This window comes from Geospiza fortis, unplaced genomic scaffold, assembly GCF_000277835.1.
Source record: "Geospiza fortis unplaced genomic scaffold, GeoFor_1.0 scaffold237, whole genome shotgun sequence".
Taxonomy (NCBI): Eukaryota; Metazoa; Chordata; class Aves; order Passeriformes; family Thraupidae; genus Geospiza; species Geospiza fortis.
The window spans coordinates 225,839-297,927 of record NW_005054319.1 but is presented as its reverse complement, the minus strand read 5'-3'; the positions used below and the strand labels follow the sequence as shown (position 1 = coordinate 297,927).

Genomic DNA, 72,089 nt, shown 5'->3' with positions numbered 1-72,089 from the left:
TGAGACACAAACCAACCAAAAACCCCTGAGACCCCTCTGACTTCAGGCCCTGCATTCATGCCCTGACACTGGAAGGCTCTGCCTGAACTCATGCTAAACCAGACCCTGACTACCAGATTAAAGCAGGGCTTCATTATAAAACCCTCAATTCTCAAAGAGTCGCTAGAGTTGATACATGAACTCTTTTTGTGGCCCTTTTGTGTAGGCTGCAGTAAAAATCAAAGCCTCTTTTCAAGGCATGATCTCCTCGTGGGTTGGAACTTGGCTTCGTGTAGCCAGTTGCAAACACTAGACAACTTTGAAGAGATCTTCAAAAAACCACACACCCAGAAAAAGCCATTTTTATTAGTCCATTAACATGTCATTAAAGTATCTACTTAGTCAGGAATCAAAATTCCATCCTACCTAAGCAGAAACCAGTCACGAATGAGAGGCAGTTCTCCTACTGCAAAAAAAACCCCAAGTTGAACACAGGAGCTTCATCTCTGCTCCTAAGGATTACTCAAACTGAAAAAATCTCCAACAATAAGTCTTCACATACAACCAGCAAGGGCTGACTTAACCCTCAATAATATAAATCATTGAAAAACCCAGCACAGGGCTATTGGAAGAACTAGACTCATTAAATTCCCTTTTAACTGAGACTGTGTGCAGTACAAGACCAGTAAAGCAAGTTTAAAAATTAACTGACTGAGATGTAAAACTGGAGAAACACTGAAGAGTTATGGAATCAGCTGAAGAACTTTGCAGGGATAAGAAAGGGAGATCAATAGGAAGCTGAATTCATGTTGATGTACAGAATCTGAGAAAGGCACACAAATCAGAAGTGGGAATAAGCTTATCAATTATTTCTCATACCAACTTTTCTCTCTCTTCTTCCCCCTTGCTCACCCCTAACAAATACCTGAGATAAAGGTTACCTCTCAGATTAAATCTTTCATTAAATCCCAGCTATTGCCTCAGTTTTCTTATGACTTTGCAATGCCTGCCTCTAATCCAGGCCAAGAGCATTGTCACACTCTCCACAGAGTTGCCCATTTCCTAGACAGACACAAACCCCAAATATCCCTGAATGCATGAGCCTTACAGACACATCCTCAGCTCTGAAAGCAGAACCTGCCCGTGGGGTTTATCTGGCCCATGTGCCACTCAAATTGCACTTCCATGGGTGCTTTTTCTTTTATATTTTATTTTTTAGGGCAAACCTTTTGTAGACTGCTGTTTCATCAGCTAATTGTTCTTCTTGGCCCTGCAGTGGTTGCTCAGATGTGGGAAATACAGCCAGAGATGCTGGGGCAAGAGTGAGACCCGAACTGGTGACACCTCCTCTGTCAGCAAGATGTCCTTGAAGCTCTGCCTTCTCTCACATCCCTTCCACTTTCTTTTTGCTGCCTGTCTCCAAACATGTCCAAAGCACAACCAGTTTCTGTGAGAACTGGAATTTAAGAGCTAAGTCAGTTATTACCATCACCATTTTACAGCCATTCCCAAGAACAGCCCATCATTTACACAGCTTTACCAGGAAATATGTTAACAGAACATAATGTAATTTATACCCACTGTATGGTTTCTAAAACTCACTCATCCACCCCCACCAATAATTCTGCCAGGACCACAGCCAAGTGGGACAATAATTTTGTAAGGAGAGATTTCCCAAATTCAGTCAAGATTCCACAAAGTCTCCTGGTTCCCTGAAAACAAAGGATACACTCAGGCTTCAGCTACAGCATCAGCTTCTGTATACTCTAGGAAGATACAGGAATATCTGTAAAAGCTTCAAAATTGCTGTTAAAACCACACATATGCTGTTCTCAGGGCAAATACAGCTTCTTAGCTGAGAGCTAAACAAAACAATTTCACTGGAAAAAATCCTGCTGGAAATACAAAATGGACTTTTCATTTACTCCACACTTCACTGTGTAAGTTACAGTTATTGGGATCAACACAGCTCTGGAATTCTTCCCTTATTCAATCTTTTGCATCTCTAACCACGTGCACTTGCATTGAATAATTCATATTTCCAAGCAAATGGTGTCTATCCAGACTGACTTAACTGCACGCCTTGCACATTCTTCTTGTGCTCACACTTTGGATCAGACACAACGTGAGCTGTGCAACATCATCACCAAAATGAAGCTAAAAACACACCAGGAAACTATGTGGCTCAATTCCCTTAAATTGCATTAAAGCTAAGGAATAAATCCATGCTGAAATCTCAATACTTTGCTTTTACAGTTACCCAAGCACCGCAAAAGCATCTGGAAAAAAATTCCTAAAGCATGAAAAACATGTTCCTCCACCCACATGCACTCATAACTCAGATTCCAAACTGAATTTTACTAAGATGGCCAAAAATATTTTGTACTTTCAACACCAAGGAGGTTTCAAAGCATCTTTTTCAAATCCCTGAAAATATCAGCACCTAACAGGACCCTGTTCTCATCCCAACATTGCTCACAACAGGTCCCAGGCACAGCTGGGGATTGAACCCATCCCTAATCCCAGAGTCCCAGTAACAAAAGGTCCTTTCTAGAAATCCTATCCAAATGTTCAGATATCTGTTTCTCTGGAAAACGTGAGGTGAACAACATTAAATTAAAAATCAAATACAGAACAGACACCCTGAATGCTTTAGATATTGCTGAGGCATAAATGAGGTATGAAATAGCTGACACTCCTGCAGCAGAGAGCAGTGCCTGTGCTCAGTCAGCATTTCAGGGAGGTGTGTTTCATTTAAGGTGTTTCTGATCTTCACTTTCAGAAGTTCAAGGTATAAAGCCTTGAACACCTTATTTTCATTACCAAAAGGAAACCTAGAAGGACTCTCCTGTGCAGCTGATCATTTGCTTACTAATTCAGTACATAAAAGGTTTTTCCAATAAATATTATGTTCACTATAAAACACAGAAATTCAGATTCTCCTTCTTCCCAGATATTCCCTCTGGGGCTACCCAGACCACTACTACCACTGCATGTTTTATAAGCAGTTTGTGAGATTCAAGTTACAGGTATGTTTCTGTACTAACAGCAGCTTTTTTCCCCCTACAAAACACCATCCAATTAATGGACTTCGAGCTTTTACAAGCCATTCATTTCCTAATTCCGTGAGGAAAACCTGCACAACTGCTCTCTGCTGCTTTATAAAGGGGGAGAAAGTGCAGAACAAGAGACCAAAACCAGAAGCAACACATTTGCGGGTACTTAACTGAGCACTACAATCAGTAGAATGCACAAGGACTCACAGCAATTAAACCAGACCCAGCCTTAGGGGTCCCATCCACGGAGCAAAACATTTGAAATGTCAGGAACACAACACACAACTTTTGCACTTTCTAAGCCAGTACTATCTCCAGCTCAACACATAAATATTGCCTTGCCTCAGAATAGTTGCTTGTTATGCAGAAAGCAGGAGGGAGTCTGACCTGCTGCTGCAGAACACGTGAAACCTGTGAAAGAAGAAACCTTGGTACAGAAAATCTTGGCAAAGTTGGAGTAGATACAGCCAAGCAACAGTTCAATAGAAACACTGAATTTTTGTCAAACAGCAAAAGGTCTACAACTTCCAAGTTAAAACGAATCAGATTTCTCAGTTTAAAACTAAAACATATGTTTTGTATCTCCAAAGAGTGGCTGGTATTTACATTCCTTCACATACAGGTAGTGTCAGTATTTCAACAAAGCAATTTGAATGTTAAGCACTATTGTAAAGGAGGAAAAAAATGTAATTTAACACATTCTCAATCTCAATTTAAAACTGAGATTTGTTTTTCCAGACAAAACCAGGATTTGACTTCTTTGATATCTTACTGCAATTAAATAAGGTATAAAATCAACTTTACAGGAACAAAAGTTTCCAATTGGAGTATATAATAAACAGTACAAAATTAAATGTCTGGTTTTCATCAAGTGCTAAGTAGATTGCTCAAAAGTAAGAACATTGTTATTCAAAAAATTGATGGTGTTATGTGTAAGTTGTAAACTATGTAAACTATTAGTTCATCCCATGGGGTTTAAATGTATCAGTAAAAGAGCTGTAGTTAAACAATCCACATGGAACGTTGCCTTAGTGCTCAATATGCAGCTTTGGCTCTGGACTGCTCAACTCAGTGTTGAACTGAAGCTTCCTTGTGAACCAAGAGCAGGAAGCTGGCAAGAGAATCACTTCAGTGCCCCAGGAAGCTGCTGATGTTGAGATTAACTTCCAGCAAAATGAAGGGGGGGTAAATCCCTGTTTTAAAAACACTGAAAATACAAACCAACACCTTTTGCCAGAGTAGTTTTTAGAAGTTCATAAATAAAAGTATAAAAACACTGATGACTATTGTGGGTACAACGTACAAGAATCCACATTTCTTCATTCATATGGAAACAGTGAATGAAGAATTTACAACACAGAAATTCCACAGGAAAATTTGGCTTGCAGGCTACTATGAACATAGAAAGAAGAAACCTCAGAACAATGAATGGGGTCTAACTTATTTCAGTGTAACCAAGACTCATTTTGATTTTCTTTGATAACTGGAAATCTTGTAACAAGCAGTTGCTTAAAATCTATTGCAAAGAACAACACTTACCAAGCACCTCTTCTGGCACTACTAACTTCAGTAACTGCTACCAGGAGAAATTCCAGCAGGTACTGGATGACTTTTCAAGAGGCACAGTCAATACCCCAAATTTTTTTTTTAAGTAAATGAAAAGCATTCTTTCTTTCAAGTAAGGCATCAGCACCATATCACTGCTTTACCACCACATACCTCAGGTTAGCAAATGCCTCAGAAACTTTCCCTCATTTCCAGCACATCTTGCTGTTTTCCATGCTTGGATTTTAACTGAGGTATGCCGAGTGCTTTTTGGCATGTTTGGATAGAAACATAAAAAGCCTCAAGTCTTGTCATGTAAAGCTTTTCAAAGCCATGGGCCTTGCTGCCAAAGAAACTTTTTCATGCTCTTACAGCTTTTGCCTTCCTTATTCTCAGACCTGCTGTTTGCTTTGCAGTCAGGATGGTAACAAACACATGAGCTGGAGCAGCCCTTTCTGACCTGACCCTGAGTGAGCTCTGACTCAAAAATCAGGGCAGTGAAAGTCCATATTCAGGGAAGAGTTAAGGGAGCACAAAAGCCCAAAGCCATGAGTTCATTTTGTTCTAGGCTACTTAGAGCGGCCAGCCAAAAACTGAACCAGCTGGAATTCATTCCCAAGTACTTCTTTCTTCCCAGAGCTCCCTGGGCTGTCGTTATCAACCTGAGGATAACAAACATATGGATCATCAAGATGGAGTTGGTGCTGGAAAGAAGTGGCAGAGCCTAATGGCCCATAATAAATGAAGTCTTGATCCTAACTTGGATCTTAGTACTGAGGTATAAACGCTTTTAATGTCTTAGGGGGAAAACTGCCCACACTAGATGGAATTAAACATTCCACTGACTTCTCTTCTTGATGGTTTCCTTGTTACCAGCTCTTGCACATATCTATTTTTGTCTTCATTACCATTCCATATTCAAATTATATCTGTCAGATTCCAGACGATTCAAGAGGCATGTGCAAAAAAAGGAAAAAACGACACCCTGACCATCCAGGTAAAATTTTAAAAAATAATTCAGGTTGATTAAGTGCTGAGCTACAAAATGGAACAATTGCTTTAATTTCCTACACAAAAGCTAAAATAAAGGTAGCAAGCTTAAAAACAGGAAGAGAGAAGAAAAATTGTGTTCGCCCAAATTAAATTCTTGGCATCCTTTCTCATTTTGAATCAGGTTCATTAGCTGTTTTACAATATTGTTTTTAACTCCTGGAAATTTTTTCAATCTCCAGTAGCTTGTTTTGTGATTATTCCGTTATAATCCCTCCCAACATCCACCCAAGAGGCTACAAATCTCTCTCCACTGTTTTCATGTCTATTTTTTCATTTGTTCAGAGAACTCAGCTCCAACTCTCCTTGTTTACAAATGAGAAACCCAAGGCAGCCCCAAACAGCCGTGTTTGTGGAGGGCACTGATGCTAAAAGGTGAGCAGCCACCTGGACACCTGCCAGGGAATCAGCTTGTCTGGGCTTATTAGCCTGGGCCTTGTGCCAGCCCTGCTGAGCCTGGGGAGGGACGTGGGGAGGTGACAGTGGTGGCACTGGGGAAGGAGGGGGACTGCAAGTGGATGTGCAGGAATAAGGATGCTGTGGTAGAGGCAAAGGAGAACGGGACAGAAACGAGGCTTGTTCCAAAAAAAGACTGCAATTACAGAGGTATTAATAGCTTTGTGAAGCCAAATTTTTGTCATTCATTCACCTACTTTTGTTCTTTTATTAACCCCAGGACTGAATTATTGTTTTCCTCTACAGGACAACTGTCCAGTTGTCACAGGGAAAACATCCCTAAGCAACAAACTTTCCAAGGAATTAGTATGAAAGCTTTTATGTAGAGGAAGAAAATCTCATTTAATAACCAGTTCCATTTAAAAACTACAATGAGAGAATGATGTGTAAGAGCCATTTTAGGTGCTGCCATTATTACAGGATAAGTCTTGTCTACATGAAGCACGTAGACACACTCCTTCCAATCTACCTAATCACCTATTAGTCACACAAGTGGTAAATCCCTAAAAGCACTTTGGCCCAGGCCATGCAAACGCTGGATGAACTGAGTTACATCAGTTCTCATCTGATTTCCTGGCAGTGAGCTGCACGTGACTGCTGCTGTGCCGAGGCAATGTGGCTCAATCCGTGTGTGCCCGGTGCTGCTCTCGAGGGACACACAGACACACAGCTCTGTGACTCAGGAGCACCGGGCTGGCAGGAAGGAATTAGTGATGCTCCGTGCTGGGGAGTTCACACAGCACTGCCCATCCTCTGGAATGAGATCTCAGAGCACTCCAGAACTGCCTCAGCAAAATGCTTCTCCAAAATGTTCAAATGATGGAGAAGGCTGTCAGGCACATGGCACAACAGCAGCCACTAAAAGGAAGCTACTTCCTTCAGAAGTGATTAATCACCCGTGGTGTTTGGTGTAAACAGATCTCCCAGCCATGTGTCTGTCAGCTGAGCAGCAGTGAGATGGACAATCCAACACTGCTGCTGCCTTGGAGCTGGGGGCTGCAGCAGGATTCCTCCCAGGGCATGCCCTGTCTGGATGTGGTTAACCAATAACCTCATGGCAGCACCCCCTTCTTCCAAACCTGATCTCCAATTAGTACCAAAGTTCAGTGGATCCCTGTTATATCCATGTTATCACTCTCTTACACAAGCAAAGCCACCCTCTTCACTTTAGGTATTTTAAGCAAAATGTCTCATTCTTGCATGACCTAAGGGAGGCACCAAACTGGGAGCTGAATGGCACCAAACAGGACTCTATGAAAAGAAGGCTTTTATTCCAAATAAAGCTGTATCAGCCTGTGTTATTCCCTTGTTCTAACCATATAGGCCAGCATCTATTTAAACTGCCAAGCTAATGACTTCAAATTTGATCAATAGTCTCTGTTTATTCAGCCAAGTGCTACTGACAGTCACCAGGGATGAACAACAAAACAAACACCCTGCTCAGAGCCAATCCCTGGTTGAGCAAGAAAATCCAATCCATGGTGGCAAACACCCTTCGATTGGATGGGGAGCTGGGGAGGGAGGCCTACTGCCCACGGACACAGACACAACCCCTCTCCTCTGTGCCCACACAACATTTATCCACATTATTCTGCCAACAGCCAGCTCGTGAGCTCAGTGAACTCAAGCAGAACTAACATCAGAGTGGCTCCAACTCTTACTGTGTGCAGTTGTAGCTATGCTAAAATGTTTCCATTTGTTGTCAGATTAAACATGGCAGGACATGACAACAATAAGAGGATGTCACTAAGCCTTTGGACCATAGGCAGTGACTTCCCTCATTGTCACCTTATCCATTACAGAAGGAAATTTCCTTTGGAGAAGCTTCAAGAAAGACTGGAATCATCTTCTTGAAAGCAGGACAAGAAAGTCCTTGACTGAATCTCCAGCCAAAGGATGCTAGGAATGTTTTAGTTACAGACTGGCTGCAGAGAGCAAAATAAAAATAGAGTTTAGAATGAAAACAGATAAGTAGAGCATGCGTAGCATTCTAGCACAGATTTTTCTTTCAAAACAAATAAACATTTTCATTGCAAAATCAGTTTCCCAACAGTGGCTTAACAATATATGAGGACCTTCCTCCCACTGGCAATTTTTATTAACAACTTGCAAGCTCCTCACTAAAGAAACCTCCCTTTCAAATCCCAGGTGAATCTGCAGTCACAAAGACTGGGATCTGGGTGAAAATGTTTTAGTGCATTATTCCCACCAGGATGTTCGGTCCCAATTTTTTCAACATTATACATTCAGCACTTTGCCTTTCAACAGCACCTGTTTGCCATTTTCCTTGTACAAAATGTCAGTGTCCATTACATCAATAAATTACAATCCCGCTACTGCTCTGAGATACTTTGATCAAAGGTATTACATAAATAAACTGGAGCTTGGAGGAAAAAAATATGATGCCTCTTCCTATACAATCTTAATACATATTCAGATATTCAGACACAGGATTTTATACAAGTGACACCACTTGGTTCCAGGACCCTGCAAAAAAAATATGAAGAAAGTTCTCTTGAACAAAATGTTCTTTATCAAACTATATTAGCACATCCAAAGCCCAGAACTTAATATCTAAAAAACCCAGTACATGAGGATAGCTGGTTCACTCAAAGCCTAAGACGTTTGCTTTCCAGTTTAAATTGATTAAATAGATTGAATACATTACATTTCGCATGGATGGTTAACAGTGCTAATATTCCAGACAAAATGAAATGCTGTATGAGGAAAATTCTCACTAGGGCTACCTCCCCCTGGATATATTCCTTGCTCTCACAGTAATTTAGTATAACGGAGCCCTAACAATTTCACTGAACAGGATTACACAAACAGCTCTTCACAGTTCATGGCACAGAAGCACCCAGAAATATCTATTTCTTCACTACCTTCTCCACACAGGGAATGCATTTGAAAAACAGGCTGACACTTGCTTTGTGGGAAACATAAAATAATATAAATGTTGGTTGCTTTGTTTTTATGAAGAAGGTGCTTCTTGTTTATCAAATAGTCAAGATATTAAAAGGCAGCCTTTTATTTGCATTCATATCACAGAGGACTTGCACACCTCGGTATCAGATATTGTCCAAGCACTGAATGACAAACTGCTGATAAACCCAAAAGAGAGCAAATTTTAATAAAAAATTTCCACGAGAGAAAAACCTTTAAACACCATTTCACTCCTTACTCCAATAAGCTATGTGGCACTAATTTGAAGTGATAGTGCTGTTCTTTTAATTAAAAAATGCCAGTAGGAGGTTGATGCAGTGGCTGGTGCTGGAAGCAACGTGCTCACAGGGCGCAGCTGAAGCTTTGTGTGAGGAATTAAGGCACAGTTTCAGCTAGGTGAAAAGGCAAAACAAAACCCCTAAATCCAAACAAACATCTAGGGAGTGTTATTACAGGTGCTTGATCAAGTAATCTGGGTGTTTGTCTCAGAGAATGTTAAATTCTGGGGGAAAAAAACCCCAACAAAAACCCCAAACTCTTACCATAGTTCATGAATATTGGTTTACCTATAGGTGTGTGGGACTTAATTCAAGTATGTCCTCCCCCTTCCTACCTCAGAGCTCCTCTCACTTCCCCAGGTTGCTCCTTCCACATCTCCTGTGCACAGGGCTGGGACCAGGACCATTCTGCCAGACCATGGGAGGGTGGATTTGCTCTCCCAAGCTCCTCATCTCCATGAATCTTGAGCTTGGTCTGCTTAATGGCTCTGCCTTTATCAAATTTGACTGAAGCCAGATGAAATGCCAAAAATTAGTTAGAGGAGAATGACAGGTGAGATCCCTTTTCAGCCTGGTAATTTTTCAGTCTGGAAAAAAAGATTAAGCTTGTCCTGTAAGTTTATCCATCAGCCTGATGGTCAAATAAGGCAGCACTTTGTCCTGAAAAGTGTAGACAGCTTCCACATTCCAGATCTCACTGCTGATTTGTGAAACACCAAAAGGCTAAAAAACTGATTAATCTACAAGAAATCCTCACAGAAATATTTGCTGGATCATTTCCCCCTCGGTCTTGCAACATCTTAATTCCAACAGCCCAGAAGAGGCCAGCAACCACATCCAGGGCATAAAAGAAGAGCTTTACACTGGCATCTGGAAGTGATGACAATCCTGAAAACCAGTGGCTGCTCTTCCTGATACAGCCTCCCTGGGGAAGGAACATCCCAGAAACAAGCAGGACATTCTGCCTTTACTTGGCATATGGAGCAGCAAAGAGAAGTCAGTTTATCCACAATCTTCTGGTATATTTACTCACCACTCCTACAATGACTATTTCAATCACGTTTACACTACCAGCATCATTTCAAACATCACAGATAAATCTGTTTTCTTCGGCTGTTTCAAAGTCTGTTTTCTCTCTGCACACTTGCAGGATTTACATCCTAAGGCAATGAGAAAAAAACCTGTTACTACTTTCCAACTGGGCTTTATTTTCTTTCCCCCCACCCCTTTCTATCAAAAATAGCTCTCATCTATGTTCTAGTTCAATTTGGAAGTAGCACATGCAGACTTGATAAGCATCCTGCAAAGGAAATGCCTTGAATTGCAGACTACTTACAACATATTTTCCCAAGCAACTTTTTATAAATCCCATTTGATGGCTGGTTTGTTAATTTCTATTGAAGCTTATCTAAACATCATTTGTAACAAGTCAAATTACTTCTATGATTGCACAAATAAAAAAAAATTACAAAAGAAACGACTGTGACTATAAGTCCAAGCCAAGCTGCCAGGTTATACTGAAGTGTTATTTATCCTGTTACCAGACAGACCTGGAACTCCAAGGAGGTATTTAATTTTAAACTGAAGAACACAACACAGAAAAGCACCTATGTACATGTTTCTTCTGTTTGCCAAAGTCTCCTTCTAGAGCTGGTGACAGCACAATTATTGGAGCTGATTCCATCACCCTCAGCAATCCAGGGCTGCAGACCGGTGTCAGGCTGCCCGGCTGTCTCACATAGAGCTCGATAAATGAGCACAGACACATTAATTAATAAATCTTGAAAGAAGTCTATTAACATTAAATTCCCTAAAATTCTTGGAAAGAAGGAATAAAATATGTAGGTGTTCCTATTATGGCATGTTAGCTGTACATACAGCATACTATTTTTAGTTAATTATTGCCCAATATGCAGAAGTCACTCTTATAAAGAGCCAGACACTTATTCCTACACCCTGGGCTTTTCCAGAGGTAAATTTAATGTTGGATTATTGAATGAATGATGGGATCTCTGGGAAAAGATGCAGAGATTTAAATCTGACTGTGGTTACATCACAGAACTTGGTTATATCACACACTTACCAAGTTGTATAAAGTCATTAAAGCCTGAGTTCAGCACTGAAGCCCCTTTCTGACTCCAGAACATTCAGAGGCTGATGGACCATGCTGAGTTTCACAGCTGAACCACTCTCTGGCACCTTCTGGCTTCCCCAACTTCACCTCATCTCACCTTATTTCACCACTCATCTGTGCAAGGGGGACCTCAGCAGAAGTATTCTCACTGTGGTTAAAAACAATTTCAGGGGTGGGTTAAATGCATCAGCCGATCACAGCACAAAAACGCTTTACGTAAGGGATAGCTGGGAGATGAAAAATTAGATACACAGCAATTCCCTGCCAATTCCAAAACCCACAATATTTCAGGCTTTTTTTTTTTCACTAAGCCATTTCTGCTCTCTCTGATCTGCTCAGCAGGGTATTTACAGACATGAGATATGAACATGCCCACTGCAGCACTTAATGTGGCCATTACCTGTCTGCAGATGTTTTTAAGAAAGAGATATGAGAGACATTGCTCGGAATTCCTTGGAATATAAAGCACTGAAGTAAGTATCACTTCAAGTGCCCAGAAAATTCACCCAATTTCTCTTTCAAAGGCTGACATCAGACCTTTAGCTTACGCTCACCCACTCAACTGCTAACCCAAAGCTTACCAAGTGTAATGGATTCTCCCCCCATTAACATTAAAGGAGCAACAAAGAGGTATCTGCTAATTACACTTACACTTGTAAAATATGATATTTTAATTTTGAATTAAAGTGAAGTTCCCACATGCTTGTAAAAATGTCTGCACATGGGAAAGGAACCAAAACACATCAGCTAGAAGGACAAAGAACACGGATGGATTCCCTGGGAAATGCATCAATCATGGCAAGTGTGAATCAAACTGAAATCCTTCATTTTTCTAAATTCTGCACTTGTGTAGTCAAAAAAATTTGTTAAAGCAACAGTACAATCCATATACTCAGTTCATTTTCAGTCTGGAGTTTTGGGGTTTTTTTTCCTTTTGCTCTTCAGGAAAACAGAGCACATGTATTTCTAAAGATGTTTCCTTTCCAATAAACTTTTCAGGTCACACACCCCCATGTACTAAAGAATGTGCAAACACTGACCACAGGGATTGAATTTTCTGCCACAATGTCCAGTTGGCTTTGGGGGTGCAACACAGCCCAAATCTGGCATGTGAAGAAGAAAGGTTAGGGCCATGAAAAAAGAAAGTCCGGATTAATGTGAGGATTTGCCAAAATAAATAAATAAATTATTTTCCAGTATAAATAAGAAAGGCAACTATCTTCAGTGTTTTAACCTTTATTTTCAGGAGAAAAATACAAGGGGAGTTTTTACTATTGTCCTGGAAACATCAGGAAAACAAATTAGAAGCCTAAAGTTTAACACATGCAAATTTAATTTGCTATTTTGTGATGAAAATAAGATATGGAAACTTTAAATTGATAAAAACATAACCATCTTATTTTAGTCTAATTATTAGAGGAAATGGGCAGATATTTAAGGAAGACAAAACTGTAAACATATTAAAAGGTCAACAAAAATGCTATTTTTCCTAATTCACTCATCCAAAATGCCATTTTACTCCAAATAACGAAATGTATCTACAAAGATCTCATCAACCTGAGGAAAAAAGACTGAATCCTACCAAAAATATTTCTTTTCCTGCTACTGGTTACCTATGAAAGCAAAAACTTCTGCCAGAGAAGCATAATAGCAGGTTACCCATGAAAGAAAAAGAAACAAATTTTATTTTCTTCAGCAGACCTTCATAATGAGTTGAGAAAGAAATATCCACCATTCAAAAAAACCAACCACGGGTAGAACTGCACATTAGTGAGGACGTTCAGGGACACTCAGCACTCCTGGAGTACAACAGGCAGTGCAGTGGTCAATAATCCCTGAAGTCAATAGTGTGGTTTAACACTGCCCTTCGTTCCTAAACTGCTGTACAGCCTCAGCAATCAGGACCCCAAGTGTAAAATGGGAAGCTGGTACAAAGTCCAATTCCACAGGATTTCCCATCATTTCTTACAGTTTAGGATTATGAGCTTAACCCATTTGAGCTGCTCCATCACACAAGGGCCGAGGCAGGGCTGGTGCTCACCGGAGCCGCTGCTGTGCCAAGGACAATTCCCTCCAGCTGTGGCGAGGTGAGCACAGCTGGAACAGCTGCCTGCAGCATGGCCAGCTCACTGCAGGGATTGTGCATTATTTTTCCATTACTCCCAAACAATAATGGATTGTTTTACCCACAAACAAACCTTCCATTTAAATACTTTCTGTTAAATTGTATTAGTATGCAGAATAGCGCCCATATCCTCCAAAAAAAAACCCAGGGAAGAGGATTTTTCCGGGGGAGGGGAAGACGAGTAAAGCAAGCTCTGCCAGCTTTATCTATCTATGCTGGGAATTGGGTAGCCTTGGGGATTTTTGCCTGCTGTGCTTAGTGTCCCTGACAACAAGCCAGTTTGAATTTTGGCCTTTAACTTGACAAAAATGACTTACTGAAGAGGAAGGCATCAAGCTATTACAGCCCTGTGGAGAGATTCTTTCTGAAACAGCATGGATGCTTACTCTGCTAATTCAACAAGAGCATCATCAGATTTATCATCCTACACCCCCAAATATTCACCATGTAGCTGTCAGTTCATAAAAGAGTATGACAAAGAAAAAGTTCCATCATTTCGCTGTGTTCTCCGATTATGTTTTATGACTTTCCCAGACATGGAAAACTGTAAAATATCCCCAGGGATCCCCTCTCATAAATTACTGAATTTCCCCTTAAACACATGTGAAACAAAGTTTAAAAACATGTAGCATCTTAATGCTAATTGACCCACTGCCTCACTTAGCAAACATACATGCAGCTTTCCTCTTTTATTACATTAATACTTATATAAATAATTTTAAATTGAGATATACACACTTGCTGCGTGGTTTATGAAATCACTAATGTCTCTTCTGATTCTCTCAAAAAACCTCCCAACACATGACTTGCACACACCTGAGCTTCTCAATGTTCAGCAGCTTAGTCCAAATCCTAGAGCTAGGCTTACACAGGAAAGCTGAATTTGCACTGAAGCAGCTGAAGTGCGAGCACGGGTTTTCTTCCGCCAGCTTTCTCACGGCAGGTGACAAATTTTTGGCAATGAGGGTCAGCAGACCAGGAAGGAGATAACATCTTGAGTTAGTGCAGCAGAATTGCAGGAGCTCACTTGTAAGCACCTGAAACATCACAATGTCAGAGCAGCAGCTTCCTCACCACCAGCCATAATACAAGTGCTCCATGTCACTATCCGCAGGCTTAACTACAGCCTGCTAACAGACATGGGAGAGAATGTGAGATGATATCCAGGTGAAAAAAGCTGGAAGTGGCTCAACTGTAGGGCTGTACTCACACAGGGATGGTGAAGCACCAAGGACCATAGTAAGACCTCAGTGAAGACATTCCCTAAAAGCTGAGCAGATCCCAGCACAAGGGTTGTCAACCTCGAGACTTGAGGTCGCATTGACTCCTCTCTGCCCCGACAACTGTCGGTACAGGAAAGAACGAACCATTTGCAGTAACAGTTTATTTCACTCTGGAGGAATAAATTAGCATCTCCTTCCATGAAAAATATCAAAGCTTTCAGCAATATTCCAGACTTTAGTCCTTCTCATAGTAATACTTTGACTATTTCCAGAGGAATAATAATAGAGAAACGTAACAACAACAACAAAGATTCCATTCCAAACTTAGGGAAAAAGATGGCAGATGGAACATCTCTTCCAGCCTTTTTTAAAAAATTTTTTCCTCACTCAAGTCTCACATGAATTGATCTGCTGGGTACATACCTAAACTTCACACCCAACTGATTTATCCACATCTTATCCAAACCATTCTGCTCTATCCCGCTGCCTCCACCAAGACAGCCCAAACCAACACGACAGTGAGCAGTTGACTCAAGAACCATAAATAGCAGCAAGTAATCCAACCAGATTAATCCAGCTCTAAGCATGGCAACTGGACTGGCTTCACGGTGGGCAGTAATCCAGGTAAACCTCCAAAAACCACACACATGGATGGTATTTCCATGATGTACTCCTCCATTCTGTGACCTGTCAAGCAAGCCTCCAGCCAGCTCAGGAAAAACTGAGGGGGCTCACTGATCTTTATTTACAGTGGCAATTTTAGCAGCCTTGGAGCTGCTGGCAGTAAAGTTCCTCTACCCAGCACACAGAAAATCGCGGTATAAGAGCAACCTCCTCACTGAGAAATTCAACACTGCTTGTATTTCCCTGGAACTGACGATTAATTTTGAAACACAAACAGAAAGGATGATGCTACAAAATCTTAGAAATGTGATAAAGCTGTTTCAAGAAATGGATGAGAAAACTGTTCTTAGACTGGTGGGCAGTATGGAATAAAAAAGAAATCATGAACTGCACAACTACATCCCAAATTGCATTTCTTTAGATGAAGACATTCAATTTGACAAAAGAAAGTTTCAAGTCGGGAATAAAGTAGTTATTGTTTCTACTTTCCCCGCCTGAGGGGGATATTCAAACAAACTCCTTTTGGTGATTTAATTTACTTCCACCAGGACAATGGTGCTGGCACAGCTTTGACTTACTGGGAGAAGTAAAAAAGGACACTTGCTCCCCATAGCCTGCCCAGAGGAAAGGGCTGCTCTTTGGATTCCCACTTTGGCAGCCCAAAAATGTCAGCTGGCCAACTGCAAAGGCTGTGCTCGCCACTTCCTCCCGTGAAAGCAAAACTTTATTTTCCTTAATGTCCCCAGAGTTACTGGCCCGAGCCTCTTTGCCATCCCTATCCGCAGGGCTCTGAACAGCCAGGAATTTACCTTCACAAAAATACTGCTGCTTCCCAAGGCAAATGGGGAAGGGAGGCAGGGGGAGATGAAGTGCCTCGCTCAGCATCACACAGGAAACGTGGGGCTGAGCTCTGCACGGAGCTCAGCCCCGCGCTCCAATCGCAGCCAGGTCCCGCTCCCAGCAGGCTGGGGAAGAGAAAATCCTCACGAGAAGAAAAGAACGAAACATGGATTTCTACACACTCCCAGATTGCCACACTAAATAAATTTGGAGCTACCCAACTGTTGCTTCCCATTGCATCCCCCATGGCACAAAGCTGGCTCGATATTAAATACCAGCTGCCAGGGATGAGCAGCCAGCTCTTGCTGCCTTCCTGCCCTAGCACTCTTCACCTGGAACCAGTGGCCCTGATGCCCAACCATAAAACTACAGCCATCCCATGATGTATTCACCATGTCTGACTGAGAGATCCCTACACAGATATTCCCTGGTCCTGAACACAGGACAGAAAGTGCGCAGGTCACCAATATTAGTGCTGCTATTGATCAGTCAGTTAACTCTGTTGCACTGCTCGATACATTAGCCATGAAAGGGAAGTAAAACATCCTGACATTTGGGACACACTTTATTCTGTGCCTTTGTAACAACCCTAAGTGAACACTGCTCTAATGACAACATGATGTTTTATCTTCTGCTTGAAGTCACTGTATTCTTTTATGGATTCCTTGAATCACAAATGCAGAAAGTCCCAAAGGCACCCATTTACCAGCTACCAACTGGCCAGACTTTGTGGCTGGGGCTTCCCTGAACTGGCTGACTACACTGAGCTGGAAGTGTGTGCAGGATACTCATCTGTGTCACTCCTTCCCTCTTCCCCTTTCTTTGCCACTGCTGAGCACAACCACCTTCCTTATAGCAATCAGATTTGTCACCTACAAACCCTTCTGGCTTTCTCACCTCACATCTGCTTCATCATCATCTTCCTCACTCCTCCCTGATGCTTCTGACACTGCACTTTCTAACCCCTCACACCTGGGAGGATTCTCACCTACACCTGTCTTCCAAAATTGCCACCATGAGCAGCAAACCTCCCCAGGCCAGGTCTTCCAAGGAGGAATTGAGGACTCTAAACCACAGTGAAGTGAGGAGCTTGGAGAAGATTATTTGGATCCTCCAGTTACACCAACTCAGGCCTCTCTGCTAAAGAAACTGTTTTGCCATCAGTCCTCAACACAGCCATCTGACCGTGTATGTGAGATCCAGCTAGGAAGTGATCCTTACAGTTTAACTTCCCTCAGTTCCACAATGGCCCCAGAAGCCAGCCAGCTTTTAACACCTCAGCTGAGGCCCTGCTGAAAAAGCCAGAACCAACAAAACCAGAACCCAACTTGCAGCTTTTTTGGTAAAGTTTCATGTTTAGTCCATTTCCATCTGCAACCTTTGCCTACAAGGTACCTGGATCAGTGTCTGCCATAGCCAGCACCATGAGATTGCAGTTTTCACCGGTGCTTGTGGCTGATACAAGTGTGAGCAAGGCGTGTGTGAGCCTTGGAGATGATGAACCCTTCAGAACTTCCCCAGGGAGCAGCAGCAAACAAAGGTTTCAGGGAAGCACAAGGGTAAAAAAGGGACACATGCTCCATGAAGGTCTCCTGGCCTGTGGATTGTGCTCCTCCTTGACCCAGCAGACCCTGAGCATATTTGGCAAGGACATGCACTCACAGGATCACTTCATTTTTCCATCCTTGTGCTGGCAATTCCCCCACTGCTGCACTGCCCTGATGACAGCACGGATAGGAAGGGAGCACAGATTTAACAGGAAGTTTTCTCTTACTCTGCCTAGAACTGTTCCAAGGGACAAGAGACAAGGCCAGAGTATCTCTTGCATCACCCACTGGGGTAAAGGCTTCAGTGGAAAGAAGAGGAGAAACTGAGATATGACAGGAGATTAGCATATTTGAGATCCACAGGCCACAAAGTCATTTCAACCTGTCATGCAACTCAGCATTACATTGAGGTTTTTAGTATTTCTGCACAGGGTGCATTATTTGCCATTTTACTTCATTACAATTTGCACCAGGCTAGGACTGACATTGTGTATAAGCTGGGAGATCACTTCTGCTAATCATCACCAGATTGAGAACTTTTGCTTATATTCACATAAATAACCCAAACACACTGCTACCACAAATACCTTTACAACAGATGAGGAAAAAATTAATTCTTTAGAAAAATCACAGGAGGTTCAACCACTGTTCCCTTGCCATTCACCCAGTGACACTCTCAGGCATACTAAGTGGTATTTACACTGCTATTTTCAGTACTGCAAAACTTCAATGGTGCCTAATCACAGGAAACACAATGCAGGTAGTAAATCATAACAAACGAGGTCCTCTGTCTTGATTTAAACGTGCTCAAACCTCCCAAGAGCCAAGGAGATGAGAAAACAACAGCCAGGTTGGCTGCAGCCATTTGAAACAGGTAAGTCAGCACCCCAGTCCCAGCCAAGAACTCAGCATTGCCCAACGATTCCAGAGCTAAACCTCTCCCAGAGCAATTTATTTGTTGATTAAATACAGCACTTTTTGTCACATCACCCAGGTTTCCTGCTTGTAAAACCAGAAGATGTGTTTGAGCAAGCAGGAGATTTCTTCAATACAGTTAAAAAATGGAGAGTAATAAAAAATAAATCTACCAGGTTGCTCAATAAACTGAAACTTCAGTCTGTTCCAGGAAACATTCCCAGCTCAGAGAGAAAACTAGTGTATGCTAAAAGTAAAAAAGCATTTTGCGGCAGCATTCAGCCTTTAAAATTAAACCCAACAGCTTCTCTCTGTTATTTAAATGATCTCCTCCAGCTCAGAAGGGCTATGACCATGGCCTAAGTTACTTAACTCACATTTTTATTGACTGACTTGCATAAAAATAAGCCACATTAAGGACTGAGCTGACATTTGGTATACATCATCACAAAACTCATTTCAGATCAAACATCATTCATACAACCTAAAAATATTTCCAGCCTTCTCCCATCCAAGAAAAGGATTTTCAGATTTACATTATCCTTACAAACTTTGGTCTTCTGAAGCACAAGCAGTGCAGAATCAAAGGATTAAAAGAACACCAGGATTTTTATTTTTTGATGATCTGCCTCTGAGTGTGTTATGTGCCAGGAGCAAGTTAACCTGTAACTGCAGTTTCACCAGCACCGTTTTCTCATTATTTGCCAATGTTTTGTGCACCCACACAGAGAAGATTCCTCTCCAGGGATCAATTCCAATCACCCAGTGGTTCCTCCAGGCCAAGTGACCTCCAAGCATCCACTTGTTGCCTTTGAAGGAATGGATTGAACCTTATTTTTTAATAATTCACACAGTCTCAACAAGCAGGAACTGTGTCTCTTCTCATTAAAGAAGCAGGCTCGGCATCAAGCAGAGCAGCTTCCAAAAGACTTAATCCAAATCTTTCAGGGTCCAACATAAATTGGTTTATCCACCCATGAACCCTCCAGAGGCCTTGCACAGAGGCAGGACAGACACAGCTCTGGGTGTCACCCCCTGCACAGGGAAGGAACTTCCAAAGTTGAATGCCAGGATGTGCCAGGTGAGAACAAGTCGAGAGGAAGGAGGGAAAATTAAAAAAACACGCTAAAAAAAGCCCAGCTAACAGCAACTAAATGGGTGTTTTCTCATTAGCAACTGAGTTATCCTCCTCGGCACACAGGAGGTGGGGGGGTTGTTAATTAAAGTGAAGTAAGGCAAATTATGAACGGCTTTACTGAAAGCCAGTCTGTGAGAGAGGTGGCCCTGGGAGTCCTGCTGGGAAAGGTGGAGAGAGACCCCATGGAGGGGGAGCGGGGTCTGGAGGGGTGGAAGGGGGAGCACAGGGATACCCCATGGGAGAGGGAACAGGGCAACCCCTGGGAAAGGGGGAAAGGTGTCACAAGGATGCCCACGGACAGGAAAGTGCAGAAGAGCCCCCAGAAGGGGCTGGGAGGGGGGCAGGGGTGTCACAGGGACCCTTCCACACTGGGAGGGTGCAGAAGAGACCCCACAAACGGGCAGAACACAGGGGAGAGTTATCAACAGGGACCCCCAATCGGGAGGAGCGCAGAAGGGACCCCGATTAGGGTCAGGGTGCTGGGGGGGTGGTGACTGTCACTTTCCATGGGCACGGTGCAGGAAAGACCCTAGGAAGGAGAAGCGTGCCCTGACCCGCCGGAGAACGAGGGGGACAAAGCAGTGACAAACAGCGACAAACCCCCCCGCCCTCCTCAAATTTCTGTCACCCCAAGGGGGCTCAGGCACCCCACGCCGGAGGGGCGGGAAAAATATAAATACACAAAAGCGCAGAGAGGCTCCGCCGGGCCACGGCGGTAGAAGCGGAACAGAAAAACGGCGAATAAAAGTTAAGCAAGGGGGGGTAAAGGAATGGGATGGGGGAACAGGAGTGGGAGAATGGGGGTAAAGGAATGGGATGGGGGAACAGGAGTGGGAGAATGGGGGTAAAGGAATGGGATGGGGGAACAGGAGTGGGAGAATGGGGGTAAAGGAATGGGATGGGGGAACAGGAGTGGGAGAATGGGGGTAAAGGAATGGGATGGGGGAACAGGAGTGGGAGAATGGGGGTAAAGGAATGGGATGGGGGAACAGGAGTGGGAGAATGGGGGTAAAGGAATGGGATGGGGGAACAGGAGTGGGAGAATGGGGGTAAAGGAATGGGATGGGGGAACAGGAGTGGGAGAATGGGGGTAAAGGAATGGGATGGGGGAACAGGAGTGGGAGAATGGGGGTAAAGGAATGGGATGGGGGAACAGGAGTGGGAGAATGGGGGTAAAGGAATGGGATGGGGGAACAGGAGTGGGAGAATGGGGGTAAAGGAATGGGATGGGGGAACAGGAGTGGGAGAATGGGGGTAAAGGAATGGGATGGGGGAACAGGAGTGGGAGAATGGGGGTAAAGGAATGGGATGGGGGAACAGGAGTGGGAGAATGGGGGTAAAGGAATGGGATGGGGGAATAGGAGCGGGAGAATGGGGGTAAAGGAATGGGATGGGGGAACAGGAGTGGGAGAATGGGGGTAAAGGAATGGGATGGGGGAATAGGAGCGGGAGAATGGGGGTAAAGGAATGGGATGGGGGAACAGGAGTGGGAGAATGGGGGTAAAGGAATGGGATGGGGGAATAGGAGCGGGATGGGAGCACAGCAGCATCTCCCCCTTCTCTGGTGGCCCTGGATGCCCCATCCCATCCCACAGGGAGAAAGGGATGCCTCCCCTGTCCCAGAGCTGAGCTTGCCCTGCTGGCTGTGCCTGGGGCTGGCAGGGGAGGGCCAGGCAGGGGCAAGCAGCTGCCTGCAGGTCGCTCACACACCCACACAGAGCCCTGGTGATCCTGCAGGCACTGGGCCCAGCTCTCCAGCTGCCAGGGGAGACAGCAGGCACATCCCAGCACTCTTAAAAAGAGAGGCACATTGTCCTGGCCCCTGCCTTCAGGACAATAGTTTAAGTTACACAAGGATGGAAAGGAGCAGCTCTGGGCCCCTGGCTCTGTGTAACACCACCCACCACAGATTTATGTCCAGCACGTGCAGGAAAAAGAATCCAAGAGATTTCCTATTTCTCTTTTTATCAGAACATCAGCAAAGAGCAGCTGTAAGGGGCAGCCCTGCCTGGCCATGGGAAAAACCAACTGTGACGAGCCCAGCTCTGTGTCTCTGGTGGCAGCTCAGCTTCCTCACATTCCTTTTGCCCAGGGACCTGTGGCCATTCCCAGGTGCCCCAGCAGCCCTGGCAGCCCCAGCCCTGGTTCAGGTGCATGTTCAGGCAGTCCTGTATCATGTTTTGAAGTCCACAGTTCTGGATGTAAGAAGCACTCTGCATTTCATCAGATCCCAGTATTTGAATATTAAATAAGTGATACTCAACCCTGCTACCCATCACTGAGGCTGCCCAGCTCCTCCTGGAGAACACATTCACTACCAACCCCCTTTTCCCTGGGTGGCCTGCAGGAGAAATGCATAAATCCTCTGATGAACAGATCCAGGGAAGAGGAAGAGTCTCTGTTTCCTGAAGAGGAGATTTTCCCTCCAGATTAAGCTGCCTGTCCCATCACCTCCCACTGCACCTGAGGCAGCAGAGCCCTGAGCCCACCAGGGTCATTTTGAAGAGCCAAACTCCCCAAAGAAGGGAGGGAAAGCTGCTCCCTCATCCTGCCTCCAGCAAAGCCCCTGAGGTGCTTCAAGATCTGGGGAGCAAAGGATTGGGGCAGCATCACCATCAGCACTGGAGCAGTGGCCAGCAGCTTGCTGAGAACCCACAGCACAAAACCATTGTGCCATGGGCTCAGCTCCATCCTCACCTCACTTGGAGGGCTTGGAGAGAAGGAGAAGAGCCAGGGACACACCATGGAAACCTGAAATTGAGGTCCTTGGAATTTCAGGGCAGAGGCAGCTCCATGGGCTCCAGGCTGATGGATGGCACCAGGGAAGCTGCAGCAGAGCTGAATCATTGCCCCTGCACTGCCTCCAACAGCTTCCCTTCCAAAGAGCAGCACCTGCTCAGCAGCTCCCACAGCCACATCAACTCTTCCAGGTGAAATAACACAGCAAGGCCCCTGACCCACCTGGCCCTGGCTCAGCTCCTTCCCCACAGCAGTGATGGTGCCTGCAGAAGGTGAAACACCTCTCAAACAGCTTTTCAGAGATACTTCAGCCACTCCAAGTCTAGCCTAGGACTTTCAGCTCAAGGATTTGGTGGCAGGATGCTGCTCTCCTGCAGTTTCATGTACTGAGAACCAGGACTCCACCAAGAAAACTTGCCCAGGGGCTCCAACACACTCCTGCAAGGCCTTGAGATGATATTGGGAAAAAACAAGTTATGTCATCTGCAACAGCACCTTAAAAGAGGGGGGAAATAATTAAAGGCAAAAGGTACAAAGCCAAAAGTGCAATTTATTGACTGGTTTCAGAAGTAAAAAGGCTCAGCATCTCTGCTCCTCATGGTTTGGATGTCTGAGCTCTTCCAAGGTACCTCCACCCACCAGTTTAAAGCTGTGTCATGCTTCATCTTCAGAAGTTGAAGTCTTGCTTCTCTACTGAGAAATGATACAGCCCATCTTGGCCAGTCTGGGGCTCCAGGTTTATATTCTCCTAGGAGGAAAATTATAGAAATCACTTTCAGGGTCTGCATTTGAGTAAACCTAAGCTTTTTACAGCAACTCTTTCAGTCTTGTTTTAAAGATCCTGTTAAGTTCAGCTTGACTGAAACAGAACTCCTGGAGACCAGGCCAAGCCTTCCTGCTCCTTGCAGCAGCCTGAAGCTGCAGTGTCCCTGCAGCCCACACACAACAGCAGCCAAGCCTTTGGGCTCAGACTCCAGAAGCAAAAGGAAATAAAAGTGGCTGCAGTGGTAGAACTCACTGAAATTAAATGGCCTGCTTGGAACAGCAACAAGCCAGGACTGCTCAGGGAGATGTTCCCTGGCATCCAGCCCCTCCAGCCAGAGCTGCTGTGGAGAACTTTCTCCACACCCTCTCACAGGGACACCCCACAGACCCTGCTCTGGCAAAGCTCTAAACCAGACCTTTGCAGCCCCTGCTGCAGCTCACACCCAAACTGAGCCACAGTTCCAAGGTCTGCCAGACCTCTAAGCCTCTTCCCTGATGTTTTCCCATCTGCAAGTCTAATGCTGGGACCAAACATGGCATCTGTGACAGTCATTGGACCCTTGCAGCTCCTAGCTGGTGTCCTACCCTCTTTTTCCAAAGACTCCTTACCATGAGAAGGGTCAAGTAATCCAGATGCAACCTGAGCACTGTTATCAGCTGAGTAGGAGGCTGCCATTCATAGTGACAAGCCAGCTCAGCTCTGAAGGAGGAAACTTCTCCACATTTGGTATTCATATCAGTAACTGCAGTAACTCCAGCTGATGCCAGTTTAAATTCCAGCAGCAAGATGTTATCAAGCCATCCATGTCTGTTGTCCAGCTCATTGGCTGACAACTCAGAGCTTTTACAGATCCTTAAAAGCAGCTGGAAGAACTACTCTGATCATGTGGAAGTCTCCTCTAAAACCTTTCCCCATATCCTTAAACTCTGTGCTTCATTCCAGTGTGTAATAACTTCACATTTTCAGCTGAGAAACAGCAAGGGCTCACATACCTCACCACAAAAGTATTTCTCTATGATATCCAGGGCAGTTCTGTAGACCATGTCATTCTCATGGTTCTGCAAGTTCTCAATTTTCTCCAGACCATCGAGTTCTTCCACCAGCAGACACAACTTCTCTGTCTTTCCCAACTTCTCAGCTGCCTGTAGCATTGGAAAGCCAGGCAGGAAAACAGAACATCAGTAACAGGTCTGAGATGGTCTTTTCTGTAATTACAACCCAGATCTACAAGTCAAAGGCTCACAGTCCCTGAATTTATGGTCCCTTTCTGATGCCAGGGATGTGCCTGTGGAATACCAATCTGTGCTGGGGGCTGCCAGCCAAACCAGAGAGCAGGGGACACAGAGCAGCACTTTGGGAACTCAATCTTACCAAGCCCTTTAGACAACCCAAGGCTATCCAAGACAAATTTAGACAACATGAAGTCTCTCTTTACTCCAAAGATCAACAGTCATTTTTCTAACCACACAATGTGAGCACTTGCTTCTCTTTGGGAGAAGGAAGTCAAAAGATGAGACCTTATCAGGAAGAGATTAAAAACTGGCATCCAGGATGAGCAGATCTCACCAGGAAGAGATTTGAAATGGTGTCCAGGATGATCAGGATGGTTTTGCTGTCTTTGACCAAAAGCAGGTTGAGCAGAGGTTTGAGGACCCCGGAACGGACAAGCTCCACCACCTGATCCACTGTTGCTCCAGTTGTGAAGTTGGCCACCACCCACACAGCCTCCTTCTGAGCCTTGAAATCACCCTGGAAAAGCAGCACAGCAAAGGCATTCCCGAGCTTTAGTATCCTCTAGGATGAGTGTGAGGCCAGGATAACCATTCCCTCATCTGCAGCTTTCCCAGCCCCTTTGGGTGGTGCATGGACCCTGGCACAGGTGCCAAGGGCAGCTCCAGGATGTTTTTCCATGCAGGTGTACTGACAAATTGGGATGCTCAGGCTGTCCCAAGGACCTCAACAGCTCTGAAACAGCCTGCTTAGGCAGCTCTGGGCCAAGTGATTCACAAAGGAGCCATCCCAGACCTCCTGAACCCCACATCCCTCCCTCAGCAGCCCTGTGCCCATCTCTCACCTCATCAAGCAGCTCCACCAAAGGTGGCAATAACCCACAGGTGATGATCTGCTGGATCTGGTGGGAAGGCCCTGCTGCAATGTTGCTGAGGGTCCATGCTGCTTCCTTCTGGATCACTGACTTGCTGTGCCTCAGCAGCCGGGGCAGGACAGTCAGGGCACCAGCATCAATGGCTTCCTGGGTCTGCTGGTCTGTGCCTGTGACCACATTCCCGATGGCACGGAGAGCTGGAGTCTAGACAGAGATTAGAGGAGATGAGGAGAGTCCTTACCTCGAGGGATACACGTCAGAAAGCCCAGCAAGATCCCTCCCTAAGTGCTTGATCCTTCACACAAGGAGAGCATTGTGGGTGATGGCTGTTTATTTACAGCCATGTCGTCCCTTGTTTGCTCTAAGCAGCTTTAGAGCCTCTATCCAGCCTCCAGCCCCAGCCAGCAGAGCAAGCAGTGCCTTGACAGGCAGTCAGTCAGTTCCATGGGCTGAGGGGACAGCACAGCTGCCACACAGAACAAGGGCACCTGCCTTCCCTCTCCTCAGACCTTTCTACATTAAGGGACCACAGGGTGGAGATTTGATTGTTCCCTACCATAATAATCAAATCTGGGCTGTCCATGAGTTCCACAAGCCTTGGGAGAATCCCTGTCTCCACCACAACTTGGATGCGATCATTGCAGCCATCAGTCAGGTAGGAAACAGCCCAGCAGGAGTCAGAGATGACATCCTTGTCCTCGTGCTGCAGGAGGATGACAAGGACTGGCAGAATCTTCTGCACAGCATCCAAGGGAGGGCAGGGGTTCTTGTTCCTGCACAGGTTTGACAGTGTCCAGGTGATGTTCCTCAGGAACCCAACCTGAAACACAAGGCAGGTGTGAGATCCTCACTGCCCCCAAGAGCCTCTCAGTCTGTGTTAGCCTGTGAAGGTTCTCACACCAGAGACAGAACAGTGGGGCAGGAACCATTGCAGAAGGGCAGAGACAAACCACAGAGCAGCAGCAAGAAGCCTGAAGGGCAAGTTCAGCCCTTCCACATGCATATGCAAGCCTGCCTTGCACCAGTTTCATCTTATTCCTAGCCTGAGATAGTCAGAGCTGGATAAGAAAGGCCAGGATGGAAGAGATCACATTGACTTGGAGTGGCTGCTTGGCACCCCCAGCTTTGTGCATAGGCAGGGCCATAAAAGCAGTTTAGAGCAGGGTCTCATTCAATGACACAAACAGTTTGCTGTGTACAAGGCAGACAATGGACTCACCCACCACCCAAAGCATTAAGAGCTGTTAAATCAAGAAAATGGAAGGTTATTTACTGGAGTTGCAGGTGACACCAGAGCCAGCAAGGGAGGAATCACATCACGAGCAATAAGAGCATCCCTGTAGATAGGGCCATCCCCTGGACAGATAAAAAGGGTTGGTCACTGCAGCTGCCCAAGCCACAGGACAGCCAACATCAAACAGCAATTACACCTGCAGGACCAGGGCTGGGTGACCCACCAGCCACACACCACTAGGCATTTCCAGGTGGGAAGGATTTACTGGGCAGACTGGGGTGCCAGCAGGCAGGACCCATTCTGTTCTGCCTATGGTGACATTAGAGGGTTAAACCACCCCAGCAAGACAGAGTCTTGCCCTTGGCTTTGGCCAAAATCCTCTTGCAGAGCCAACACAGGATCTCAAAGGCTGCCAGACAACACTAAGGGGATGAAGGGTTATGGGGTTCAATAGGGGCAGCAGCTTGGAGACCAAGCTGCAGGGAGAGGAGCCCCAATGCTTTATCTCCCCAGCAGAATCACAGAATATTCCAAGTTGGAAGGGGCCCACAAGGATCATCAAGTCCCTGGCTCAGTCAGGGACCTCCAAATGCCCCTCCAGGTCTCCTCACCTGCAATGTTGCCCAGGGCCCACACTGACTGCTCGCTGATGTGCATGTGTGGGGAGGACAGCAGGGAGATGAAGGCTGGGATGGCTCCTCCCTCCACCACGGCCCTGGTGTGCTCCGAGGTGCCAGAGGCAATGTTGGTCAGTGCCCAGGCTGCCTCAAACTGCAGGGCAGCATTGTCAGAACGGCCCAGGAATTCCACCAGCCTGGGGATGATCCCCAGCTCGATGATCTGATTGATGGGGGGGTCCTTGTGCTTGGACAGAAGTCTCCTGTGAGACAGGACACAGCACAGCCAGCCATGAGGAACCCTGTGTGGTGCCACCACAACCCATAGCCCTGTGGTCCTTTGTGCCACAGCCCTGCTCAGCACTGACCCTTTACAGAGCCAGGCTCTCCAGTCCTTGTCCTGCCCAAGCATCTGACACTCAATTTCTTGTGGGATCCAAGATAATTCCTGGCACAGCACAGGCACATCAAGGGGTAGCCCAGCCAACCCCTTGGTTTGGTTCATGCAGGACTGTGAGCCAAGCACAGCACAGAAGCCACAGAACAGGCACCAGCTGAGATTCCCATGGGCAGTTTGGGTTACCAGGCTCCTTCTCCCTTTGCCATCTCTCTAGAGAGCTCCTCAAACAGGAACTTGCAGCCTTCTGCCCCCAGGTCCCAGCAGCTGGGCACATACCTGGTGGCCTGGGTGGCAAGCAGCTGCAGCTGGGTGTCTTCCCCATTGACAGCTTCCAGGATCTCCTCCAAGGAGGGCTGAATAATCTGTGTCACAGGGAATGATTCAGAGTCAGCCAGGGAGCTGGGACTCCCTCTGGTTTAATCTCAGCAGTCAATCAGCTGTCTAGACCCAGCTCAGTCACCACTTCATATCTAAGCAGTGTCTATTCTTTATGCAACACAGCTTCGAGATGAGGCAGAGGGAGACAATCCACAAAAGCCTTCAAGGCAGCTAATGCTTGTAATCAAGCAGTGAAAGAGTCACTGACACCATAATGGGCTGTGAGCTCAGTAATTACCCCTGGCTGTGCAGGGAGCCAGACAGGAGCAGCTCCCAGCGAGCCAGAGCACCAGCCTGTTCTACCTGCCATCAAGGGAGGCCAGCAGGACATCATCACCATGAAAAATTGCACAGACAAAGACCAGGCAGTCTGAAACACTCCCCAGCACTGGGCATGGAGATCAGGAATGGCACCAGCCACTTAAATCAGGTCACCCCCCAGCTGGAATTGATAGTGGCCCAAGTAGGGGATGATGCCTGCTGCGCTGATCCTACCCAGGTGCAGAGCACCCAGCACTCACCACCTCAGCTGCTCTGTCTTGTCCTGGAGAGGGATTCTCCTCCCTCTCATGAACAGAAAGGTTTCTGCGCTTCAGGAGCTGCTCATCCTTCTTGGCCTTCCTCAGCTCAACGCTCACCTCCGCCCTCTGCCTCCGCAGGGTCTGGGGGAAGAACAGCATCCCACTCATATCTGCATGGCCCCATTCCCCAGGGAGCTCATCCCTCTGCCCCACATTTCCCACAGGAGGAGTGGGCAGCCAGCATCTCCTCCCTGTGGCCTGGAGGGTGATGAAGGAGTTGGGACAGAGGAAGGCTCTCCCTCAGTGCCTCCCAAGGACATGGGCTGCTGGATGAACCAGTAACCAGTGGGTGTTTTTAAAAGTAGATTTTTCTGAACCTGAAAGGCAAATCCTCATCTCCTCTACTGGCTTAAATCAAGCTGACAGATCCTACATCTGACATCCCATACCAGCCCCAACTCCACAGGGATAACTGCTGTGGAGAGCTCAGCTGGCTGGGGCTGAGCCATCTCCCTTCCCCAGCCACTCACCCAAAACTCAAATCCCCCTTGCCTGTACCACCATGCTCCTTGCAGCCCAGCCAGCCCCACACCACATCCCAAAACCACCCAACCATCCCAGCTGAAGGTATCCAGAGCCATTCCCCATTCCCTCGCACAGGTAGATTTGGGGCCATGGACCTTGAGAAGCCCCTCCATCAGCTCCTGCCAGCAGTGGGCTCTGCTGGAGTCCAAAGTGCTGGCACAGGCAGGGGGTTACTCACAGTTTCATCCTTGCCCTTGTTCTTGAACAACTTCATGTGCTGGCTGTGCTTCCTGACTGGCATCTTGGCAGAGTTGAGAGAGGTGCTGGAACCCTCACGTGCTCTTGGGGGTCAGCACAGAGCAGGGTCAGGTCACAGCTGCTCACAACCATCCCCTGCCAGCCACTGAGGGGGCTGGGACCCTCCAACTCCCACCAGCAGCCTGGGCCACACATTTCCACCCCACAGTCCCAGCAAGGGAGACACTGGAGATGCCCTGCCCCAAGCAGGGCTTGGTAGGATCCTCACACACTGCAGCTGAGCCACTGAACTAAATAGAAGCACAAACTACCAATTAATATCAGGCTACAAAAATTACAGCTGCTGCAATCCCGGGAGGAAGCCAGACACAGACACCTCATGGTGACAGGAACACCCCCTTCCTCCAGCCCTCATCCTGGGGCTTTCACATTTGCTGTGACACACAAGCCTGGCAAAGCCTCGTGCCTCCAAGAGGAGCAGCTCAAGGTCTGATTTAAGGACACACAGCCACATCTAAGCCTCTCTCACTCCACCACAGAGCCCAACCTGGCTTCCTCCACCTGCACCCCAACTAGGAAAGGCCCACAGTCACACACAGGGACACAAAGTGACCAAATTCAGCTGATAAAAAAAGAAGTTCTGGAAACCCATCAAATGTTACAGGCTGCCAGGGGAGCATCATGAAATAGGGACAGGTCAAAATAATTTCTAAGCACCTCCCAGCAAAAGCCAGAGATTTACACACAAATAAACCAAGACCTGGCCTTCAGACAGCTTTGGTCAGAAAAACAAGGCTTCCAGCCAGCATTAAGGGAGGTGTTTTCAGAGCAGACACCATCATGGGACCCCTAAACCCAGGATGTGCATCAGCACACTCAGGGGCTGATCCCACACAGATGGTGCCTCCTCTCCTCCCCTCCAGGCTTACAGCCAACACCTGCAGCTCAGAGCAGCTTCCAAGGACTCCCTCACACCACCCTTTTAAGTTCAAGGTTTTGGTGTTTTTCTCATTCTGTCTCCCTGTTTCCTGTCCCAGTAACCAAGGCCAGGCACCAGCAGCATCAGCTCCTTTCCCATGCATCCAGCAGAGCTCCTCCAGCTTCCAGAAGGGCCAGGCTGAGCCATCTTTTGGCTCAATCCACCATCCCCCATGGCCTTAATCCCAACACCCAAACATCAAGGTCTGCTCCAGCCTCCCCTCCTCTGTTCCCCCAGCAGAGCCAAACACCCCAGAAAGTCTCTTCTTTTGGGGGAAGCTTTCTCCACTCCATCCCAGCAGAAGGGCACCAACCACTGGGATCACCCAGTGATCCCAGCCAAACCCCAAACAGCCAGAAACCCACAGTGGAGCATGAGAGACAAAACAACAACCCAGTACCCAAAAGGCAAAGGAAAGGGGAAAACATCCCACTTACTCTAACTGTGCCTCATACCCCACTGCCCTCAGCTGCCTCTTTTATTCCCCCCATGGGGCCACACCCCCCCCAATGCCCCTCCATGATTGGCTGTCCCCTGGACAGCCCCCAATTATCTGCACCTGCTCCTGCACCTGGATGCACCTATGGATGGATGGATGGATGGATGGATGGATGGATGGATGGATGGATGGATGGATGGATGGATGGATGGATGGATGGATGGATGGATGGATGGATGGATGGATGGATGGATGGACGGACGGACGGACGGACGGACGGACGGATGGATGGATGGATGGATTCTGTCTGGGCCACCACTCAATCCCCAGATCCTCTCCCCTACATTTATGTTTTGCCAGCTTTGGCCTTGTTTTTGGCCAAGATCCTTTGTGGGTGATGCCAGCCTGTACCTGACAGTGTCCTGGGCTCTGAGGGACAGTTTGGGCTCTGCCACCCCATCACTGTCAGGGCACAGGCAGTCTGGGGTGACCCTTTTTTGTCTGGGTAGCTTGGGGATGGTGCTGCAGGCCAGGAGAACACCTCCTCCAGTCAGAGGGGCCCAGGACTAGGGAGCCAGGCAGAATCAGCTGCACAGAGGTTGCAAGTGAGCCAAGACAGGATTAAGCAACTTGGAGCATCATCAGGCACTGAGCTGCTGGCTGGCACAGCAGGGAGGTGGCAAGGAGAGAAACCCAGCAGGAGCCCATTATCTCCATGAGTCCTTTAGCTTTTGGCCAGGAGCTGCTGGGCAGCTCACAGTGTGCTGTGTTCTGTGCCCATGACAGTCTCCATCAGTCAGGAGATATTTTCATTTATGGAGCCCTTTCCCCAGTCCTGCTCATGCTGCTCTGGCCAACAGGGACAGCAGCTCCCTGACCCCCAGATAACCACTGCAGCAGGGCTTGGCTGCAGCACTGTGGGCACTTCTGGGCACTCTGAGGTGCTGAAGACATCCTGGCTTGGCAACCCCTCCACACCATCACCCCTTTTAGCAAAGCCTCATAAAGCCCTCTTGGTGTGTGCAGGGGTGCCAGCCTGGTCCTGCTGATGGGAAAGGGAGGGGCAGTGTTTCCCTAATGGGTAGGGAAAACAGCAATCAAAATATTTAATTAAAACCTGACTTTAAATTACTTGACATCATTTTTTGTACGAGGGAGATGGGGAACAAAGACACCCAGAGCTGCAGGAAGGTGATGCTGGGATGCAGATGGGAACTGCACCCTCCACACCCCTGGAGGGGATCTGCACTTTCCAGCTGTGCACACAGAGCCATCCCAATCCAAATTATAGCAATTCAGGGAACAACTAGTATTGCCCAGCATGGAAATACCTATGGAGACACACTGTGCAATACCCTGGCTGCTCAAAGTCCTGGATTCCAGTTCTGGGATCACACCAATTCTGCATTTCAAGGCAAATAAAATGAGTTGTACACAGCCTTATGTGGAAGGTGATGGGGAGGTTTGAGGAAAGACCTTCAGATAAATCTGTTGTTTGTAGGCATTAAAAAGCCAGTTGTGCTAATCCTGGCTGCTGTGATTTTAAGCTTCAAGTGCCACTGGTTGCATTATCTTGTTTCTTGGCTGCTTGAGACAGGAAAATTACATTTCAATTGCTTTTTAATTCAACTTAATCTGGTGCAAAAGTTAGCGTGCACCCTCTAATTTTGTTTTCTGAGCGGTTTGTTTCCACTAATTCCTAATCAGCCAACACTAAATCAAAACAGGCCTGGCTCAAGCTGAAATAGATGAGTCCTCGCAACCTTGCCAAGCAATTTAATTAAATTGGCTTAAAATCACACCCCAAGGTAAGTGGGGGCAGCCTCCTGCACAGGCCAGCCCCCAGCCTTTGGTCCCCTGCCTGCAGAGCTCTCACCCAAGGTGCTGCAGGATGTGAATGTGGAACAAGGCTGGGAGAAGTTCGTGGTTATCCCAGGCTGCTCTTTTCTCCCTGCTCCTTCCATTCCCTCTCCACCTGCCAAGCACAATCAGCCCCAGCCTGTTCAGTTCCCTGTCACTTCCAGTGCACAGGATGGGGAGAGAAAACCTCGTGTAATGGATGAACATCCCTCTCCTTGTCCTTCACTCTGGTCCCTGATGTCATGAGAGGTGACACTGCCACACATTTGACCCCAGGAGCAGGCTGAGGGTGAGGGGGGTGGATTTGAACCTGTGCTGGGGACACAGAGAGATCAATATTTGCCAAATGGGGAAGGGAACAACCACTGGAGGAAAGAAAAGTTTTGGGTTTCAGCATAATAAGTATCACAGCTAATGGAGAGGAAAGGAGATAAAACCCTAAATCTACATGACAGTGTCCCCTGAGCTCAGCCTTGTGTGCTCAAGCTGAAAATCCACATTGTGACAGGTATGAGAAGCTGTGGTTCCAGTGCAGGAGTTTTTTTGAGGCTGTTCTCCCCCACTCTGCCACCCTTCACCCCACACTGCTCCTCAGTGAGGCTCTGACTGGGGTAGATTTGAAAACACTCATTTTTAGCCCTGAGAGAAAAGCCCTGATTTCCTCTCCTGTGTTTTTCATGTTTCTTGCATGGATTTACCCTCACTGCATGTGGAGAAAGGTACTGGTCGGGGAAGCTGTCAGTGTGTGGCATCTCTGTGGCAGGAACACCCTGGGGTCCATCCTGGGGTGCTGCACAGGCACAGCAGCCCCTCTGAGAGAGGAGAGCCTCAGCTGGATGGAGGGGAGCAGAGGGAGGGGTCCCTGGCAGCCCCTGAACGCTGCTCTCACACAGTGTCCTCTCTGTCAGCAACAGCACAGTTCCATTAAATGAACATCAACAAATTCATTTCACTTATTAGTTGCACTAATACCAAGGAAATGTCCATGTGGGTTCCTGAAACAGCTGAGGATGTAACTGCTGGTGGTGTATAAAATCATGATGTGTCCTGAACTGGAAGGGACCCACAAGGATCAGAGTCCAACTCCTGGACAGCCCAACAATCCCACCCTGTGTCTGAGAGCATTGTCCAAACCCTCCTGGAGCTCTGGCAGCCTTGGGGCTGGGACCATTCCCTGGGGAACCTGTTCAGTGCCCAGCACCCTCTGGGGGAAGAACCTTTCACGGATATCCAGCCTAAACCTCCCTGACACAGCTTCATGCTTTCGTGGATGTGCAGCATTCCTAAGTGTGGCAGGGATGGAGCCTGGAAATTCCTCCTTGTTCAGCTGGGATCCATCCCCCTGGCACACAATCTGTGAGGGAGGCAGTGCTAACTCCACACTGGTCCCTCCTGGGGTGGTAGGAGTTGGGCAGCTTGTGACCTCCCAGCAGCAGCCACCAGCTTCTTGTCAGAGCTATTGTTGGTGCAGCCCCCTCGGGCAGAGCCGGAGCCGCTGTGTGCCAGGCACGGAACAGGCAGGGAATAATGACAGCCCCCATCTGCTCCAGTCTGGCTAATCAGGACATGCAGAAGGTGGGAGAAGGGATTTATTGTTATTTCTGCCTTGCTGCAGAGATGCAGGCAAAGCTGAGCACTGCAGCTGGATTTTCTGAGGCTGAAGGTTCAGTTTGTGGTTTCCTTTAATTTAGTGGAGCAGCCTCAAAAACGTGGTCCTGCTTTTCTGCCCCTGTGACTCTGCAGCCAGGGAGCCATGGGCATGTGTCAGTTCAGAGAATCATGAAATTGTTTGGGTTGGAAAGGACCCTAAAGCTCATCTCCTTCCAATCCCCTGCCACAGGCAGGGACACCTTCCACTATCCCAGGTTGCTCCAAGCCCTGTCCAGCCTGGCCTTGAACACCTCCAGGGATCCAGGGGCAGCCACAGCTTCCCTGAGGCCCTGTGCCAGGGCCTGCCCACCCTCACAGGGAAAAATTAATTACTCATATCCCATCCATCCCTGCCCTCTGGCAGTAGAAGTCATTCCCCCTTTTCCTGTCCATCCATCCCTTGTCCCAAGTCCCTTTCCAGCTCTCTTGGAGCCCCTTTAGGCACTGGAAAGGTCTCTCATGTTGCCTGGAATCTTATCTTCTCCAGGCTGAACAGCTCTGTCAGCCCATCTCTATGGGAGAGAAAAGAAGGAGGAGGGAAAAGAAGAGGAGGAAAGAAGTATGGTTTTCCATCATTTCAGTTAAAACAGCTCCTGCTGTGGCTGTGGGATTCTGTGGTGCTTTTCAAGGCAAAATGTTCTTCAGGTCCTCTTCCCAGCCAAGAAATGGGATCACTCTGAAATGTAGGCACTGAAACCCAAAAAGGAAATGAATCATATTGACATTGTACAGAAGAAAACTACATTTGTTGATAAAGAGGCCTGGGAGAGTTGGGAATTCCCTGTGAATCAAGGGAAATAGAATTTGTGTGCAGGAAGACAGCTTGTGGATGACTCCAACTGATTGTCCCATCAGCTGGGCTGGGAGCTCCTGCTGAGCCATCAGAGCACTGGGAAGGAGAACAGCAGCAGGGCTGAGGGAGCTGTGGGAGCTCATTCCCACTTTCCAAAGGCAGCTGTTTGTGTCCATTTGGCTCCACTGTAAGAGGATGCCCCAGAAAACCAGGCCAGCCCTGGAGCCTGTAACTCCACACCAGGCTGAACGTGAAGGAACTAATTTTAACTTCTGAGCATCCTCCTTTCTGCCAGCCACAGAGGGATTAGAGTAACAGTTTTTGAAATTATTTAAAAATAACATCAGACTTAATCAGAGTTATTTATTAAATCCATTATCCTCTGTCAGTTATGGGACACTGATTCAGCTGCAGAAACTATAATCACCTATGGCCAAAATCTTACTTTTTTTTCCTTAACAGGGCCCAGCAATAATTATTCCTTTAGTCCCTGACTCTATAACTCAAGGAACTGAAACAGAGAAATCTATAGTGCATTTGGGGATGAGGCACAATGGAGTGATGAAGTGACCTTGAGATTAATCAAAAATCCACATAATTTTGTATAAATCATGCATGGCCTTGCTCCACAGCACCAAGCAGGAGAAAGGCTGAGATGCTCTCTAAAGGAGTGGAGTGCCTTGTAAATCATGCAGGAAAGAGAAACTCCACGAAAACACCAGGAAATCCATATAAATCATGGGGTCTTGAGCCCCTGGATGCCTCTTTGCTGTCAGGGAGTGCATGTGCAGCTTAATTAGAGGAGGGGATGAGCTTTGCTGCTGCCAGACGCTGCTGATCTTGCTCCAGCGCCTCCAATTATCCCAGCTGAGGACAGCATTTCAACAGAAATCAGTGTCTTTGTTTAAAATGTGTATTTAGGGGCTTTCCTTTGAAAGCCATGCTTAGGAAATGCTAAAAAGAGGATTGGACATGCATATTTCACCTGATCCAAGTGCTGCAGGTAGTTTTTGCTAAGCCCAGAGGTGATGTCCTTCTCTGTTGCAACTGCTTCACATCTCACACACACTGATTTGGGAATGAGCTTCTGGGGAACCCCCCTGGTAATTCCATCTCCTTGTGCCACCTCCTTCCTGCCACTCCACTGCTGTCCTGGAAATGTGACAGTGTAACAAATTGTATGTAAAAATGTAAACCAAATTCTGCAGGGCCCACAAGTGTCCTGGGCTGATCCCGCAGTGTGGGCAGCAGAGGGGGGGATTCTGCACCTCAGCTGCATCTTCTGGGACCCTCCTTGGGACAGTGCTTCCAGCTCTGGGGTGTCCCTCATCACAAGGATGAGGAGATGCTGGAGTGAGCCCAGAGGACGCCACAGAGATGCTCCAAGGGCTGCTCTGGAGCCAGGCTGGGAAAGCTGGAGGTATTCACCTGGAAAGGAGAAGACTCCAGGCAGAGCTGAGAGCCCCTTCCAGTGCCTAAAAGGGCTCCAAGGAAGCTGGAGAGGGACTTTGGACAAAGGATGGAGGGACAGGACACAGGGAATGGCATCCCACTGCCAGAGGACAAGGTTGGATGGGATATTGGGAAGGAATTCTCCCCTGTGAGGGTGGGGAGGCCCTGGCACAGGGTGCCCAGAGAAGCTGTGGCTGCTCCATCCCTGGAGGTGTTCAAGGCCAGGCTGGATGGGGCTTGGAGCAACCTGGGATAGTGCACGGTGTCCCTGCCCATGGCAGGGGATTGGAAGGAGATGAGCTTTAGGTGTCCTTCCAACCAAACCATTCCATGATCCTCTGATTGTTTAATTCCTTGCATTGAACGCTACAATTGAAAATGTACACAGAAAAGTTGGATACCAGAAAGACAGACCTGAACTTTGCTTTCCTGTGTGTATCCTTCCCTGAGGCTTTTGATCACAAGGCACAGACTGTCTCCTGCAGGATCTGTGACTCACTGAGCACCTGGTGGGATTTGAAAGGCCTTGGCATTGTCCCCACCAGACCCTCTGTGCCCCACGAGCAGTGATGTGCCCTTGTTTGGTTAGAGCCTGCTTGTGTCTCTATAGAGACAACATCCCTGCAGCCCTCACAGGAATACACTGATCCTCCCCAAGCAAGCACAGACAACAGCTGAGAATGAGGTTGCAGCTTTCATTATTTTCTAAATGACTAATAAATGCAAAAACTTCTTGCAGTCTCCTGAGGCAGGTCTTTATATAACCCTGTGATCCTTCAGCAGCTCTGGATTCCATTCCTCCCCAAACCACCAGAGATCAGTTTGCTCCTGCTGCTGAAATGCAACCCCAAAATGCAGCACCCAAGCTGAGTTCCTTGTTATTCCAAAGCTTATCACAACAGCACAAGGGCTGAGGCTCTATAACAAGCAGTTATAAATGGCTTTGTACTCCCTGTTCCTCACCTTGTCCTCCTCCATTTACACTCTCCTGCTTTTCAATTGGGAATGTCACTGTGGACACCTGGGCTGCTGTGTTTATCCTGGGATCCCTGGCAGCACTGAGGAAGAGACAAGAGCCTTTCCTGTGTGTGGTCTGTATTGGATAGGTGGAATGCAGGTAAGGAAATTCAGGGAATTCTTCCCCAGAAGGATGGTGAGGCACTGGTACAGGGTGCCCAGAGAATCTGTGGCTGCCCCATCTCTGGAAGTGTCCAAGGCCAGGTTGGACAGGACTTGGAGTACCCTGGGATAGTGGAAGGTGTCCCTGCCATAGCAGGGAGTGGAACAAGATGAGCTTTAAGGTCCTCCCAACCCAAACCATTCCAAGCTCCTACATGGGCTGACCTGCCTTTATTGGAAGGCCATTTTCCAACCTGAAAATAGAATTATGCTCCACATCCCTTCAGGCAAGAGGGCTGGACTCTCAGTCTCACTTTAACATTATGAAGGAATCTGTGTCAGGGCAAGAAACTGAACCCACACCAAAGGCAAACATCCTGCTTAGCAGACAACTCCCTGCACAAGCCGTGGTCTGCAGGCCTCGCTGTGCGCTGCTATCGGGACACGTCACTCCACAATCTCTCCTCTGTCCTCTGAGGGAACCTCCAATCCCCTTCCCAGATAATGCAATCACAAGGAGACACGCTGGGGAAGCAGCTGCAGCCCAGCCCAGGCTGTCCCAGCAGGTTTTGAGTGTGGTGATGTGCTGGAGCAGAGCATGGCTGGTGAGATACAGGACAGGGCCTGGGCTGTGGACACGGCTACAACACGTCATGAAACTCAGCAAGAGGCACCCTTGGGAGCAGAAAGCAGCTTGGCCGAGTCCTGGCCCTTGCTGATGTGTCTGTCAGATGAGTGGGCCAGCAGATGTTTCAGGTTTACCATTCTGCCTTGGATCGCTGCATGGAGAGATCCAATAGGTGCCTTTGCAGCTCTCTCCTCCTGTGTGGTTAAAACATTTATTTTTTTGAATTACACATGAGCAAACAGGTCAGAATCCATGACTTATTTGATGCATTTCACATTCTTCTCTAAGATGTTGGGTTGAGAACTGTTTACAATCTCCATTCACAGATTCAAGGTTGGAAATAATTACCTAAAAAAGCCCAGAAAATATGACTTGCTCCAGAGAGATTCCTGAGGAGTTAATCACAGTTCTCAGCACTCAGGACTCCGGCTGGCCATGGTTTCTGTGGTATTATTCTGCTCCTGACAGGACATGCTGAGTTCCTAGAATCAGATTTTCAGGGTGAATAGTCAGTTACAAATTCAAGAGGTGGGTGTAACATGAACTCTCTAATTTTCACCTCAAAGCAGTTGTTTATCTGAATCTTCCTGCTTGGAAACTCAATCCCAAGCGTGTTCACCCACAACACCCACAATGGCAATCCTGGCAGGGTAACCACATCCCAAACGCTCCAGCTGAGGCAAATATAGCAGAGAAATACTTAAGGCTGATACAGGAGCTGTTGTCTTTCATGTCTTTCAGGGCAGCTCATACCCACTGAGTGACTGAAACATGCAGGATGCTAACACAACAACAGCTTTATCCTCCCTGCTTGCAGCAAACACACAGGCTTTATTCATCATAAACATGGGGCACAGAAATGATTTTAAAATGAAACTTCAGTTCCATCACCAGCGTGGCTGCTCCTGTCAAGGGTTCAGCCTGAGGTTTGCCTGTCAAAGATCAGATCTGATCAAATCTGCTGTTCCACCTTGGCAAGAAAATACAGCCAAGGATGTGACTTTGCACGGAAGTTTATTTAGATGATCTTTCTATTTCAGCCTCTTGTCCCCTACCCCCCAGCAGCTGAGTTTACAGAACACCCTACAATGCGAGACAAGAAGAAATTGCCACAAAACAAAGCATTATTTGATGTCTCCTGAGGGATCAAAGCTTCCCAATCAGACTCCCAGCATTATCACCCCCTGGACTTACAGATAAGGAATGTGTTGTCTCTTTTAAAATGTAATTTCTGGTTCAGGCCCTTTGGCCAGCTCTGAAAGAGCCTTGCAAACACACACCTTCCAGGACCTTGGGTTTAACCTGCTGTGTGTGTGGCTGGGAAGAGGTGTGAGATGGAGAGCAGGAAGGGCCATGTGGCAGCAATGGGAGGCAGAGAGAAAAAAAATGGTGTCTGCAGGTATGTGTGGAGCCCATCTGGGTTTATATTCACTGTTTTCTATCAGGTAGACTTGAATTCACAGGTATTTTAGCCATAAGTTTATTAAATTCGACAAGATCTTGAGGAAATGAAATCTCAGAGTTTCAACTCACCCCCAGCTGTTGGCATGGCCTTACCCCTTCCTTGACTTTTGGGTCTACATTTACACCTAAGCTTTTAAAAAGGTCACTCTTTCTGGCTTCAGACTGAAAGCTCAGAACAAACCAGACTTTTTGTAGGTAGATTGCCTGCCAAAAAATGGGCTGACCATGGGTGGACAACCCTGAAGGTGTAAGTTGTCGTCATGTCCTGCCTCAGTTTCCCCGTCTGTGAAAGGATGAGATATAAAGAATTTAAAGTTCCAGAAGAGTCTGAGCCCTACACCCAAGAAACTCTGGTACAAGTATGAGCTGTTTTGTGCCATACACTTATTTTATGTAGGCATTTGGTTTAAAATTTCATTGATCTGTTCCAGGGACCACTGTTACTCCCTGTGCTTCAGGGAGGTGATGGATTAAGTGCAGACCTGAGCCAGGGCTCAAATATACATTGCAAATCCAGGCATCTCAGCCCAGCCAGCCTACAGATTTAGCTGTGTAGATTGAGAGGGGAAATGACTGCTGAGCTGTTACATTCCTTATCTCTGCCTGATCAAAGCGGAAATGGATGGAGGAAATTTCTCCTTCCTGCTTTGCGGGTGAAATTCACCCCAGAGCAGCAGATTGCAGCTGAGGGTGTTACACCAGGACCTTTCAGAGCTGGGAAACTGGTTTCCAAGGGCACAGCCCTGCTGCCTTGGAGTCCTTGCACACGTATATTTTTAGCCCATCAAGGTTTTCAGGAGGATGGTGGGGAAATGAGATCACCAGGACAGCCAGGGCTGCTGCCGCCTCCGACCAGTGCCAAGCTGTCCTGACTGCAGCCCGAGCAGTGGCCTCTGAACCAGCCCCTGGTGGCCACAAGTGCCCTCCCCAGCCCAGGAGCTTCTCCCACCGTGCCCATCCTGACTCCTGAGCCGGCTGAGTCACCAGGCTGGCGCCCAGCATTGCTCGGGGCCGCAGAGGTGGGACAGGAGCAGCCCTGGGCATGGGCAGTGTGTCCCTGCTGCCAAGGAAAGCCACAGCACAGCCCCTGCTCCCTTTAATCATGGGATGATGAAATCAGCCTGGCCTCTGCAGGGAGCAGCGGCTGAGCAGGTAGGGCTGGTCCCCAGGGGCACATCTTGGGCTGCTGGACACAGAGCTCACCATCAGCTGCTGCAGATGTGTGGGTGGGGAAGGAAAACTGCCTGGAGTGTGGGACACAGTCTGCTCCCAGCACAGAACAGGTCCCAAAAAATGCAAAGCCCTGGGACATGAGTCACGCCCCTGAACTCCCCTGCTCCCTCCCCTGGAATGGCTTTGCCACAGCTCAGGTTGTGACAATAGTGAAACCACCAAGGGCCACGGGAAATGGATGTGCTGTGGGCTCTCCTGGTAGTTTTTGGTGGCTGAGGGCAGGAGCTGATGAACCAGGTCCTCCTTTTCGGTTTCCTCTGAACCCCCACCCAAAAACTGCCCTCACCAGAACTGGTCTAACAGTTTTCAGGGAAAAAAAGGGATTGGAGAAAAGCTCCCTGTTCTCAGCCACAGGCAGGTTCCCAGTGGCCTGGGCCTTGTGAGGAAGGCCAAAGAGAAAGTGGAAATATTCTCCCTATTTTTCCCAGTCAGTCTCTTGTTTCTGACCCCTCTTAGGAGCTACCCATCCATATTTGGGATCTTCCTTTTGCTGCAGCTTCCCATTGAACTGGAAGGCATCACTGATGTGAAGAGGACACTACCACAGGAAATTCCATATTTCTTCATTCTGCTTCTCAACAACATGGGAAACACTGCTGTCCTTCTCTTTTCCTTCTAGTTTTACCTTCTACCCAAGAGAAGCCAAAATGACTGATAGTTATAGGGAAGAGGGTGTGAATGACACTGACCCCATGCAGCTCCTGACTCTGCATGAAAAAGAGAAACCTGAGGCCATGAACAAGCCCTGGGATAGATTTTTCGTTCTGGCTGAGGAGAAAGGCTTTCCTTGTTAAAAACAAATGGCAAAACACCGGAATATTTGAGTTCTCTGTGTTGCTTTGCCCTCTCTACAAATAAATTCCCTGCACTTCTTTTTGCCCATTCATAAACCAGGGGGGAATCTTGATCTGTGGCTGCAATGAATCCGCAGTCACACAGAGCTCTGGGGGCTCCCAGGTGGTCTGGAAATGGGAATAAATAGTGGGAGGAATAATCACAGTGTTTGCAGAGGGCATGGAGATTCCTGAGAGAACAGTGCTGTAGAGCAGCCTCAGGGATCCTCAGCCAGGTGGGATTTCCCAGCACTTTATTTCCTGCCACCTGCACAACCAAAGCGTAGTAAAAAGTGTTTTATCTGGGTAAAATATTGTGAAGAGCAGGTTATTCAAATAAGGAAGGAGATATAAGCATCAATAATCAGGGAGGAAGATCCAGTCTTTTTTGTCATGATAGCAATGAGGAACGTTGTTTGGCATCAGCTAGAAAGAATTCCACTATACTGATGTCTCCTCTCCTCTCCTCTCCTCTCCTCATTTCCTTTTCCTTCTTTCCTCTTTGTTCTTATTTTCCTTTTTCCTGTCCCCTCAGACCCTGCTGTGGGGGGTCAGGAAAACAATTCTGAATTTAAAGACACGAATAGCAGCGACATTTGGCCAAGCAGCAGAAATCCTGTTATTCAAGCCTTGTGGGATTCCTTCGGTGGTTTCCTATTCCTCCTTCCAGCTTCCTCACCGCCAGACCTCTGGATTGTCAAGTCCCAGCTTGTCCCTGCGCCTGTTTCCTCCTCCACAATTTCTCCCCCCAGGCTCTCCCAATCCCACATGCATTCCTAGCCTGTCTTATGCTGCCCTCTATCCTTGGAATAACCTTCCTCCTACTCCAAGCAACAAACCTCATTTCTCCTTCCCAGCTTTCTGCCTGCAGGTCCCCAGTGCTGCCCCACCATTCCCTGTGGGAGTCTCAATCCTGGGGTACCCCAAACCCTCTTTCCTAGAACTAAACCCCACAGCCCACTTTGCATATGGTGCTCCTTCCTGGAGCTGGGATTAGCCAGACTGCCCTAAATCCACATGGCTGGACCCCCGTGGAGAGCTTCTGGCAGGGCTGAACCTGAATGGAATTGCTGCTCACAGTGTGAATACAGCTTTTCGTGGGAGCTGGCTGACAGAAAATCTATTCCATGAGTTGGTTTGGATGGTAAGGGGTCATTGTGCTCAAAGCCCAAGGCTTCTGCATTGAGCATCCTGCTGGCTTTTGCAGGAATCCCTGGAAGATCAAGTCATCCAGATGAATCCTCTTCTGGAGACCCTTAATAATGCTAAAAATAGGAGGAAGAACAATCCCTTCCATTTGTAAGTAGCAGTCTTTCACTGGTAGGTCACTGTAGATCATAAAAAGATCTTCCCTCAGAAAAAAATAAAACCAAAACTATCTTAAAATGCTTCCTCAAGCATTAATTTATATTTGCTAACACTTCCCATTGAGCATTATTGGTTCCTATTTTCTTGAACTGAGTTTGTCACTTTCATTTTGCCTTCCTATTTTTATATGTCAAATTAAAAAATAGTTTTGAACAACCCCTCAAATCAATGCCCTTTCAACTGATCACTGCTGCAAAGATTCAAAATGCAAATTATTTTTAATTTTACAGATTTTTTTCAGATTATTTTGCAAATTTTCTGCAGTTTAATTTTGGAGTTCTCAGTGAACATGTAAAACATTGGGAATTTCAAATGAAGCCTCACTCCTGTTTCTGTGTGCTACATACTTTTGCCATATGCTGCAGAGAAAGGAGGATTTCTTTAAGCTCTAATACAGAATCTAAGAAGAAAGACAGTTTTTTATAGATCTGATCTTTGAAAAGATTAAATTTCCTCTCACTGACTTTCAAATTTGCCCCTACAGGCAACGCTGTCTGTCCCTGATGAACACTCAGAACCACTCAGCTACTTTCTGTTTTCCTACAGATATTGCAATCTTGATTAACAGACTCATCTTTTATTTTCTCATCCGAGGCAAATTTATCTGAATTGACTGTGGTGGCACAGGGGGGCTGGCTGGGGCTAACACTGGGAGTTGTAAGTAAGCAGATAATTCTCCATATTAACTTTGCTTTGGATTTTTTCTTGTGTTGAATGGACCCTGTTTTGATTAAATCAGACACGAGCAAATCTGAAATGAATTCTGTGAACTGGAGGGATCTGCACTGCTGTAAATGAAACCAAACCCTATCTCTTCTTCTACAGTGAAGTTACATGTTTTAGATGATGACAAATTTATTTCCTCTTTCTTTGCTTGCCTGTGAGACTGTGTGCACACAGAAAGGACACGATGCCTCCCCCAAAGCTGTACATTTTTCACTCCATGATTATATTGCAAACATTACTAACACTCATCAGCACAAAACTGTAATAGCCTTGCAACCAAGACCCTAAAAATAGCTCTGCAGGGAAGGTGCATTGTTCTGTGCTTGCACACGTGCATCCAACACTAAATTGAGAGCCACAAATCTCAGCTCTCAAGGTGAAAAGACCCCACCACATTTCCTGACTAAAGCCCTCCAACACACAGAAAAAGGAGAGAGGAAACATATGGACCAGCCATTCTTTAATGTGGGATTGTCTGCATCCCTCTGACTTTCAACTCATCCCAGATTTGCATCACACCCAGCAGCCATATGTTGGATTTGCCTCTGTGGACAGTTCAAGGCCAAGGCAAGTTGAGGTTGTTTCCTGGCAGCTTTCAGCCTCCTCCTGCCTGGCATAGCCAGACCTTTGCTGGGCAGGTCCAAGGTCCTCCTGCACCTTGGCTGGAGCTCTGTGGGCAGAAGGGATTGTGAGTCCTCCCCAGAGTTACTAGGACTAAACAAAATTGGCAATAAAGGTGATTTGAGTCAACCTAAACTCGCCTGAAGAACTCACACCATGCACCTCAGAGCAGATTTACATGGAGAGTATACTCCAGCTGAGAGGCAAGGATGAAAATGCCCAGGCAGGACCATTCCTGGTGGTTTGACATCCCTTTTGGGATTTTGGAGTGAATTGATGCAGTGAGGTTTAGAGACCAAAAGCCAAACTGTGTTAGAGCCTGACAGAAGGCACGGACAGAGTGATTTCAGGGTACAAACCACCTTCTCCAGAGCTCTTCACTGAAACAAAGGACACAATGAACAGGACAATCCTACAAATCATGCACTGGCAATTCAGAGGATGCTCAGAAGCAGGATGAGTTATTCTGGACAGCTGCTCCTGAACCAAAAATGACATAACTGGACAAACATTGATATTTTCTGCCTCTCTTTCACTTGCTGCTAAAATATCTGTACTAAAACTTGTGTCAGTGGGAACATTGTGAAGGTTAAAACATTTTCTGGGAGCATCACTGAAGGATGCTGTGGTTTTTGCTGCACTCACAGGACTTCCAAAGGATATTGGTGAAATACTGCTTTCACTGATATCCAAAGCAAAATTGTCACTGACATCCACAGGGCTGTGACTTTTCAATCTCTGGCTGCTGGATACACCTGGGATACAAACATATATATGTTACCTTCTGTGTTCCATGTCTGGAGAAGTCATGTATCATTTCTCAGGAATGAGCCAAGAGATACTACAATTTCTTCCTTGAACTTACTGGTACAGCACTTTGTGTGTGTTATTCACTGCCTTTAATGCTCACATCCCTGCTCAATCCTCTGTTTCTAGGATAAAAAACCTACTCACCAGAACGGAGCTTGGTCAGAGATTGAAATAGGTTCTCTGCAGTGGGGGGTTGTCACTAATTACCCAGGAAGAAGAGGATTGCAATTGACTTTTCCTTAGGCAGGCCAGAGTGAGAAAGGAAAGCTGTCTTCCCTTATCTTGATCAATGAATGGTGAGATCTCCCTTGATCTGGCAGGGCTGCCATGAAGGTAAAAATTATCATTTTCAAACTGAAGTGTTGAGCTGCTTCATGCTAATTGCTTGAATCTCCTCAGGACAGGGAAAGCAGCCAGGACAAGCTTTTCAATACTCTTGAAAAGGTTTGGGTGCTCAATCCCACTTACTTCAGTGTGGCTGCTATGTCAAAATCTCCTGGGCAGCCTGAGCAACTTGTCCCACTAAGGGATTTTTTTTTGTTTTGTTTCGTGAAACACTCAAAACATGCTCAGGAATTGAAACCTAGAAGAACATTCAGTCTCCAGTCCAAAATCTGATTGTTATGCCTTGTTTGGACTGATTGTGTAATTACCTCTTGCTGCAGAAACTTCTGCTTGTGTTCAATCCTAATTTTTAGCATTGCATCAAGGTGTGATCACAGCAAAAAACCACAGATGGTGGGGAAGAGCCACTTCCCACTGGAAGCCTGAAGGAACATCAGTGAAAGTGAAAATACAGCAAACAGGATGCTCTCCCCCCTGGCCTGAGTTTCCTGTAGGGATAAAACTCAGCTTCTTCAACCTGAGGATAAATAAGCAACTGAGGAGCAGCTGGGACAGCCTGAAGATTTGTTCAATTGTCTGTGAGCTGAAGCCTGAAGATAAAATATCAGCTTCAGAGTAAATGAGCGTGATGTAGGAGTGTCTGGTTAACATTCAGTGACCTGGGGTTTGCAGGACTTCAGATGAGCTGTAACAGGGTTTGTTTGAAGCCTGAAAACTGACAGATCTGAAAGCTGTGGCAGAGACCACAGGTTAAAACCTGCTCATTTCGCATACACGTGTAATCTCAAGGAGCAGCTTTTGTGGGGAGACGACTTGACCCTTTGTCTAGTTTTGACACATATTTCCTTTTTAATATCATTTTGAAGAGTATCTGTTGCTGAGCAGAGCTTATTGGGAATATCTGCTGGCTTCTGAGACTATTATTATAAGCAGGACTTGAGCTACAGCAAGATCAAACAGTCTCCAGCTGCTGAACTTCCAGTGCCCTTTCCAGCAGCTGTTGGTATTTTACAGCTCCCAGGATTTATACATTGCAAACAAGCCTTTTGTACAAAGCAGATATGATTTTCATAGCTCACAAAGACAGGCAGTTCTAAATCATGGCTCACAAATAACACACTGCAAGATCCTCTGGTGTGTTTGGAGCTGTGCACTCTCCCTGCTCCGGGCAGGGTGGAAGAGCAAAGCACAGTGCTGGTCTGATGGGACCTGGCTGCTCAAATCTCAGTGGGATGGAAAATTATTTTAGATGTTTGACACCGTGGCCTGGCTTCCAGCTTATGGTGCAGATTAAAAATTCCCTTGTGGGGGTCTGTGTCCCTTCTGTCCTTTTATATCCTGGGCTCTGGTTCAGAAGAAGAGACTTCTGACTTGGGATGTCATGGAAAAATTCAAGCAGATGCCAAGGAGGAGCAGGCAGAGGTGGACAACATGGGCCTGGCTTGAGATCTCACACTTGGTGACACAAATCAGGGCAAAGCCAGTGTGCCATGAGCTCAGCCAGTTCACTGAGATTGGAAAAGCTGCTAAACCCAGACTCTTGTTTCTGGGGAATATAGAATGACCTTAAACAACACACTGATTTTTTTTTAAATGAACAGATGTGCTGTTGAGAGTCAGAGCTGGCATCCACAGCTGCCACAGGGCAGCAGGCCTAGCAGATGGCTGACCTGTCAGCTAAGGACTTAGTCCTGCTTTGTCCAAGAGTCTTGCCCGTGAGTTTGGAGCCATGGTGGAGCACAGGCACGGACCCTCCAGAGCTTACAGGACAGTGTCTGTGTGTGTGTGAAGGGATGGAGCTGAGAGCTGCTTTCCTTCTGTCCTTCCCAGTTTGTTCCCAGCAGGGCTGATCTGCAATTATTTTGGTGAGTGTGCAGCAAAGGAATGGGGACAATGAGGGATTTTCTCCCTGTAACTCAGATTAACATGTTCACCTTCCCTCCGACAGTGGCTGACAAAGTTACTCAGCTGCAGCCTGGAGTTCCAGTGGGGTCACCACCAGGCCCAGGGGAAAGCAGGGAACAAGCTGGAGTGGAAGAGCATCCTCTCAGCATCAGAGTGCCAGAATGGAGGATTTGGCCATCAAAGGCTGCCACTGTAACACCTCTGGGCCAATCACCCAACCTCCTCAAGCCCAAGGGAGGAGAAGGGAACATCAGCACAGCCAGCGCAGAGCAGTTCTGTTTCTGCCATGCCCTTTCTCTAAGCCTGTGTAAGCTGGAACATGCTCTTAGCAAAGTCAGAGATGAGCCCAAGACCTCTGTATGAACAGATCACCCTAAACTTCCATGGGTTTTTCACATACAGTGACACTGGAAAAAGTACAAGCTTGAACCAAATTAATGTGTGCCTGTTGCCATAAAGACAGAGGTGGCTCTGCCATACAGAAATGTGCATCTCAGAAATCCTTTCCAGTGACAGTTAGTTGAAAATACTGATTATGCAAATGTCTGACCTGTGATGCCACAGTTGGGCGTTTTAATGCACAAAGAACAGCAAGGCTGTTCCATGACTCCCCACCAGGCTTTGATTAAAAATATAATCCTTACAGAAATTCTGAAAAGGAACAAACCCTCAAAAATTCACAGCTTGTTTCTAGTAACACAGAGTTATAGGAAAGCTACCTAAAAGGCACATCAACCAAAGATTAAATCAAGGTTTGCTTCCCTTGCTTGCATGTTACTGAAGAGCCAGAGCCCTGCAGCTCACTGCAGCCTGTCTTGCCTTTCCTGATGGCTGTGCCTCGCCTCTCTGCTGTGCTGTCACACAGCCATGCTAATGCTTAGCAGCAGGAACAGTATTTAAGCATATTATCAAACTCCACCAGTTATTCATATACTCCACTGCACAGACACACTGACAGAACATGATCAGAGCATGAATCACAGGCCCTTTGGTCTATCTTTTTTACACTCAGCAACTATTTCTTTTCTTTGCTACCAAGTAGGTTTCTGAAAGTGACATTTGACTGTGCCAAAATATGTTCTGATTGTGCTTGGTTATAGCAGCCTATAAGCCACATTGTCCTCTCTGTCAGTGTATCAAAGTATGAGCCCAAAAGGTAAAAATATAATCTCTCCATAACATGCTTTGCTTTGGCAGTGCTGCAGAATCATTCATTCAGGGCAAATGGATTTTCCCTGGAAAGGACCCCCTGTGAGGACTGAGACTCTAAGGATTGCTTTAATGCTATTCCCATGCCAGCATTAACTCATTTCCTTTCCCTGTACCCACAGGGAGGATTTCTGCCTCTCTCTGCACAAGTTAACAATCATAAATCTGCTTTCTCATGCACTACCAGGCTGTTCTCTTGCTGTGTCTGAACTGGTCATGCCTTTCCTCCCCTGCTCCTTTCCAGGTGTGACACAGCATCACAGGGTGGTAACAGAAGAACAAGGATCCCACCAAGCAGGGGTGGATTTGCTTCAGAAATCCGGATTGTCCTGCTCTGGATCCTCCTTAAAGCAGAGGAGAGTGAACATCAGGGTACAATCAATTGTGTCAGCTCCATGTGTCAGCACGCAAATGTCCCTGCTTCTGGTGCCCAGTGCTTCGCCATGGTTCTTTTGTGGAAAGGACAAAGCCTGCTCCTGTAACACTCCCTTCATCCACGTAACAGCCTGTGTCTGCTCGTGTCCTTCTCTTCCCTGCTGAAAGACAATCTTGCTCTGACCTTGAGATTTCTGCCCCTCCAGCACGAGAGGCAGACGGTGCGTGCGCGTTCGTGCGCTCGGGAAGGCACCACGAGCGCTGCTCCAGAAACATTCCTGCACAGATGGGAGCGTGAGTGCAGTCCTGGATTAATGACAGGCTACAAAATCTCCCCCTGGCAGTCAGTGGCCTTCTGCTGCCCAGACAAATGTCAGGTTTCGATCAACCAGAAAAACCCGCTGCCTACCAGGGCTGTCATCAGCTCAGCCCAGCACTCTGCTGTTGAGAGGTGAATGGGAGATTTGGGGAAACTGCTTTGCAAATTTTGAGCTATCAAATGGACAGGGTTGCATCTTACATCTATTCCCTGCTTTTGGAACTCCATCTTGGGCTTTGCTAAACTGATAAAGCAGCACCAACATAAAAGGGGAGACTGACTCTTGAGATGCAGTCCAGCACCTTGAGGATGTGATGTTTCTTTCTGAGGCTGCTGTCACAGCACTTCCAGTAACTCTCAGGAGTGCTAGAAACAGGACAGGAAAGCTCCAGAGAATCCTGTTAATATTTTGCCTTGAAAGTCACAGATGAAGGTGGGAAATGCATTACAGAAGAAGTTTTGTGTTACTTTTCTGTGTATCCAAAGCTAAAGCCAGTTGTTATGGGGCTATGATTCCAGCTGGGAAATGCAAATCACTTTATAAACCAGAAGGTTTTCTCTCTCCAGCCTTGGTAACTCCTGTTAGCTCTGTCACTCCACTCCTCTTTGTCTCATTCCAGGAGCAGCTGGACTAACTGAGCATTGCTTTGCACAGGACATCCCTGCATTTCACCCACTGCATTGCTCCAAATGGATTCAAACAGTGTACAGCAATCCTCAGGCAAAGCACACATTGCCTCCTGCACAAGCTGGGACTGGCTGAGCAGATTCTCTTTCAGTAATGAAAGAGTTTGGTCATCCCTTCACAGGTTGCCTTGTGCCCAGGGGAATGTCAGGCTGAGAGACACTTCCAAGCACCAGGGCCAGAGACAGGATGTCTAATAAACCTCTCATTTTGTGAGAGAAGCACAAAGAATTAGGAAATACATGACCAGGAACTAGACAAATTGGCACCATTTTTTATTGGCCTGTATTGCCTCCTGTGACCCTTTTTTTTCTTTTTCTTTTTTTGCAGGATAACCACGGAAGCAGGGAGTTGCAGAGGGGGAAGAGCAACATGAGTTTTCACCTATGACATATATAATAAAGTGGAAGGGCAAGTAATGGAAAGCAGTGAACAGCAAACAAATGTGCTATGAATAGGCAGTTACTCGTGCTGTTTGAATTCCAACACCATTACTGAATGCACATCTTCCACTTGCAGATGTCAGAGCTCTGCATCCTGTGCAGGGATCCTGTCCCTGATGGGAAATCACAGAGGGAGTGGCTAGAAATGGCTGCTTCCATTGCTTCTGCTTCTTCCAAGAACTTTCACAGGTAGGAATATCCACAGGCTTCCTTAGAGCAATATTTCAGTGCCTGTGGGGCTGGGAAGATGCACCAGAGAAGATCTTAGGCAGTGATGAGGATTCTGCACTGCTGATGAGTTTTTCTGTCATTATACCTGTATTTCCATGTTAGATACCAAAAGCTGAATCCCAGCTTGATCTCTGCAGGGTTTGTGGACAATAAGAAGGGACTAGAGCTGCTGCTTGGCTCTTCTGCCCTGGGGGAAAAGGAGTGCAGATTGGATATAAAAGAGTACCATTTACTCCAACCAAACTGGGCTGACTAAACTGATGGCAGTTATGACTCAGGATGCCTTTGGTGTAGATAGAGCTGCAGAGTTTGAGTTTCTACAGCAACCCACTTCCTCATGTATATAATATTCTCTCTTACACAGGCTCCTGAAACTGACTTTTAATCAGACAGTTCAGTTAATAAAATGCAAATGAAGTGCACCTTCAGCTATGTGATAAATCTCACTTGCTTTTTACTATTCCTTAGTCAGGCAAAAATCCTACTAACTGATCATTTATCCAATTTAAGACTGGAAAGTAAAATGTAGAGAGATTGTTGTAGTCATCTAATATTAGCAGCATGCATCATTAATTTTGCACATATGTTTTTGTCATAGCATAATGAAAGTAGCTATTGTAACAGCCACGCAGAAGGGAGCATTCTGTTCTTTCCAAGAACCTAAAATCTGCATTTCCCAACTTTTATAATAATTACACAATAGTCATCCCTCATCCAACCTACTCTATCCTTAGATTTCAACTTATGGATGGAGATCACTGCCTCAATATTAATTTAAAGCCAACAGCTGCAAGATTACTGCTATTATTTTTCATTACTACCAAAACAATTTAGTGCATTTCTTGGCACAGGATGGCACAAGGTGTATTTTGGTTTTATTAAGGACAAAAGTTCCACCCCTTCAGTTGTTTTAAGCCCCACATGTTCTGTTTGCCACAGGCTTGGCCTGATGGCAATTCAGAGGAATGGCCACAAGTTTCTGCAGCTGCTTTTCTGGGAGAAATTAAACATTAGGGTGAGGAAAATAAACTGAGATTGTCCTGTTCTGCAGAATTAAACAGTGGCAATTACAGGCACTGAGAACCTTGGGATGTCTGGGCAGGAAAGATAAGGGCTGGGAGAAAAAATAACAGCCATGTTCAGTTAGAGACACTGAGAAAGTCAGTGACTTTCTTGTTAATTATTGATAGGGCAAGGGGCCTGAATAATTTCTTTCCAAATCAATGCCAGAAAAGTTAGTAAATGGAGAAAATCCTGAAATCTGAGTCTATGCCTGCTTCCTCTAGGGAGTGGAAAAAGTATGTCTTCAAAATTCAAGGCCTGGATTTCCCACTTCTCAAACCAGCACAAACCAGAGGAGGGTGAGGGTATGAGCATGGGAATACAAGATTTCACTATTCATTAACATTTAAAAGATGAAACAAAGATATTTGGTTCACTTCTCTTAAGCAGGACCACGCAGCCATCACAAAGGGGCAGTTCCAGCTCAGAGTCTCTTCACTTAGGCCCAGGATGGACAAATCAGTTGGGTTTCTGGCAAGAGGCGAAAGAAAGTGCTGACCAAGATATACAAGTTTAAGTGAAACAAACAAAAAAATTAAAGCAAATTTTCTACATATGGTTGAACCAAAATCTGCTTTTTTATCTGGGTACACACCTTCCAGCTCCAGTGTGAGCCAAATGAGGCTAAGAAACAGCCTCAGAAAGTAAAAGCTTTCAAAGGGTTCTGGTCCCATTAGGACTGGTGTGAATCTAGATCATGATAAGAATCATTCTGCATTTATATCAGTTCAGAATTTGGCATACAGTCCTGACTTCTGCGCTGGCACACAGATCTGCTCCTGTGCTCCATAACAACCTTTTCTAGGAGCTGTATTACTCACACCAGAGATATGAAACTGCACTAAACAGGCATTTCAGGAAACACCAGGCCTCCCACTGGTATGCAAAACCCTCTAGGATCTGATAATAAAATGACCACCTCAGGGCTTTTAGGAGCCATTAGAATAGAAATGGCTTGTTTTGGGAGCCTCATTGCTTGGACTCCATACTTCCAGGTGAAGCTGTTGCTGAATGTGGCTCAGCAGGAGGAGGAAATGTAACTGAAGGGATGGGAGGTGAGAAGAATCATGTCAAAGATTCTCTCTCAAAGATTTGGGAGCTCAGAGAAGACAGGAAAGAGCAGAGGAGCTGGCAAGCCACCCTGAGCCAGGAGAAGGGTGACCTCTCCACCCAACTTCAGGCTGTTATCCACAGGGAATGGTTAAAGGCTCAAGATTCATCGAGGCAGGGCATCAGCTCCCTCAGGTGACTCATAAGAGGCTCCTTTTCAGAATGTGGAATGAATAAAGAGCACATGGGGATGATGCATGAGCTTCACAGGCAGCCTGACTGTAACTCAAATAAAGACTGAAAAGCCTCCTGGTTAAAGCAAAGGATCTGCTGTCACAAGTTCTGTCCCTGGTCCACCACTGATATTCAGTACGAGCCACAGCAAGTTGGGGTGGCATCTTTTTGAAGTGCAAACTCTTTTTTAGGAACCTGTGTGTGTACAAACAGAGATTTTGATGCTTAACTTACAGAAGCTGTGGCCTGAGTCACAGAGATCAGCTGTAACACAGGCATGTTAAAAGACTCTTATCAGCAGCCTTTCACAGGATGAACACTGGATTCATTAGGAACAAGGGAACTTGTTGGATGGCCCAAAATGAAGGATGGGTCTCCTGAGGCAGCTCCTGGATGTGAAGGAGCTGACAGGAGGGCCAGCAAGCGGATACTGGAGGATTAGCTCAGCCATTTGAAATGGCACTTGGAAGGGCTGGAGAACACCCTGGCTAAAACCCAGAAGGAGAAGTGGGTATGACACATAGCTAGGGGCTTTTTCTGCCTTATTCTTCAGGTAAATGAACCCAGCCAACCATTACAGCTCTTCCACTCAGAGCACCTTTTGGGATGCTCAGATTTACTCAGCTCATCTCCCCCACGGTTTCTTATATTGTCTTCTAGCATCTCATACAACCTGGGATGGATTAAATTATTCACTTCACCCTCCTACCTGATAGCAATAGTCATTTCACAGGATTTTTTAGGGATCTCTCTACATAAAGACATTGTATTTCCTTGACATTCTTTATTAATTAGACCCACTTTTATGTAATGATGCTGGTAGGCCTCTGCTTATAACACATCTCCCTCTGCAGCCGTGAAACTCCTTTCCATCCAGCCTTGGGGAATGCTTCTCCCTCTCCTGCACCTGAATTGTTTTTTATTTAATGTAATTGGAGAAGTTTTAAATCTGCACCAGAGCAGCCATGTGGCTGTCTGCTGCTTCTTCTGAAGTCAGTGTTAACTTCCACAGGATGTTAAACTCACAGATGCCTCATATGCCTCAGAATTTATTAACTGAATCTCAAATTCCTTCTAAAGAAGCACAAGTTTCTAGTGACATTTTGTCCTGCTGCTGCTAACGGCTTGTGTGATCCACAAAAACCTTTTCCTGTCTGCAGGCATTAGACCACGGGGTTCAAACTTAGATCTCTCTGCTTGGAATGACTCAGTCACTAAATGCCAAAAGGAGAAGAGGGCTTTGGAGGGAATTCACCAGGCAGAAAGAACTGTTTCATTTTTCTTTATTCTCTCCCATTCTCATTCTCCTGGTCTGGGAAAAAGGAAAAAACCCCATTGTCTACTTGGTTCAATGCTGTGAGACTCCAGCATGCTGCACAAACAGGAAGGGGCTGTATTTTTCTAGGTATTTAACACAGTGAAGTGTTGCCAACTTGTGCCACAGCCCAAAAGAGCTGTGTGAATTCTGAGGGCGAGCAGGATGCTTTGGGAAGAGTCACTGCTGGACCAAGCTCCTGTGGCCCCATTGAAAGCCACACATGGAGCTCAGGCTGCTCTCCAGAAGCACCTTGGATGAATTCGTTGGGTTTTCAGTCTCTTGCCAGGGCAGGGTTTAGCTTCTCACCCAACTCTGTGCACTGGTTTTGGCTTCTCCCTTCTTGGAAAACTGCAAGGTGAGGAGAACAATGTGAACCACCTGCCCAAGAACAGCAGCCAATCTGCCACTTAGATACCTGAGGTACAGTTGCCCTGGTCTCTATTTTACATGACCTTCTTTGCTCTGGTTTCAACATGTTGGGCCCTTCTGATAAACATCATCTAAATGTTTGCTGTGGCTGCCCCATCCCTGGAATGTCCAAGGCCAGCTTGGATGGGGCTTGGAGCAACCTGGGATAGTGGAAGGTGCCCCTGCCCATGGCAGGGGGTGGAATGGGATGGTCTTTAAATCCCTTTCAACCCAATCATCCCATGATTCTATGATTTTTATGCTTGTTACAAAGTATTTTTTCACATTTATTCTCCTTTTTCCAGCTAGCTGGAGGACAACTCTGAAGAAGAAAAGAAAATCCATGGCAAGACAAAAAAGGCTCATCCTAAAGCAGAATGTGACCTCAAAACGACAACTGCCAACCTCAAGGAGATGAAATGAGCAAAATTTGAAATATGTTCTAAGGAATTTTCATGGCTTAATGTGTCAGTTGGAGAGGAATTTCCCAGGGTACACAATCCTACTGGGTGCAGTTGTGCTACGTCACAGCTCTGACAGCATCAGCTACAGCTGAAAAGTCCCTTGACCATAAATTCACTGGGAAAGTCCAGATCTCATCAGCATTAATCCAATGACAAGCACAAGTACAGTTCAGTAATTGAGGCAGGCAGAAACAGAAATGCAAGATTTTGTTTCCTAAGTCTTTCTCTGACTCATTGTCTGATATTTGTAATTCATCTTCCACACTCACCCACATATAAAGTGTGTATAATCACAGGGAAGTTATGAGGCTTAAATGATTCATGTTTATGTAAGGCCTTCTGATCCTCAGACAAAAACTGTTTTAGAATTGCAAAATATTATCACAAATTAGAACTTCATTTTAGTGTCACTATTGACTACTTCAGTGAATGGTCTGCCAGCACTGCTCTGAGAAACCTCCCCTTAGAAATTAACTTCCTGGAATACAAATATCCAACTCTATATTATCCAAACCACTAATTTACCTAGTTAATGAGCTAAGTAGCAAAGGCAATGTGTACAATCATTAGTACATACTGCAAGCTTTGCTAATTCAAATTCTCCACAGGGAATACAAGATCCTTGTGCTTCAGAGCAAGGCCACTGGGACACTTAAGTGACAGAAGAAAAATTAAGTGTTTTAGTCCTTCAGGCTCAGCTTCCCAGGCTGCTTGAGCCTTTCTGTGCAGACCTGTTAATGATGGGGTAAGAGGAGCTTCCACAAAGGGAAAAGGGACTTAAGCACCCTGCCAGTCCCATTAGGGAGACAGGACACTAAATCTCAGCTGTTCACTACAAGCAGAAAATAAAATTTGGGTTAATTCATCTGCTGTAATGTCCTACCTTTGCCACCCCACAACAGGCAGCTTGTGCAGCTTTGACTTTTTGATAAGACTGAGTTGGCATAAAAGATTAATACAGCCCTTTAAACCTACCTGGTTGAAGTGGAGTCTGGATCCCATCTCTCTTTAAATCCTTAAATAACAGAACCAGCTGAGATCTAGTATTTATTTTTCCCCAAGCAGATGCTGATGTTTTTTCTACAGCAGATTCTGACTTCTCTATGGGCTTGTGAAACCCCTGGGCTTGGAAACATGTGCCTTTTAGTTTCCAGTGCCTGAACAGTTCAGCCAGCTCTGAATCCAGCTTGTCTTGTGTATTACCCACTCACTGGAAACTCCACTGTGAAGTCTGGGGACCTGTGTGCTCACTGCCGATCTCCTGCCATGCTGCTCTGACCAGGAGAAAGGTGATGTGATCCAGGATCCTCCTCAGGAAGTCAGCAAAGATGTCTGGTAGTCTTTTCCATGGACTCTACTGCCCTCCAAGGCACTGTCCCTCTCACTCTGGAAGGAAAGGTGGTAAATCAAACAAGAAATGAGGCCACAGTTCACAGGATGTGCAGTGTTACCATTCTGAATTCAAATATTTATTTCATCCAAGTATTTCAGTGTTCAAATATTTAACTAAACACTCAGCATTTCAACAAAAACTTAGACACAAAGACCTAGATTGCAGCTATTTCTGTGAACAAGCCTCTATTTCCCTCAAGTAAGCTTGATTATATTCCTGAAGGCCAAATTCCAACATCATACAGGAAGCCAACCATGCTGCAGATAACATCAGCTGTCTGCTGAGACACCTGGCCAGACATTCGTGCTTTCTTGGCTCAGTATTCTCAGCCATAGATCTCTCCCAAGAAATAAAATCCAGTTGAGCTGACAAACATAAAGAGAAAGGAGTGAAGAAATTAAGATTCTTGTTCATATTCCCACAAATTTCTCTCACATCTCCTGCTCACAGACACTTCTGTGCTCCTATGTGTACTCCGGTCACTCCAGACACTGAAGAGCTGGAAGAAGACCTGGAAGCTGAGGCTATATTTGAATAGAATGCTCTGAACATGTTCTAATGACTAATACAAAATGATAGCATCAATAATAAGGAACATTTCCATTTTAATTCACTTTAGAAATGTGAGCTGACTAATTCTCATCCATATCAGGAGATAGGTCCATGTTGTCAGACACCTTGCAAAAGGGAAAACAGGTAGAGGAGCTCGTCCAGTGGCACAGAAAGCAGCAAGGTCAGTTCAAGCCGGGCAGGGCCACAGGAAGAGCAGTTGCCATGGCTGGGATAGCAGAGCTCATGGAGATGCCCCAGAGTGACAGCAAAGCTGGAGATGGACAAACAGCTCATGAAGGCAGAAATGGGTAATCTCAGCGTAAGCATGGAATCTCTGCAGAAATCCAGGGGGAGAGACCAGCAGGGAATTCCTCACCAAACCAGCGCAGCCACAGGTGCAGCCATGAGTGCAAAGCAGAATCCAGCTCTCAGTGGGAGCTGCTGATGCCAGGAAGCAGCTGTTGGCAGCTGATGCTGAACACTGCCCATCCTGGCTGATGGAGCAGGCATCCCCCTCACAAAGGTCAGGGCACTCTGCACTCCCCCGGGCTGCTACAGCCATCCCAGTGCAATTACCAACTGGAATAAAGTGAGTTTGCCAGGGAGGGAGGATATCTTGGCCCTTGAAGCCTTACTCAGCATCATATGACTGACCTCTCTCTTCCAGCTGAACTCCCATGCTCATGTGCACTGGCTGGAAGAGAACCTGGCTGAGGCCAATGCCCAGCTGGCTGCGGCAGGGGAGAGCCAAGCTGAAAATAAAGCCATCAGGCTCCAAGGTAAATTCTTGACAGCTTTGTGCAATGTTACCTCCCTCAGATCCTTCTCTTCCCCTATATTCCATCCAGCTCTGGCAGCCCTGCCCTGTTTCCTCTCACAGATCTGCCCAATCCTTCTCTCTCACTCCAGTCACATTGAATTAGTTCCTCTCCTGCTTCTTTATACAGTTGTTGCACAGCCAAAACCAGCCAGCTGAGTTGGGAGCTCCAGGAAGCCCAGAGCAGGCTTTCCCAGACTGTCTATAAAGCTTTCTCTCACCTTGCATGCAGATGCCTTGAGGAGACAGATGGATGAGGAGTCCAAGGTGCTGGGGAACACCAGCTGCCTGCAGAGGCTGCTGCTGTCATGGGTCATGCACTGCCTGCTCCCCTGAACGTTGTCCACTTCAGAGTAACAAATCTGTTGTGTTAGCCCTCACAAAGGAGAAGTTCCTCACCCAAGTTAATGTCTGGGCTTGTCACCAGCTGATCTTGGAGGGGATGTGGGGGACATGAGCCTTGTATGGATATGGAAATAAGTCTCCCATGAGCTGCCAGCAGAGCAGAACAGAGAGAGCCACCTGATTATCAGTCCACTGTCCATTCAGTGGATTGTGCAGCAGTTTATTTGCAGAGATCACAAAAGTCTGGCTCAAAATATATCAACATTTCATCTCCCTGTCTGACACCTGTGTGTTGGAAATGTCTGCTTATCTCCAAAGAGTAATTCTAGTGCTGCACCTGTATATCACCAGTCTGGCAAGGATTCTGTGCTCAGAACAATCACCAAATGGGTTTGCTGTCATCATTCTTTGAAACACTGAAAGCAAACAGTGATGGTGACATGCCAAGTTCTGTTTTCAGTTGTATGAGCTCAATTCAATTCACTCCAATACAGCATAAAACAGGTAAGGAAAAAAAACCCCAAAACCTTGGCTCCTGAACAGGAAGATATTTTGAAGGCTGAGATGTCTCTAGATGGTCCAGGACTGAGAGGTTCAAGTGGAATATATTCTACCTTGAGTCCTGCATGGCTGCAGTGGGTGCCCAGACAACACCAAGCAGGATTTGGACCTGATGAAAGAGCAGCTGGAGAAGAGGAGAAAAACAAAGCTGAACTGCAGTTCAGGTCTCTAAACTCAATGCTGAAGTCACAGTCTGAGGGCCAAAAGAGGATTGATGCCATTGACAGAAGGAAAAACTGGAGGAAACTAAATGAGCACTCAGCTTTCAGGGAGTCTGGGGCTTAGGGCAGTCTCATTATTTAGCTTGGCTGCTGAGTCACAGCTCATGGATGTGATATCTTGGGATGTAATTTGGTAAGAGAGAGAGAAAGCAAAGGGCTCCAGCCAAGAGAAGGAAAATAATACTTGCAATAACAGAGACGATTGAGACCCAACATTGGTACACTGACAACAGAAAACAAACCTTTCTGATTAAGGCTTGAATTTGGGTAGTCTTTTTTAATTTCAACAGGACTTTACTCTTCCATTAGCCCTACAAAAGCCACTATAATTTCCTAAGGATAAAGCAAACACCGAAGTTTTTACAATCTGTTTTCTGAGACTGCTGCCATGTTACCATCTTTTCCCTGGTGAAAACAGTGATGGTGTTCAGTAGGTGAGGGCTGCTGATTCCACCACTCTTCAAATCCATGATCTACTCACCAGGATATTTCTGCCATCTTTCCTTCAGGAAAAAATTGGCTGTGAAGCTCCAAAAGCAGAGGAGACAGTGGGATCAGTCCAAGCCTGGGCTGCCAATATGGAGAAAACTAAGCAGAGGCTTCAGAATGAAGTGGAGAAACTCACTGCTGACTTGAGAAGGCCAGAAATCCAGGAATGTTCTCAGCCTGACCACCAAGATCTAAGACCTGGTACCAGAGGCTCTGGGACACTTTCTGTTAACTCAGGTCAGCTTTGATCCATTTCCTTATTTCTTAAGGTCTCTCCACTAAATGTCAAGCAATCTGTATGGCCATGAGAAACAAGGCTAAGGCTCCTCACATCAAGAGAAAACCCAGATGAGAGCCACAGCTAATTCCTGGGAGCACACAGCATGCTTCTCATAAGCTCATTAGCTGACTTCCAGAAACAAGAGTCCAGCTAAAGCAAAAGCCCTCCTTTACTGCAAGGCAAAGTATTCATCTTCCTTTAAAGGATAATGATATCCTGCTTTGAACTTTTCAGTGTTGCAGTACTGGTGGGTTGGCCACTGGTTATTAACAACCAAACTCAAAGCAGAGCTAAACAACACAGTTTAAACACCAGCTCCTTCATTAAATTAGTATTTCTACTCTTGCTCATGTTAGTGTAAGAGCATGAATAGTAGTGCAACTGTAGGATATTTGAATAAAAATGTTACTTAAAATAGGCACAAAGGCTGCTCCAAATCCACTGAAGTCCTTGGGTACCTGCCAATGCCTGCAGTTGGCTTTAGAACAGATCCCAAGAGCCGAAAATCCCACATACAGCATTGCATTACTGGGCTGAAAAAATCTGTTTCCCCATTCCTTTCTTTAATGAAGCAGTTCTTTATTCTATGGTTCCTGTGGTGTGCTTGTCACCATGGTATCTGAACACATGTGTGGATCATAAGGATATGTAGAATATTTGTGATTAAAAGCTCCTAGGAAAGAAAAATGTACCTTTATTCTTTCCCTTCATGACAAGCAGTTAAACAGTCTAAAATAGTCTTGAATAACATCTTGTTTGTAACTGAATCTGCTTTAATATAGAAAAAGTCACACTGATCAACCCAGGCAATTACCAGCAGCACATCTGTGCAAGGAACATCTGAAGTGGAAAACATTTGCTCCACAGCAGCATCATTATAACCACAGGAGCGAGGATGACTATCACACTGATGGGAACTGGGTGATCTTGTTAAATTCCTAATGGTGAGGAAAGACAGCCTCATAAACATTTTAATCATCCATTCAGAGTGACCAAGAGAAATGCTGCCAGCCTTTAGAATGGCTGCCAATTTAACTGTGACTGGCTGGCAGGATATACAGAGAAGTGAAGTGTGAAGAAAACTTGTGTCCAGTGAATGCTTGGCTTTATTTTTCCAGGCCAATGCTGCTTGTGCTGCTCTGGACAAGAGGCACAGAGCCTTTGGTAAGATGCTAAAGGAATGGCAAAAAAGGGCAAAGAGCTGCAGGTTGAAGTAAATTCACAGAAGGAATGTACACAACTGAAAATGTAGAGCTTTAGGATACCTATGAAGAATCCTTGGAGCACCTGGAATCTATGAAGAAAGAGAACAAGGCCCTTAAGGTTAAGTACTGGTTTGATGTACAAAAATTGTGCACATCATAAGCCCTGTGATTTCTACTGAATGATCTGTTGGGGTGTCTTCCAGCACTAATTCCACTTTCCTTATTCCTAGCAGTGCTTTCAGTCTCTGAGGACATTAATTTGGTGCCATAAAAGAGAGGCTGCAGTGCCAGTTCTGGCTACTAGCATCCTCTAATTCTGAGCAATTCACTTGGGGGGGCTGTTAACAACAGCCAGCTTTACCCTGGGAAGATGATATTCCCTTTAACCTCTGTGGAGAGGATTCAGCATCTCCAGCAATCAGTTCAGAGCAAGCCAGTCAGACTCCTCTCAATCTCCCTCTTTGCATCCCCTCTCCCTGCTGGCTGTTCAGTGACACCTTCACCCTTCCCCCCACCCTTTCTTTTTTTCAGTTCTGTAAATTACAAAAATTGATCTCTTATAGGACTCTCCAGAAGATTACACTCTAAACATTTAGAAGATGCTACAGTCTCTTGTCCTTGTGGCCAAGAGAAAACAGTGATGGACACCCTGGCACACACCCAGAATTTCCTGGGCTCTCCCCCAACCTCCATCAGTTGGCAGGGAGCCCCTCCCTGCTGCAGGGAGATGATGTGGTGTCCTGTTCCCATTTTGTGAAAGCAACCATCTGAAAGGGGGAAAGGGGAAGGCTGGATAAAAACTGGGGAAAAAAATTCTCATTATTAGTGTGCTTCATTCTTCCACCTCTGTGAACACATGCAGCTAGCAGGGCTCATTCAGAAATCCAGGATAATATCTAGCAATGAAAGAAAAGGGCGGCTGACATAAAGTGACTGAAACCATTTCATGCTATTTCCAGTCAAAGGATCTGTCTGGTGCACTCAGGAAAGTTCATAGTCCTGAAATAAACCTATCACATGAAATATCTGTTTTCTTCCCTCGAGGAAATTAAGGATCTAATCAATCAGCTGAGGAAAGGAGGGGAGAACACTCAGGATCTGCAAATGGTGAGGCTGGAAATTGAGAAGGACAAACTGCAGGTGGCACTGGAGGAAGCAGAGACTTCCTTGGAGGTATCAATGCTGCAGATGTGAGAGATTCCTGCCAGCCTGCTGCCTGCTGCCCACACACCACCAGATGGATTTTGCATTTATAACTGGATGGAGTTTGTATGTATAATCACGTAGACCATAATTACATTATGTACATAATAAGGTTGTAGCATGGAGGTTTTAAGTTAGACATTAGGAAAGTTTGCTAATCATTAAGGGGAATTACTGCTTGGACCAGATTGTCTGGAGGTTATGGTCTCTGTTACTGGAAGTTAAATGCAGTCTGGTCTCACATCAAGTGGGGCTGGTTTGGCAGGAGCTGATCCATATTTTAGGCTGTACATTCTTAGGATGACCTCTTGAAATCTCTCCAGCCCTGTTTTAAAAGGAGGTATTTGTGAATGGCTTGGTACAAAGTCCTGGTATCTCAGTTTTAACAGATTTGAAAAGTCACTATATTTTTATTACTTGGTGGGCAATAATTCGATACAAGGGCTGGATCAGACTCAAGATAACAGACTGCTGCACCATATGCTTCACTGGAGTCCACAGAAACACTCACCAGCATGCAATTGAGTCTCTGCAGGCGAGTCTGGAGACTGAAGTGAAGGGGCGTGCTGAAGATCTCTGCCTGGAAATGATGGCCACTGACCTGCTCAGAATGGAAATGCAGCTGGATTGTGCCAGCAGGAACAACAGTGAGCTTGTCCAGGCCTGACCGGACTGCAACAGCATGGCCAGGTAAACTGGAGAGGCTGGAGGAAGCTCCTGGATGGAAAATAACTCCAGTTCTATTTTATACTTAAGTAACAAAGCAGTAGATTATGAGCTCTTGTTTAGACAGAAATCTCGAACACACTGGGAATTTATATTCAAAATCCCTGGTTCTCCCACTCACACCAATTTCAATCTGCAGTAGTTTCAACAAATTTTATACAAGACAAGCATTACTAACAGCTTTTGTCAAACTGAAAACCCAAGAACTATTTATATGTAATTAAACCAAAAATGTTCTGTGTTTAAGAGAAGTTGAGATTGCTGTTTGAATAGGATAGCCAAGAAATGGACTGGAAATTAACAGAGATGTAAAACTAGAGAGCTTCCTTCAGCTCTTCATTGCTAATTTAAAATAAAGTAAGCAAATTAGTAAAAAGCTGTCTCTTTGTTGGAATAAAGTTATACAACTGCTGCCAAAAATCCAATTCTAGTAACTTAAAGACTTACAACAAAGATTCTATCTCCCCATACACATCTATATGTACACACACACTGAAACCTAACTTGTGCTGTTACATCAGCCTCAATCAGAAACAATTCTCTTAAAGTCAGTGTGGCTACAATGAGAGGCAAACATGATGCTGAGAGAGCTGGGGTTTTCATGGGGTTTGGTTTTAAGTTTTGGTTTCTTTAAAAAAAAAAAGCTGGCATCACCTTAAAGAACAGCTTTGCAGAGAGACCTCCTACAACTTTCAGCATCCTCTCCCTTCATTATTTACATCAATCTTTCATCTGCTTTCAGGACCTTTGGATCCAAGGGGAGGAGGATGCTCACCAGCATGAGGAGCTGCAGGAGCTGTAAGTGCTGCCTCTGCCCGCCTCAGAGAGAAGTGGAAGAAGTGCAGGCTGACCTGGAGGGCAGTAAGCACGCTGAAAAATTCCAGGAGCAGGCAGAGGTCGTGGAGAAAGCATGATGAACTCAGTGTCCATGCACAGAGAAAACACAACTACTTATGCAACAGCTACCTCATCAGAGAGCTCATGTGTGTGTGGTTTAACATTAAATCTTAACTCTGGGTAAGAAGTCCAGGATTAGGCAAATAATGGATAAATATCAGTGGTCTATAAGGCAAGTCTGATAATTCTATGGGACATGAAGAGCTCAGTTTTTAAAAATATTACACTCATAGCAGGATTTTCACAAAAGCACCATCTTGGCCCAGCTTTACTCCTAGCTAGGCTTATGAAGAGACTTTAAACAAATTTGGTGGAACAATTAAGACGCTGCTGAGGGAAAAACCAGCCTAAAAGGGACAGCATAAGATTCTGCTTCCATTGAAACCAGAGTTTTACAGTTGTTTCCATGGTGCTCAGATTTCTTCCACGGACTGTAGCCCCCAGTGAAATCCATTGTAGTGAAATTCGAAGCCTCCTTGCATTACAGACTGCAGAATGAAATAACATACCTGCCACTTCAGTTTGTGCACAGATTTATGAAGCCACTTTAACATTCCCCATTAGAGTCTGCAGTGCTTTTCCATCAAGACCACCCATGATAACATTTCCTAGGACGAGAATGTAACTTCTGGAAAGGACTGATAATCCAAGAAGCACTTCTCAGCTGCAATTATGGGCCATTGGTTATAAAAACTGAGTCATAAATGTGGCTTTTATTCGAATAGGATAAAAAATACAACCAATACATTCCCCTCCAATTGACTGATAATAAAAGGATTCATTTTAAGCAGGTGAGGCTGCTATCTCCATACTAAATTGGGGGTTTAAAACTTATTTGTTATATAAAACCCACATAGCACTGAACTTGTGCAGCATTCTGGAACACTGTGGCGCATTTGCATGGCGCTGTTTTGCTGAAGAGCAGCCTTTGTTACCAGAATGCAATTTTTCTATTAAAGCCTTTAGAACTCTCCTTCCACAGTGTGTTTTTATTATTATTATTATTATTATTATTATTATTTTTACAGCAGCAACAATAACAGTCCTCCAATGATTCATATCAGTAAACAGAAAGCACTAAATGAGCTGTGGGGCTCATATTTTCCATGAGATAAAAAGACACATCCATATCATAAACTGTGGAGCAGAGACTATGTTTGTTGAGAAAGCAATCAAATACAGCTTCAGTCAGGTCTAAAGCCAGCTGCTGCTACTGCAGCAGAGCTTTGAAATAAATAATATCGGTATATAAACTCAAATCCAGCAGAAATTCAGAAAAATGGATGCGGACTTCAGGACTTGGTAAACAACAGGGTCTGTTTCTGCCTCAGAGATGTATCATTGTGTCATTCATAAATCATCTCTGGCAGCTGACTGGAAGAGAGGAGCAGATAGGAAAGATGTTTTTAGTCTCTAAGACTTCTTTCTGCCCTCTAAAATCAGTTTGTTTACTACTAAATGAAAGCTGGGGCCTGACCTTCAACACCTTACTAATGAGCACAAGGAAATCATCAGCGAGCACTGAGGAGGTGATGAGGGAGCAGAGAAAGCTGCGGCTGATATAAGTCACCTCCCCACCTTTTGCCCTTTCTGGTGGTAGCTGGAAACTTTCAGGTATATATTCCATTATTTCTCTCCAGTGCTGATTTGAAAGCAGTGTTAATAATAGATGTCAGCACTTGCACTGCTTTTTATGATCTTGAAAGGCAGGATGCATGTTAGCTCACTGATTGCAGCCTGGCAGAATTAATCCACAAAAGAAGAAATTCACTTTCACTCTGCCTCCCTGGTAATCTGCATCACAGATGGCACCCTGAGGAATTCCTCCATTTCCTCTTGATTTGTCCTTTCTTTCACTTATTACACAACTACACTCCTCACACCTATCAGCCCTCCAACAAAGAGTAGGCTGGGTTCCCTCTCCAGCGAGTCAGTGGCATTTGGAATTGGCAGAGGAGAGCAGAGCTGCCAGCACTGAGCAGATTGCTCCTTTGGCACTGTGCTGACAACTGGCACTTCCCAAATATCACAGCTAGCTGGGGATTTAATGCACAGCATTTCCTCCCAGACTGACACTGAGCCTTCTGCCACCTTTGTGCTTTCTGTGTGCTCAAACAATGTCTTCACCCTCCACCTACAGCACACACTCAGCCACCTTCTTTCCACTGGAGGATGGAAATAAAAGCCTGAGGTGTCATTAGAATCAAAACTATTGATTTAATAACAGGTGGTGATAACAACTTTGACTAGTCCAGAGGTTCAAAAGAGGCATCCCACCACCTGGTTTATGGTCTGATCTAGAGTGGTCCAGAATGTCAGGGATTACTTCCAATGATTTCAGTGAATTCTGGATCCAGCTTTCAGAAAGGTAGCCGGTGATACACAATAAAATTAAAGATATGGCAAAATTTCTCAGAAGGTAACACACAGATTTCAAATCTACATATCCTAGCTTTCCATGATTTGTATAAATAGCTGTGCTCTCAATCTGTTTCATACCTTCCTCACAGTCTTCCTGTGTGGCAAAAGATCTGTGTCAAGAGCAGGATCATATGTGCACCTGGAAAAGATTAGGAAGAAATATTAAATTGCAATAAAAGACCTGTAAGTCAGGAAGGAATAGGCAGAACAGTTAGCCCTGAGAGGAGGGGAAAAAAACCCCCACCATTATGAAACCCCAGGGTAAAAAAAACATGTACAAATATATGAGAAAGATTATTCCAACAGAGCAGCCATGAAACTCTTTCCTGCACCTAGCTTCCACATTCAGCACAAATACCTGAAAAGGAACATTTTCATTTAACAACCAATGTGTCCCAAAGGGAATGCAGTAATTCAAGAAAATCCAGGCTGGGCAGAAAGGCTGCATGTGGGAACTCTGAACCCACTGGAGCACAAGGAAATTTCAGCACTTTGCACCCCCTGCAGAACTCATCCATTAGAATCTTTATGGTGCCTGAATGCAGCAGGAACAAGCCACTGGTCTCAGCAGCTGATCTACACCCACAAACGAGAATTTGGAAGGTGTGCTGTCATCAGCAGCCTGACTTTTATTTTTCAAACTCCAGAGCATGAGTAACTTCAAATTCCTGGGGTAGATGCCATTGTCCTGTTTCTGACCCTCAAAATGGCACATCAATTCTCCTGCTGCTGGTCTTCACATGAAGGAACTGAAACAGCCAGACAACAAACAGAAACACTGTGTGGAGACTGAAAATTCTGCACAAGGGCAAGAGGTCTCTAAAGGAGCTGGTCTTCCCCAAAAAACAGCTGTAAAACCAACCAGATGGGACAGATGCAGAATAAACTGTAAATGAGGAGGTTGTAGGTCTGCCCTGCCCCAGCTCTCTGTTTCATCCCTTGGGAGTTTGATGGGATGATTCTCACAGGTCCCTTCCAGCTTGGGGTGTTCTGTGATCACACAATGGCACTTGGGGCACACCAGGGGCATTTCCCCTCTCCAAAACACCTGCTGCAGGAAGCACATGTTCATTTCATGCTGACAGCATCCCTAGACATGTGGACTTTGTAGACTTGGATGCACCTTTTGAGACAGTCCCTGGAATGTGTACATCACTGTCTACAAAGGATGGTTCTCCTCTGCCTTCTGTGCAGCCACTTCCTGCTCTCAAGCACAGCCTCTGATGTGTGCACAGACATGAACACACAATTCATAAAACACTTATTAACGACCACTCTTCAGGGTCATTCCTGTTCTCCTCACCCTGATGTCACTGTGCACAAATATCAGACAGGTTCCAGGTCAATTTTTCCAGTGCAAAGATTCTTCTTGCTAAATCAAACCATTTCTGGTACAGGAACAGAGCCTGGCCAAAGAAAGGAAGTCCATACAGGATGTGGGAGATGCAGAGGAGAGGGACATGGGATGGCTCCATTGGCTCTAAACAAACTGCACATCTGGCACTGTGTCTCAGGCTTTCCTTCCTGGGGTGGTTATCAAAGGCCTCTGTCCCCTACGTCTGTGCCAGTGGCTCAGGGAAGCTGGAGCTCCCGTGTCTGAATCCACCTGCCATGAATTTATTAGAGCAGAAAAGGGTGTGGGATGGAGACGAGGAAAACATAGGTGTGTTCTCAACACCAGCTGACTCATGCAGTTCTGAGAAAGGGAACACAGATATTCCACAAGTCTCTTTAGGCACAGAGGCTCTCCTGGAACAGCTAATGGATATTCACTAATGGTAAAACAGAGAGGGAAAAGGAGCAGCATCCTTCTACTCCCCAAACAGATGCAAAGTAAGGGCTAAATATTTTCTTAAAAGAATAGAATAGAAGACAGAAAGTGTGAAAGAATCTGCAGACAAAAGAATTATTTGTGTGTCAGACTCAAAATCTGGCAAATAATACATCCCTGGTATACCTGGAATGATGGAACACATCCAACACTTTGTGATGGATCTGCGCTAACAGAGATTAAAGATTTTTCAAGTCAAGGATGGGAGATGTGATCCAGGTCATCTCTTGCAAATAATTCTTCTCATCAATAGCCTTTATTCATAGTCTTATTAAGGTTTATTGTATGGGGGAAAACTTGTATTTTTCACAGTGAGACGGCAGAACGTGGTATTCTGCTCAAACTCAAGATGTAAGGCATCACAACAGGAGGGTAGAGAGCACAGAAAGAGCAAATTCAAACAAGCTGAGAGGCAAAACCATCTCCTGTGGCAACGCACACCTAGAATACACTTTTTATTCACCCATTACCTGTTTGTGTATCTAACGGCCTGCTTCCAGAAGATCTCTTTTTGACTCGCTGCTACTCTGTAGCCAAATGAGGATGTCCCAGCTTAAATCTTTTTTTCATATATACCTTAAGGTCAGATTGCATCTAAACCACTTTCGCTAAGAACAGTTCAGCCTTGCTTGTGAGGCTGTAATCTCCAAAACATCAGCATCCTTCTGGATTAGCATACAGCAATTGTATCAGCACTACAGCAGGAGCAGTGGTGGAAAATTCTTTGGGAAGCTTCATTGGAGACAGGGTCTTAGCTTTTAATGCTTAAAACCTCTGCAGAGCTCCTCATTTAGATGCTCTCCCTCCATCTGGTGAAAGTTATTTTGTAAACATAAAACCGTACTTAAAATGTAATTTTGTTGCAGTTATGTAACTCTGCTCGGCCTAGTTGTGTGTCTTTAATCCCTGCAGCTGGGGCAGGTTTATTGTACCAATAAGGGCTGCCCTGATTACACATCTTGCAGCCGCAGAGCCCAGGGCCACTGACAGAGGCCATCCACTCTCACCTCCTTCCTGGATACGAGACCTTGTACTGCACTTCTGCCATCATGACAAATATTTCGGATCCATTCCTAAAAACCTCTCAGAGCAGCCCTCCATGCTGTCAGATCAGTTCCTAACACAGGGCTTCACTACTTCAAAGCAGTCACTGGCAATTTTTAACCCCGATCTGCCTTGCTGTTATCTCAGTTTATGACTTCTTGCCCTACCCTGTGGCCATAAGAGAACAAATTGTTCCTTTCCTCAGAGCAGCAGCCTTTCATCTCTTCCAAGACTATGCACATCTTCCCTCAGTTTTCTGTCCTCTCAACAGGCTCAGCTGAAGTTGTGTTCAAAAGCCCTGATCATTATTGCCACATTTTTCCCCAAATCATCCCCATTTCTCTGGTGCACAGGACTCTAATGCTCTTCTAATGCAGCTCAGCAGAGCAGGATCCCTTTGTGTGTGTTACTCACATTTTCTTACCCTTACCCTTACATAGTGTTGTGTGGTGTTTACCTCATCCACAAAATGAATTTTTTTGCTCCTGTTCAGCTTTTGACCCTCAGCAGCCCCTCCACCCTCCCCTGCAGCACAGCTGCCCTATTCCCAGTGGTGTAAATCTGATGGTGTTGGAGTGAACAGCAGTGCACCTGCTGCTCAACCACATCCCATTTTTACCACAGAGCTCCCATTTTGAACCCTGGTTCTGCCACTGTGTTTATTCTGAACTCGATCTCAGCTTCAGATGCAGTAATTGCATTATTGCATCACAGATGAGTAATGCACAGGTAATTCCCTGTACAAGCACTGATATTAAGTACTTCTTCCCTCAACCAGTTTTGCAACTCCTTTAGAGCAGTATCATCTAGACTGGTTTCCCAGTTTATTATTAGAATATCCTGCAAGCCAGTGTCAGAAACTCTACTAAAAATCAAGATATATGACATACAATGCTTTGCCCTTATCTGCAATCCTTGTTATGCTGCCAGAAGAGGAAATTAGACTGGCTCAATTCATTCCTGACAAAGCCACACTGGCCAGCATTCACCTTCTTTTTTTTCGTTTGAGATGCTTATAAATTGTTTATTTTCTCTCAGACTTGAAATTAAACTCACTACTCTATTGCTCCTCAGTATATCTGGGGCTCATTTATCTCTCCCCATTCTCCCAGACTTTTTTGTTCATTGTTGTTGTACGTGAGCTCACAAAATCTCACAAGTTTGAAGGAGACAAACTATGAAACCCCAAAGAGGAGGCAATTCCTCGAGGGGATTAAGAGTAGGGCAAATTATTGCTCACAAACTTCTTTTGATATTCCAACCCTCAATCATAGAATCATGGAATGGTTTTGGTTGGAAGGGACCTTAATGCTCATCCAGTTCCCCCCCCCTTCCACTGTCCCTGGTTGCTCCAAGCCCCATCCAGCCTGGCCTTGGACACTTCCAGGGATCCAGGGGCAGCCACAGCTTCTCTGGGAATCTGTGCCAGGGCCTTTCCACCCCCACAGAGAAGAATTTCTCCCAATATCCCATCCATCCCTGCCCTCTGGTAGTTTGAAGCCATTCCCTGTGTCGTGTCCCTCCATCCCTTGTCCAAAGTCCCTCTCCAGCTCTCTTGGAGATCTTTTCAGTCCTGGAAGGGGCTCTAAGATCTCCCTGGATCTTCTCTTCTCTTCTCCAGGCTGAACAGCTCCCCAGCTCCCCCAGCCTGGCTCCAGAGCAGCCCTGTCCCCTATAGTGACATCTTTCCCTGTATCAGGTGTAGGGGGATACAGTATGAAGGTGATATAGAATGTAATCTTCTCCCCCAAAGAGCTGGGGCTGAACCAATTACTAAAAATTAGGAGCAGGCCTAATGTTAACAGGCCACACCTGTAGCCAATAAGAACAGTAGCATAAAAGAGTGGATTGGTGGGCTCAGGAGTCAGCTGGTTACTGCAAGGACTAGGAAGAGTTAGTGCATAGAAGAGCTGCCTTTGAGGAACATTGAGAAGGTATGGAGCTCTGGTGATATGGAATCCTTGTGTGATAATGATAAGAGAACTCTTGATACACAAGACAACAATAGGGGATGCTGTGGCCAGCAGGATAAGGGCAGTGATCATCCCTCTTTACTTGGCATTGGTGACACCACAGCTTGGGTGCTGAGCTCAGTTTTGGTCTCTCATTTCAAAAAGGACATTGAGGTGCTGGAGCGTGTCCAGAGGAGGGTAAAAGGTTCATGAAAGGTCTAGAAAACCTTATAAACCATGGCTGAGGAAATGGGTTTGGTTAGTCTCACTGAGACTCAATGTGGGTTTATTTGCTCTCATATTTGTGGCATTTTGTCTCCATTATACCAGTGGTTATACCAGTACAGATTCTCTGTGATGTCTCCTGTAGGATGGGTTATGAGTGTTGTTGTTTGGGACCTAGTCTCGTGTATGTGTCCAGCATTGTGGCACCTCTGTATTTTGGGAGTCATCTACTGGGAACAATTACTAACCACACCTTTGTGTTTTTCTCCTCAGAGAAACAACCGGGCAGGGGGAAATACCTTCTTTTGTCCCCTTTTTTTCTTTACTTGTGCTCCAGGCTGACTACAGCAGTAGATCTGAAAGGAACGCGTATTGAGGCGGGATCCAGCCTCTTCTACCGTGCCTGCAGTGAGAGGACTGAATGAAATGGCCTTGAGACACTGGAGAGTCAGGTTAGATGTTATAATTTTTTTTTTCACTGTTTGGGTGGTCAGACATTGGAACAG

At 45.9% G+C, this 72,089-nt stretch overlaps 1 protein-coding gene across 1 annotated transcript; it reads right to left on the bottom strand.

Moving 5' to 3' along the window:
- Window positions 1-23,262: 23,262 nt before the first annotated feature.
- On the bottom strand, window positions 23,263-29,475 carry KPNA7 (karyopherin subunit alpha 7). The gene is made up of 10 exons (XM_005420338.1): window positions 29,379-29,475; window positions 28,616-28,756; window positions 27,993-28,078; window positions 27,311-27,579; window positions 26,739-26,821; window positions 26,022-26,285; window positions 25,436-25,669; window positions 24,928-25,110; window positions 24,354-24,503; window positions 23,263-23,343 (listed from the first exon to the last, which is right to left on the bottom strand). The coding sequence occupies exons 1-10, from the start codon at window positions 29,439-29,441 to the stop codon at window positions 23,263-23,265; spliced, it is 1,554 nt and encodes a 517-aa protein (XP_005420395.1). The 5' UTR covers window positions 29,442-29,475.
- Window positions 29,476-72,089: the final 42,614 nt, after the last annotated feature.

What these genes read in the sequence shown, in the direction of transcription:
- KPNA7 (XM_005420338.1), bottom strand. Translation starts at nt 29,441, where the DNA reads ATGCCAGTCAGGAAGCACAGCCAGCACATGAAGTTGTTCAAGAACAAG. An exon ending in AAGACAGAGCAGCTGAGGTG is followed by an intron (nt 28,079 to 28,615) that starts GTGAGTGCTGGG and finishes CCTGTGACACAG; the next exon opens with ATTATTCAGCCCTCCTTGGA. An exon ending in AGAAATACTTTTGTGGTGAG is followed by an intron (nt 23,344 to 24,353) that starts GTATGTGAGCCC and finishes TTTTCCTCCTAG; the next exon opens with GAGAATATAAACCTGGAGCC.